The sequence below is a fragment of the Sorex araneus genome, chromosome 11, assembly GCF_027595985.1.
Source record: "Sorex araneus isolate mSorAra2 chromosome 11, mSorAra2.pri, whole genome shotgun sequence".
Taxonomy (NCBI): domain Eukaryota; kingdom Metazoa; phylum Chordata; class Mammalia; order Eulipotyphla; family Soricidae; genus Sorex; species Sorex araneus.
This window is the reverse complement of record NC_073312.1, coordinates 7816983-7876164: the sequence shown is the minus strand read 5'-3', so window position 1 is coordinate 7876164 and position 59182 is coordinate 7816983. Positions and strand designations below refer to the sequence as shown.

General features: G+C 54.1%; 1 protein-coding gene across 3 annotated transcripts; it reads left to right on the top strand.

The window, feature by feature from the left end:
* The first annotated feature begins 4985 nt into the window (after positions 1-4985).
* On the top strand, positions 4986-53816 carry SEC23IP (SEC23 interacting protein). 3 transcript variants are annotated; one of them, XM_055119285.1, is made up of 19 exons: positions 4986-5205; positions 10518-11041; positions 15237-15459; positions 17744-17937; positions 23520-23609; positions 25889-26009; positions 28017-28106; positions 29067-29208; positions 32150-32358; positions 32940-33058; positions 33457-33609; positions 35697-35792; positions 40967-41155; positions 42974-43129; positions 44069-44171; positions 46486-46671; positions 47771-47930; positions 48778-48874; positions 52212-53816. In XM_055119285.1, exons 1-18 carry the CDS (start codon positions 5052-5054, stop codon positions 48857-48859), a joined length of 2991 nt encoding a protein of 996 aa, XP_054975260.1. In that variant the 5' UTR covers positions 4986-5051; the 3' UTR covers positions 48860-48874; positions 52212-53816. The 3 variants fall into 3 exon arrangements, with proteins under 3 accessions (XP_054975260.1, XP_054975259.1, XP_054975261.1); XM_055119284.1 differs by having other exon boundaries at positions 47768-47930; positions 52216-53816; XM_055119286.1 differs by having other exon boundaries at positions 5026-5205; positions 47768-47930.
* Positions 53817-59182: the final 5366 nt, after the last annotated feature.

The following is a 59182-nucleotide window of genomic DNA, read 5'->3' as shown; positions in this document are numbered from 1 at the left end:
ACCCCAAGCCCACCATTCGTGCTGTCAGCCCTCAGCGGGGCCAAGAATGAAGGTCCTGGCTACGTCTGACCTGCTCCCCACGATGGCTCCGGTCCTGCCATGCCCACGTGACGGCTCAGCTGGCCCGGCAGCAGCCTGCCAACTGCCCGTCCTACTTCCCGGCCTGCTGGCGCCCTATCTGTTTGATTATATGAGTCAGGGTGAACTTTCTACAGGGCGGATGTTATCATTTGTCCACCCTCCTTTATTTATTTATTCTTTTTGGGGGGTGGGGTGGGTCACACCTGTTGAGACTCCGGGGTTTCTCCCTGCTCTGCACTCAGGAATCACTCCTGGTGGGCTCAGGGGGCCACACGGGATGCTGGAAATCCAACCTGGGTCTGCAAGGCAAGTGTCCTCTCCACTGTACTGTCACTCCGGTCCTCTCTCCACCTTCTTTAAACCCTCACTAATCCCTTCCGTCCCTAACCGGTGAGCACCGGCATTGTCTGGCCTTGGTCTAGTTTTCACTCTCATTTCCAGCTTATCTCTTACCACCCACACGTGGCATTTCTGGGTCTCCCGACATATTGTAACTTTATGTGAAACCCACACCCAAACTTCTCCAGGTCCCTCCTACTCTTTGCTCTTGATTATTATTATTATTATTATTTGGTCTTTGGGCCATACCTGGCAGTGCTCAGGGATTACTCCTTGCTCTGCACTCAGGGATCACTCCTGGTGGAGCTTGTGGGTACCTGTACATACACATCAACACCTTACCTGTTGTAACATCACTCTTGCCCCACAAACTCCTTAAGCCTCTCTCTCTCTGTCTCTCTTTCTCTTTTTTTGTACATATACCCTTCATACAATAGATAAGAACCTAGGAGTTCAGGAGTAAATCTACTGCTGTCATACTTTACAGTTATTATGTATTTGACTATTTCCTGACCTGACTACAAACTCAGGGAAAGGACCTTGGGTTGACTGTTTTGTTTTCTGGGGGTCATACCCAGACGTTCTTGGGGGGGTCTCTTCCAGTAGTGCTCAGGGACCAGGCAGTGTCAGGGATCAAACCAGGGTTGGTTCAATCCCTGCCTGGTTCACCCACAGCAGCGACACATCTATTCTCTTGGACCAAATTCTAGCTGGACTTCTAGCAGCTTAAGGCCATCTTCTTAAGAGGACTGGGTCCTCTTCAAAATGTATGCCTAGGGACTAGAGTGATAGCACAGTGATAGCACAGCGGGTTTGCCTTGCACACGGCCGACCTGGGTTCGATTCCCAGCATCCTATATGGTCCCCTGAGCACCGCTAGGGATAATTCCTGAGTGCAGAGCCAGGAGTAACCCCTGTGCAGAGCCAGGTGTGACCCAAAAAAGCAAAAAAAAAAAAAAAAAAAACAGTATGCCTATCCGGGTTTTGTGACCAAAATCTCCAGGCTCTCAAGGAGTCGGGTTTGGGGACCTCCTCCCATTCCCTTGTTCTTCCAGGAGCCTGGCAGTGATGCCCATGAACTGTCTCTGGTGCCATATAAGCTCACTAACGAACTGTGATCCAGAGACTCATAAATAAATCTCGAAAGAGATCAACAAACTGAGGAGATGCTTCTGGACCCCAAAGTCACCATCCAGTTAAAAGTTTAACTACAACTGCATCACTCCATTCAAAATTTTAGAATTCCTGGAATAATTACACAACACGCACAACATCTCACACTGTCTATACCACTGATACACCAGGAGTAGCACACCACATTCGATGGGATCTAGAATAGAAGGCAACCAATCTCGATTAAGAAAATATGCATGCGCAAGGCTTAACCTATAATAACATGTTAGTGGGGCTGGAATGATAGCACAGTGGGTAGGGTGTTTGCCTTGCACGCAGCCGACCTGGGTTCGAATCCCAGCATCCCATATGGTCCTCTGAGCATATTCCTGAGTGCAGAGCCAGAAGTAACCCCTGTGCATCGCCGGGTGTGACCCAAAAAGAAAAAAAACCAACAAAAAAACCAACAACAAAAAACAACCAAGCAAACAAAAAAAACCATGTTAGTAATCTCTTATCCAAGGGCTAAATTGCTCCAGAGTAAGATACAACAATCTTCACATACTTTTTTTTTTTCTTTTTGGGTCACACCCGGCGATGCACAGGGGTTACTCCTGGCTCTGCACTCAGGAATTACTCCTGGCGGTGCTCAGAGGACCATATGGGATGCTGGGAATCGAACCCGGATTGGCCGCGTGCAAGGCAAATGCCCTACCCGCTGTGCTATCACTCCAGCCCTCTTCACATACTTTTTTCTAAGGAATTCTGTTTTGATCATTTTCAGCAAATTATTCATAAAAAGCATACAAAATAAATTACATAGAACCTGCTATTGGGGCAAGCTTGGGTGGTGGTTGGGAAAAATGCAAATAATGGTGGTGGGAAGGTGGAATGGTGGTGGGATTGGTGTTGGAATATCAAATGTAATAAATCATGAACAACTTTATAAAATTAAAATAAAATAAAAAATAATTTATGTCTGGGGGCAGAGAGATAGGACCACCGGGGTTAAGGTGCTTGCCTTGCATATGGTTGACCCCGGTTTGATTTCTGGCACCCTGCACACCACTGGACCCCTCGGCACAGACCCAGAATTAGTCCCTCGAAGTGCTCGGTGGGGTCCTAATTCCTCTGACACCTCCCCCCCTTCATATCTGCCTGAAAAAGCTCAAGACTGGCAGAATTTTCTGTATTCCAGTGCAGTCCAGGTGCTAGGCATTGAGGCCTCTCACCCCCTCCTGCAGCGTTTCTTTCTCCACTCCTTCCAGAGGAAACCCTCCGCCCCGCCCCGTCCCCTCCTGGCCTGCCGGCTGCCTTGCCCTACCTGGTGATCACGGCTCTCCAAGAAGGTAGGAGTTTCTCCTCCCGTAAGTGCCAATTACCCAGCCCAGGTGGCCCCCACGCAGGGCTCCAGCCTGTTCGCACCTGTCAGCGCTGGGCCCTCAGCACACCCCACTCTTACATAATTCTTTTCACCTAAGAAGAAACAGCTCACAAGACACCCTCTTTACCATGGTGTCAGTTGTTACTGAAGTAACGCACGGGATAGGGCTGGAGCCACAGTACAGCAGGAACGGCACTTGCACCCAGCCAACCTGGGTTCGATCCATGGCACCCCAAATGGTCCCCTCAGCCCCTGCCAGGAGTGATCCCTGAGTGTGGAGCCAGGAGAGAGCCCTGAGCACTGCCATGTGTGGCTCCAAAACCAAAACCAAAAGCCAAATCAGGATAGAAGTGTGAACGGTGAGTGGGAGGCAGCTTTTTTTTTTTTTTGCTTTTTTTGGGTCACACCCGGGGCAATGCACAGGGGTTACTCCTGGTTCTACACTCAGGAATTACTCCTGGCGGTGCTCAGGGGACCATATGGGATGCTGGGATTTGAACCCGGGTCGGCCACGTGCAAGGCAAACGCCCTACCCGCTGCGCTATCGCTCCAGCCCCAGCTTTTTTTTTAATTTGCTTTTTGGGTCACACCCTTGATGCACAGGTGTTACTCCTGGCTCATGCACTCAGGAATTACTCCTGACAGTGCTCAGGGGACCATATAGGGATGCTGGGAATTGAACCCCAGTCAGCAGTGTGCAAGGCAAACGCCCTCCCCACTGTGCTATTGCTCCAGCCCCTACTGTATGGTCTAGATCAGCCGCTCCCACCCTTCAAAATCCTGAAAGCCTGCTTAGCTGTTATTTCTCTCTTTCTCATTATTTCTTCTTTTCTTTCTTTTTTCTATTTTTTTTGTTTTTCTCTTTTTGCTTTTCTTTTTTTCTTTCTCATTATTTCTTATCAGATGACAGATAACAGTTTTACATCCAAGAGCACTTTCACTTTGCACTTTTTTTTGGGGGGGGGTGTTGAGGGACAGACACACCTGGTGGTGCTGAGGAGTAACTCCTGATTCTGTGCTCAGGGATCACTGCTGGCAGGCTGGGGATGCGATGGGGGCTGGGGATGGAACCTAGGTTGTCTGCATGAAAGGCAAAAGCCCTACCCGACGTACTTATTGCTCCAGCCCCATCACACAACTTTTAAAACTTTTGCTTTTCGGTATGTAATCTGTGGTGCGCAGGGCTTCCTCCTGGCTCTGAGCTCAGGGATCACACCTAGTGGTGCACGGGGACTGTATGGTGAGCTGAGGATTGAACCCGGGTCAGCCACATGCAAAGCAAGAGCTTCACCCACTCAACTATCCAGCCCCGCATATAATATTTTTAACGTGCAATAAAAGCTATTCCAAAAGTCACATTCCTGGGGGATGGAGATACAGCAAGCGGGTAGGGCATTTCCTTGCACGTGGCCGACCTGGGTTCAACCCCCGGCATCCCATATGGTCCCGGGAGCTAGGCCAGCAGTAATTCCAGAGTGCAGAGCCAGCAGGCTTCCCCTAAGCACCGCCGGGCGTGACCCCCAAAGAAAACAAACAAAACAAGATGTACAAAAAAAAAAAAAAAGTCACATTCTTAAATTCCAATCCCACAGCTCCTTCTTGAAACAAAAGTTTCTCCCTAGAACTTCAAACATTTTTTTGTGGTCTCTGTGGTCGTGGAGCTCGGCAAGCAGGCAGGAGGACACACTAAACAAGAGGCCTCTTGTCCGCTTCTCCGCAGCGTCTTTTTCTGAGCTCAGCCGCGTCCAGAAAGCCGAGGGGGCGGGTCAGGCTTGGGGCGGGCAGGAGCCCGGCGACCTTGGCCCCACGCCGCTCTCGCTCCCTCGCCTGCCGGCTCCCCCGATCTCCGATCTCTGCTCGTCCTCGCTTCCTGGCCGCAGCCGGCCCAGCCTGCCCGCGTGCGTCCGACCCTGGAGTTTGGGTGGGCGCCAGCCACCCAACTCCGCTCCGCCCGCCTCCGAGCCCGGGCGCGGGCGTGAAGCCGGGGCGGCCATCTTGCTTCCTGGCGGTGCCCGCTCACGGAAGGCCCCGCTGCGCAAGTGCGGAAGTGTGTTGGCCCCGAGTCTGACCGACTTCCGGCCGGCGGGGCTGCACCGGCTCCTGGTAGACGTGTAACGGACGGTGGGCTGCGGCCATGGCCGAGAGGAAGTCCAACGGCGGCGCCGCCGCCTCCTCGGCGGGCACGAACTTGCTCTTCTCCTCGTCGGCCACGGAGTTCAGCTTCAGCGTCCCCTTCATCCCGGTCACGCAGGCCTCCCCCGTGCCGGCCTCCTTGCTCTTGCCCGGAGGTAGTTGGGGTCGGGGGGGGGGGGGTCCCGGGGCCGGGTGTGGGCGGGGGCGCGCGGGACGGGGTCGCACTGGGGGGGGGGTTCCCCCCCGCTGTCCCCCGGCCGGCAGAGAGGCGGGGCGGGGCCGCCCGTGGCCGGGGGCTTGGAGCCCCTCGAGGCCGGGCGTCCGGGTCCTGAAGCTTGCTCAGTGCCCGCTGTCCCCGCTGTCCGGCTTTCTGGACGCCCAGGAGCCTGGTCCCTGCAGGCAGTGCAGATGCGTTGGTGCCCCTCGCCGAGAACGCAGGGGGCCTCCCCCGGTGTAGACCGCCTTTCTGCAGGGGGGAGGTGCAGACGCGCATCCCTTCCTCCGAGGGGCCCACGCAGGGCGCCCCGGGTGCACCCCGCTCCCCGGTCTGGGCGATTTTGCCAGGGAGCTGGCCCGACCCAGAGCGTGGTAATTTGGATCCCAGACTGTGCCAACCTGCCAGTGACTTGCTGTGTGACCTCGGGCATGTCACTTGGACTCTCTGTGCTTCAGTATGCCACAGTGTCCAGCCTCAAGGGGAAAGAATGAGGAGTGAGTAGTCCTGCTGGCAGATCAGAGGTTACTTTCGGTTCAGAGTGTTATGTCAGTGGGTGTGAAATGAACGCGCCTGTGATCTTCCTCAAGTTTGCAGTGCGCCTCGGGACTTCTTTCTTTCTTGAACTTTCCTCCCTTCTTCCATCACTCCCTCCCTTTCATTTTTGTTGGATCTCCCTCCCTCCCTCCCCTCCTCCCCTCCTCCCTCTCTTCCTCCCTCCCTCCCTCCCTCCCTCCCTCCCTTCCTTCCTTCCTTCCTTCCTTCCTTCCTTCCTTCCTTCCTTCCTTCCTTCTCCTCCTTCCTTCCTTCTCCTCCTTCCCTCTCTCCCATTTTTGTTGGACTTCTTTCCCTCCTTCCCTCCCTCTCTCTCTTCCTTGTTGGACTTCTTTTCCTTCATCCATCCATCCTTTCCACCTCCCCTCCCTTCCTTCCTCCTTCCAGTTTTGTTGGACTTTTTTCCCTCCCTCCCTCCCTCCCTCCCTCCCTCCCTCCCTCCCTCCCTCCTTCCTTTCTTCTTTCTTTCTTTCTTTCTTTCTTTCTTTCTTTCTTTCTTTCTTTCTTTCTTTCTTTCTTTCTTTCTTTCTTTCTTTCTTTCTTTCTTTCTTCCTTTCTTCCATCTTTGTTTGACTTCTTTCTATCCCTCTCTCCATTCCTTCCATTTTTGTTCGGACGTTGGGCCACACCTGACTGTGCTCAGGGAGCACTCCTGGCAGTGCTCTGGGGATCCTGTGGGGTGCCGGGGGCCAGGGACCAACCTTGGCTCTGCCCCGCGCAAGGCCGCGCCCTGCCCCCTGTGCTGTCTCTCCGGCCCCTGCCCTTTCCTGTTTCCCGGGCCGCGTTCAGTGCCTGGCGCTTTGATTCCCGGGAAGGCCGCTCGTTTGCCCGGGAACAATGATCAGCTACTGCTCGGATCACTCATGCATCCCATGGAGGAGCGCCGGGGGCCAGACTGGATGCCCGGGAGGTCCTGACGTTTGCCGCACGTGTGCTGGTGCGTGTGCGCTTGTTTCTCTCGGCCCCCTGCAGCGCAGCTCCTCGGAACGCGGCCCGCATGCGGGAGATGAGCTCTTCACTCGCTGAGGAAGTTAGGATCGGGAGCCAGAAATCCGTAGCCTTCCTGGAGAGCGCGGGAGCGGGGCTGGTGGGCTCGCTTGGCAGGACCGGCTGGCAGCGGGAGGCACAGGAGCAACTGAGGCCGTGCTTTTTGACCTGTTAATTCATCATCATTATTGCCGTTAGGACTCTTGTTTGGGATTTGGAACCAAGCCCTGCGGTGCTGGGGGTCACTCCTGCCAGTGCTAGCGGGGCACTGGGGGGCACCGTGTGGTGCCAGAAAGCTAATGTGGGTCTCAAACAGTGGCTCTTAATACTATCCCAGCTTCAGGAGTGTTGTTTGGGTCATGCCATGTTCTTGGCTTTTTTTGTGTGACAAGAGTACTTAAGGGGCTGGAGCAATAGCACAGCGGGGAGGGCGTTTGCCTTGCATACGGCCGACCTGGGTTCGGTTCCCAGCATCCCATAGGGTCCCCTGAGCACCGCCAAGAGTAATTCCTGAGTGCAGAGCCAGGAGTAACCCCTGTGCATTGCCAGGTGTGACCCAAAAAGCAAAAAAAAAAAAGAGTACTTAAGCATATTTTTATATACTCAGAGTATTTTTGGGTGGCCACATTCAGTGGTGCTCAGGGCCAGGGATGCAACCTGGGTGGACTGCGTGCAAGGCAAGCACCTGCCCACTGGGTGACCTCTCTGGCCCCAGAGGGGAGTGATAGAGCCGCACTGTTGGCCTTTTGACTCCCTGGAGGCTGCTCAGCCTCCGTGACCGGGCCGGCTCAGGGCCGGGTCTGGCCTGTTGACTGAGATTTCCTGGGGGGGTTTTGAGGGAGTCAGCGGTGGGGAGAGAGCCGGGGCCTGCGTGGACGTTGGCGAGTTTCTGGAGAGCGGCCGCGCGTGCGGGGCGGGGAGCTGGGGCAGTGCAAGGGCCCAGCGCGGTTCACGCTTAGGAGGCTCCAGCTTGGGAAAGGTCGGGGGGAGTCGTTGGGGAACGGCTTCTGGATCACCTGGCGGTAGTCTCATGGCGTTGGACGCCTCATGGGTGTATGAGCATGCCCGGCGGGGGGGTCTCGGTGCCAGCGGGGCCCCACGGAGCGGGCACAGGCCGCTGCCGCGCCAGGCTGTGAGCAGGTAGCAGCTTCTTGGGCCAGGTGGGCCGGAACTGCTTGCAGGATGGAAGACAGCCCGGGGGGTCGGCCACGCTCTCGGCAGTGCAGGGGACGCCTCGGGTGACCTGGTTCCTGGTGACCTGGAAGAGTGGGAGCAGCAGGCCCTCTGCCTGACATCCGAATGGTACAGGCCAAGGGTGGGCCAGGAAAAGGTCTTTCAAGTTTGGTCTCGGGGGGCTTGGATGATAGCAGAGCAGGAAGGGCGCTAACCTCGCCCGAGGCCGACTGGGGCGCTGTCCCCGGCACCCCACATGGTCCCTGAGCAGAGCCAGGAGTCAGCCCGGAGCACTGCTGGGAGGTTGCCCCCCCAATGCCTGCCACCCCCACACACTGTACTTTATTTATTCTAGTTGCAAGGAGACAGTCCAGAGGAGTACTTGCAACAGTGCTCACAGCACCGTGCCGGGCTTGTGGGCAGTGCGTGGTGACGTGTTTGAGAACTGACTCAGGGCTGGCTGCAGAGGCAGGGCCCTGGGCGCCCTGCAGGAGGGGAGGGAGGAGGCGGCCGATGGCCCCCACCGCGCTGGGCTCCTTCCTAAAGCTCGACTGGGAAAGAGGAGCCGGGCTTCGGGGCCTGGAGAGGGAAAATGCTTCCGCTGTGCCTGCACAAAGGGCAGGTTGGGCTGAGAAAATCAGGAAAAAGGGCCTTGCGGTGGAGAGTGACTTTTCCTCCCGGAAACGGGGGCCGGTCAGCTCTCCCGGGGCTCTGGGGGGCTGCGCTGTGGGCGTCGGGGTGGCCGGAGATGCTTGACCTACTTTTCCCTGGGAACGCAAACAGCACCTGTCCCTGCGCACAATGGGCGCTTTGTCGCCGAGGGCCCAGCACGCCCTCTTGTCAACAGAGAGCGGCTGCTGGAGTTCCTGGGACGGGGAGTGAGGAGTGGTACGTACTCGGGGACTGCGGTAGCGGTCGAGGGACAGAAGGGGGGAGCGTGTGAGTCGCTCGACGTATAGGGAATGGACATGTTTCTATTTTTATCTCGGTAAAAAAATTAAATATATTTTAAATCTATATTTTTAATTATAGCACCGTACTTTACAAAATTATTCATAGTTGAGATTTAGACATAGAATGTTTGGACATCCAGCCCACCACCGGTGTCAGTTCCCCCCAGCAATGTCCCCAATTTCCTTTATTTAAAAAAAGAACAAAACGTGTGTGTGTGTGTGTGTGTGTGTGTGTGTGTGTTGGTTCTTTACTCAGGGCTCACTTCTGGTGGTGCTCGGGAGGGAACGAGTGGATGTCGGGGGTCAAAACCAGGTTGGCTCTGTGCAGGGCAAGTGCCCTACCTGCTATACTATCTCTCCGGCTCCTTTATTATTATTTTTTATTTGGGGCCCCAGCCAGCTGTGCTCAGGGCTCACCTCTGACTCTGCTTACTTGTGGCAGTGCTCGGCAGGGAGTGGGGGGGCATAGGAGGTGCCGAGGGTCAAACCTGGGCCTGCTGCATGCATGGCAGGCGCCCTACCCACTGTGCTAACTCTCCAGCCCTTGTTTGCATTTTAAAGCACTCATATTAATATAGTTCGGGTAGGTACCAGCCTTGCGGTAGGATGCAGCCATGCAGATACTGATCGTCCCGAGATGGGCTTTGGGTGAAGGATAGTTTCCCCTTCCTCTGTGGCGTACTCGATATGCCAAAAACAGAACAAGTCTCACAATGGAGACGTTACTGGTGCCCACTCGAGCAAATCGATGAACACGGGGTGACAGTGCTACAGTGCTTTGTGAACTATTGCTCCTTTTTTTTTTTTTGCTTTTTGGGTCACACCTGGCAAGCACAGGGGTTACTCCTTGCTTTGCACTCAGATATCACTCCTGGCGGTGCTCAGGGGACCATATGGGATGCTGGGAATTGAACCCGGGTCGGCCGCGTGCAAGGCAAATGCCCTCCCCGCTGTGCTATTGCTCCAACCCCTGGATTATTGCTACTTTTATGGAGATTTTGGGGCCCCACCTGGTGGTGCTCAGAGATCACTCCTAATGGCTTAGGGGCCAGTTTATAGTTCCGGGGATCAAACCCAGGTTGGCTGTGTATAGGGCAAGTGCCCTGCCCACTGCACTCTCTCTCCAGCCCTGCTGCTTTTTAACTTAAGAGAAAGTTTTTAGCTTTTTTTCCCTGTAACACAAAAGTAGGAATTCTTTAGCTTTTTTCTTCCCCCCCTTTTCTTTTTTTAATAAAAATTGATTTTTTAAGATTTTTGGCCCGCACGACTGACTTGAGACTCTGCACTCAGGGCCTGTTTCTGGCAGAACTCGGGGTCCCTGTGGGGTGCTGGGGTCGAACCCGGGTCAGCCGCGTGCCAGGCAAGCGCCCTCTCCGCTGTGTGCTCTCTGGGGCTCCTAGAAATAGAAGTTTGGACGCGAGCTGAGGGTCCAGTTGCCCAGTGCCTGGCCTGGGGTCCTGCTCTCAGAAGGGCGAAGTTCTCCTCTGCGGTGGGTGGGGGCGACCTGGGGCCATGGGCCGAGAGCTGCCTCCTGGCCCCTCGGGGGGACCCGGCCTGGCCACCGCGCCCTTTGCTGTCCCCGCAGATGACTCGGCGGAGGTGGGCGAGGAGGACAGCTTCCTGGGCCAGACGGCGGCCCCCGCGGCGGCCCCGCAGACCTTCAGCTACTTCTCTCAGGCATCAAGCAGTAGTGATCCCTTCGGGAGCCTCGGCCCGTCGCCGCTGACCACCGCCGCCGGACAGCCCGCCTTCTCCAGGCCGCCCTCGGCCCTGCCCTTCCCCGCGGCCACCCCGGACCCCGCCGGCGCCTTCGCGACCGCCGGCCCCGGGGCCCCGTTCGGCGCCGCGTCCCCGGCCCCCCTGGGCGCCAGTGCGTACCCGCCTGCCCAGCCCAGCAGCCTGCCCCCGGCCCTCAGCAGCCCCCCGCAGGGCGCGCCCCCGCAGGGCTACAACCCCTACCGCCACACGCCCGTCAGCAGCAGGGCCAACCCCTACCTCGCCCCGCCGCAGCTGCAGCAGAGCCAGGCCCCCGCCGCGCCCCTCCAGCCGCCCCCCGCGGGGGGACCCCCGGCGCACATGTACCAGATGCCGCCTGGGTCTGTGCCCCCGGTAAGCCGCCCCTCTCTCCCCGCTGATGATGCTCAGTCGCTCACTTCCCCCGTCGTGTTGCCCAAACACGCGCTGAATTATTTTTCGTAAGGTTTAGATTGATTTTTAAAATTGATTTATTATTTATGTTTTGGTTTTGGGCCACGCCTGGAGATGCACAGGGCTTCCTCCTGGCTCTGTGCTCGGGAATCACTCCCGGTGGCGTTTGGGGACCGCATGGGGTGCGGGGGCTGGTGCAAGGCCCGCGCCCTCCTTCCCGCACTCTCTCTCTGGCCCCAACGCTGGCATTTGACAGGGTGGGTGTTTGCAGAGGGTGTCCTCTCGTAAGCGTCTGTGCTTTGCAGGGAGCATTACTTTATTGTTTGGTGTTGGGGCCAGGCCCGGTGGTGCCCCCGCAGAGCTCCTGGCTCTGGCGGTACTCAGGACTGGGCCGACTCTGGGGACCCAGCCAGGGGCTCTCCAAACAGCGCATGGCTTTGTCACTGAGCTACAGCTCTGCTTCATTTTTATTTTTGGGGACGGGAGGGCAACACCTGATGATGCTCAGGGGTTATTCTTGGCTCTGCTGCACTCAGGAACTGCTCCTGGCCATACTCGGGGTGCTGGGGTTTGAACCGGCCGTTGGCTGTGTCGAAGGCGGGCGCCCTAACTGCTGCTCTCTCTTTTTTTTTGCTTTTTGGGTCACACCCAGCAATGCTCAGGGGTTACTCCTGGCTTTGCACTCAGGAATTACTCCTGGCAGTGCTTGGGGGACCATCTGGGATGCCGGGGATCGAACCCGGGTTGGCCGCGTGGAAGGCAAACGCCCTACCCGCTGTGCTATCGCTCCGGCCCCGTAACTGCTGCTCTCTCTGAGGGCTACCTCTCTCACTGGCCTTAAACAATTTCTTTTTGTTTTTCCTCTTTTTTTTTTTTTTTTTTTTTTGCTTTTTGGGTCACACCCGACAATGCACAGGGGATACTCCTGGCTCGTGCACTCAGGAATTTCTCCTGGTGGTGCTCAGGGGACCATATGGCATGCCGGGGATTGAACCCGGGTCGGCCACTTGCAAGGCAAATGCCCTCCCCACTGTGCTATTGCTCCAGCCCCGATTTTTTGTTTTTTTGAGCCATACTGAGCGGTGCTCAGCCTTACCTCTGTCTTTGTGCTCAGGTGTCACTTGGATTGTGCTCAGGGGACTGACTGTATGCAGTGCTGGGCCCATCCATCTAGGGTTGGTGTCTGCAAGGGAAGCATCTTTGCCACGGGACTCTCTGGCCATTCCCCCACTCCCGGTACCCCACATGGTCCCCTTCTTCTTCTTCTTTTTCTTTTCTTTTTTTTTTTTTAATTTTTGTGCCAGACATGGTGATGCTCAGGGCTTACTCCTGGCTCTGCACTTAGGAATTACTTCTCCTGGTGGTGCTTGGGGGACCGTATGGGATGCCAGGGATTGAACCTGGGTATGCCACGTGTAAGGCAAATGCCCTCCCTGCTATACTATTGCTCTGGCCCAGTCCCCTGATTCTTTTGGTTCTTTACCTGCTAGACTATTGGTTTGTTTATTTTGCTTTGAGCAGTACTCAGGGTTACTTCTGGCTCTGTACAGTACTTGCAGTAGTTCTCAATAGTTACTCCTGGCGGTGCTTGGAAAACCATATGGGATGCCAGAGATTGAACCCTGGTTGCCCATATGCAAGGCAGGTGCCCTATCTGCTGTCCTTCACTTTGGCCCCTGTTTTGTTTGTGTTTGGGGAAGCCACATCTGCCAGTGCTGAGAGCTTACTCCTGGCTCTGCGCTTAGAGATCACTCCTGGTGGGGTACAACAGGGAACCGCATGTGATTCTGAGCATAGAACCTGGGTCAGCTACATGCAAGACAAGTGCCCTACCAGCTCTACTGTCTCTTCGGCCTTTCCAGGACTAACTGATTTTAGGTAGTTAATTATGTGTCAGTATTTCCAGATTTTTAATGTGAGATGCCAACATTAAGTGTCATCTAAGGACATGTGAGGGTTGAAGTAATTATCAGCAGACTGCAGACTTATTTTTTAATTATCCTATTCAATCAGAACACGCAATTATAGAGCCTAAAATTGATTACACCAATAGTTCCTTTTATTTACATTTATGGAGTTTGGATCCAGACAGTTCTCTCTCAGGAGAGTACTGAGATAACATTTATTTGCATAGGTAATTTTATAAAACTCCCTTATACTTTCCCCCCAACTAATTATTCACTGATTTTCAAAGGGAACCCAGTGGACTTAAAAAGAGGAAATAATTAGAAGAATGAATCCAGCTCAGTGGAACAGTTAGTAGTAATATAATCACAGTATCTATCCCCGCTAAGCCCTTGGGGACCGGAATGAGCTCTGTCTTGTCATTAACTTAAATCAAACCAATACAAGGTCTCAGTAATACTGAAGTTTAACATGTTGCAAAGTGATCCGATTCATCATATGAAATGGGTTTTTGTTTGTTTGTTTATGGGCCATACCTGATGATGCTCTTGGCTCTGCACTCAGGAGTCATTCCTGGAGGGGCTCAGGGACCATCTGGGATGCTGGGGTTCGAACCTGGGGCGGCCTTGTGCAAGGCAAGCACCTTACTGCTAGACTATTGCTTTGGCCCCCGAAGAGTTTAGGTTTTTCTTTTTTTCTCCCGAGGAGTTTTATTTATTTATTTTTTTTGCTTTTTGGGTCACACCTGGCGATGCATAGCGGTTACTCCTGGCTCTGCACTCAGGAATTACCCCTGGTGGTGCTCAGGGGACCATATAGGATACTGGGATTTGAACCCGGGTCGGCCGCGTGCAAGGCAAACGCCCTTCCCGCTGTGCTATCGCTCCAGCCCCACTTCCGAGGAGTTTTATTTTATTGTTATTATTTTTTTTTGCTTTTTGGGTCACACTCAGCGATGCTCAGGGGGTTACTTCTGGCTTTGCACTCAGGAATTGCTCCTGGCAGTGCTTGGGGGACCATATGGGATGCCGGGGATCGAACCCAGGTTGGCCGCGTGCAAGGCAAACGCCCTACCCGCTGTGCTATCACTCCAGCCCCCCGAGGAGTTTTAATATAGGAATTTTGCTAAAAAAGGTTTTGAAGATTTCTTATGAGTTAAAAAAAAAAAAGGTAGCTCTGGGACTGGAGAGACAGATAGGGACAGCAGGTGTGGCACTTGCCTTGTGTGCAGGTGACCCTGGTTTGATGTTTGATTCTTGGCACCCTGTATGGTTCCCTGGGCATATGGCCGGGGGCTTTCCTGGTACGTTGTGGGGTCACTTCTGTCAGGGCTGGACAGTGCAGGCTGCGGCGCACACAGTGTGTGTGTGAGCCTCCAACTGATTCTCAGCCCCCAGTTGCCTTTTCACTTGAAGTTCCTTTTTTTTTCCCAAAAAAAAAAAAAAAACCAAAACCCCAACCCTTGAAACCCCTTGAGATTCTACGCTTTACGATGCTTTTAATAATGGTTTCTCATGCTCGTAAGTCCAACACCGGCCCCATCACCAGTGTCCACGTCTCCCTCCTCCAAGGACCCCAGCACCCCTCTCACCTCCCCTCATCCTCCCCAAGTTCCCGCCAGCTGTGGCCGCAGCGCTGCCAGGCGCAGTGCTTTTCTGGGGCGCATCACGCACCTGACCTGGTGCTTTGCTCTGTTCACGGAAGCTTTGCCCTGGGACCTGGTGATTAGACTAAATGGTTGTTCCGAAAGATCTATAGGGTAATTATCAGTAATGTCAGTTTGAGCCCTGATTAGACTAACTGGTTGTTCCGAAAGATCTATAGGGTAATTATCAGTAATGTCAGTTTGAGCCTGTTTGTTTTGGGGCCACACCTGGTGGTGCTCAGGGCTCACTCCTGGCAGAGCCCGGGGGACCGTACGGGATGCCTGGGATTGAACCTGGGTCAGCCGTGTGCAAGGCAAACCCCCTGCCCGCTGGACTACCATGCCAGTCCCTCAGTTTGAGTCTGAAGCACATACAGAATTGGCGGGGCCAGAGCGGTGGACAGTACAACGGGTGGGTAGGGCGTTTGCCTTGCACGTGGCCGACCCAGCTTCCATCCCTGGTACCACATAGGTACTCAGCCCCCCCCCCCCACCCCAGGACTGATCCTGGACACAGAGCTAGGTGTGAGCCTCTAAATGTCCCCCTCCCTCCCAAAAAATTGTGCGTTGGAGAAACGTGCTGACCCTGACTTTGTGTGCCTGCAGGTTCCTGCGGCTGTGCAGCCGGGCCTGCCCCCTCCGACGCCGCAGCAGGCCCTTGCCCGGCTGACGGGCCCCTCCGGGCAGCCGCCGCCCCCTTTCCTCCCCCAGAACCAGTATGAACCCGTCCGGCCCCACTGGTTCTTCTGCAAAGAGGTGGAGCACAGGCAGCTGTGGCTGCCTTTCAGCGCGCTGGACTCGCGGACCCTCGAGGAGACCTATAATTCAGGTAAGTCAGCCTTCGTCTCTGCTCTTGGGGACCGAGGAAGTGAAGAGTGTGTCTCCACCGCCTGGTGGGTTGTTTTTTTTTTTTTTTGCTTTTTGCGTCACACCTGGCGATACACAGGGGTTACTCCTGGCTCTGCACTCAGGAACCACCCCTGGTCGTGCTCAGGGGACCATATGGGATGCTGGGATTTGAACCTGGGTCGGCCACGTGCAAGGCAAACGCCCTACCCGCTGTGCTATCTCTCCAGCCCCGTGGGTCTTTTTTTTTTTTTTAATGTCAAATCTCTTAAACTGTGAGACTCACCGGGCTGTAATTTGAGGCGGTGTTATTGAGAGGCGTCCCGAGTGATCAGGGCGTTTGTTTATTATAGTTTTCTTCTTTGCGCGCAGAGATGTTAAGCCAGAAATAGTCGCCATATTCAATCCCGGTGTCATTGTTCCTGTCTGCCTCCCTCCTTATAATGGGGACATTTACAGAGCACTTTCTGTGGAATCCTTTTCCTGAAGAGGCTCTGAGAAATTGAAACTAGAGGGCCTTGAGCTTATGAAAATGTCAGGTGGAGAAAGACTTCACTCTGATCTCACCCACAGTGTGGAGAGAAAGCAGAGAAATGCACGAACCAAGTGTTGCAGAAACTTAGACGCAAAGGGCGTCTGGTTGTTCCTCAGAAGGAGCAGGGCAGGAGGGTGAGCGTCGTGGGTAGAAAGGTCAGTGGGTCGATGACGAGAATTAGACTTTGACTTTTGAACTGTAGACACATGTTGATCTTAAACGTTCTCAGTGGCAAACACCCTTAACCTCGTGACCTCCTAATGTTGCTTTTACCAGAAAGCATCCTGTGCTTCGGTTAGTTTTGAAAATGCCGTCAGAGGGGGCTGGAGCAATAGCATAGCGTGTTTGCTTTGCATGTGGCCGACCTGGGTTCCGTCCCCAGCATCCCGTATGGTCCCCTGAGCGCTGTCAGGATAATTCCTGAGTGCCGAGCCAGGTGTAAACCCTGAGCATTACCCAATGTGACCCAAACGCTATAAAGAAAAAAGAAAAGAAAATGCTAATGTAGATACACTTTTTTTTGTTTGTTTGTTTTTGGGCCACCCCTGGCGATCAGTGCTCAGGGCTGACTCTTGGCTCTGCACTCAGGAGTCACTCCTGGTGGTGCTGGGATCGGTCTCGGGTCAGCTGCATGCACGGCAAATGCCCTTCCCCGCTGTGCTATTGCTCTGGCCCCTGTGGCCACTTTTTCTTTTTTTTTTGCTTTTTGGGTCACACCCAGCGATGCTCAGGGGTTACTCCTGGCTTTGCACTCAGGAATAGCTCCTGGCAGTGCTTGGGGGACCATATGGGATGCCGGGGATTGAACCCGGGTCGGCCTCGTGCAAGGCAAACGCCCTACCCGCTGTGCTATCGCTCCGGCCCCTCTTTTTTTTTTTTTTTTTTTAAGTAAACAGATTTTATTTGGGGGGTTTTGAGGGGAAGAGAGAGAGTAACGCGCCCAAGAGAGAACACGGGCTTTTCCAAAGGCGGAGAGAGCCCCGACACACACCCCAGCATTAGACACGGAAGTACACATCTCAAGAGGGGGAGATGCAGGTGACACGTGCTCGGGCGACACGTGTGTTCAGCCACGTGGGTGCAAGCAGCACAAGGGCTCGGGCGGCATGCGCGCCTGTGGCCGCTTCCTGAAGTGGCAGTGCGTAGGGGTGTGCTCGGGCTGAGACGTTTCTGGTTGGCCTGTTTCCCCTGACTATTTCTTGTACTGGGATTTTAAAATGTCCTTTTCTTTTCTTTTTTTTTTTTTGGGTCACACCCGATGATGCACAGGGGTCACTGCTGGTTCTGCACTCAGGAATTATCCCTGGTGGTGCTCAGGGGACCATATGGGATGCTGGGAATCGAACCCGGGTTGGCTGCGGGCAAGGCAAACGCCCTCCCCGCTGTGCTATCGCTCCAGCCCCTAGAATGTCCTTTTCATATATCCTGTCCTTTTTTTTGGTGGTGGTGGTGGGGTCCGCATCTAGCGGTGCTCATGGCTTCCTCGTGGCTTTGTGCTCAGGAGTCCCTCCTGGCAGGCTCGGGAGACCCTGTGGGATGGTGGGTTAGGCCCAGAGTGGCCTCGCGGAAGGCCGGCGCCCTCCCCGCTGCCCGAGCTTGGGGAGTCAGACAGACTCTGGCCCCCTGAGCTTGAACCTTTCAGCAGAAACAAGCTCTGTCCTCTGTGTCTGAGGGTCAGCGGGTCGCCCCGGCCCCAGTTCCTGGGAGTGACCCTGTGGACTCTGTGCTTCAGTCCAGCCGGACCCCGAGAGCGTGGTCCTGGGCACCGACGGAGGCCGCTACGACGTTCACCTCTATGACCGCATGCGGAAGGCCGTGTACTGGGAGGAGGAGCCCACCGAGGTGCGCCGCTGCACCTGGTTTTACAAAGGCGACACGGACAGCAGGTTCATCCCCTATACGGAGGACTTCAGCGAGAAGCTCGAGGTGCGTGGCTGGGCCCCGGGCGTCCCCTGCACAGGAGGGTGCTCCCAGGGCCGCCTCTGCAGGCTCCTCTGGGCACAGCACAGGCTGCTGGTGTCCTCGTGCCGGGGCCTGGGACAATCCCTGCACCAGGCAGGCCTCCAGGTAGTCACTGGGAAGCGGCGACCTCTGGATTGACAGTACTCTGGACAGTAGGAGCAAATGTCCTGGCACTTACGAGGTTTAAGTCTGGGAGCAATACTGTCTTACAGGGGCCTGTTCATTTCTTTTCTTTTCTTTCTTTTTTTTTTTTTTTTTTGCTTTTTGGGTCACACCCGGAGATGCACAGGGGTTACTCCTGGCTCTGCACTCAGGAATTACTCCTGGCAGAGCTCGGGGGACCATATGGGATGCTGGGAATCGAACCCGGGTCGGCTGCGTGCAAGGCAAACGCCCTCCCTGCTGTGCCCAAGGTCCTGTCCCTTCCTTAAATGTGGATTCTCCTGAACCTGGCTTGTTGCACGCACAGCACCTGTGGGTCGTGTGCGAGACCTCGGCCCTGCGCCTCTGTGTTCACGGCCTTTCATGTGCACGGCAGCTAGTGTCACTTGTGTGCACTTAAAAGTGATGACAAGTTGCCTTCACGCAGTCTACGAGTCACACCTTAAGTGTCTCCCGACCACTTCCCTGGGCTCAGAGGGCCAAAACGTACCCGTCTGGCGGGGGCGGTGTGGCTAGGGGAGGGAGCCGAGGATCAAATACTTGAAATAAGTGAATTCAGAGGTTTGCTTACATGGGAAACAATGTCTTAGTCGCTATGTTTTGGACACTGTTATTAAGCTGTAGTTTACTCACACTAATATAAAACCTGTAAGGGCCTCTGAGACGGGCGCTCCTTAGTGTCATGATTTGAGTGGGTGCCGGCAGAGATTTCTGTTGGAGGGGCCTCGGTGTCAGGGCCAGACAGTGCTCCGGGGCCCTTCCTGGGAGTCCTTGTCCTGACAGTGCTCCTGCTGGTCCACCCTTGGTGACGTGTCCTCTGTGCTGGGGGTCACCAGGTCCTCACAGTGTGCAGGGGCGCAGTGCCTCTCGGGTGGTGCCAGGGGTACAGGGCAGGGCGTCCTGCAGCCTCTGCGCCCTCTCGTCCGCGTCCTCGCCCTCATCCTCCCCCTCATCTTCATCCTCATCCTCTTCCTCATCCTCATCCTCCCTCTCCCCCTCCCCCTCCCCCAGGGTTTGTGTCTGTGGAGGAGCCGCCGGTAGCGTTACGTTACGTCGCTCACTCACTAATTCCCCCAGCTGTTTTTCTGGAGGAAATGGGTATCTTAATGGATAGAAGAAAGACAAATCACAGTCTCAGGGACGTCTCAATCTAGGCTCTGCAGTGAAGCACTTTTATTTATTTATTTTATTTACTTTTGGGGCAGCCATGAGGGACATATCTTGCGGTGCGCTTACTCCTACTTCTGTGCTCAGGGATCACTCCTGACAGGGCTCAAGGATCGGATGGGCGCCGGGGTGGAACCAGCTGGACCGGGTGTGCCAGGCAAATGACCCGCTGTTGTTGCGGCCTTTGCAGTAAACCATTTTCTCGTACATTAGCTCTGTCCTTCCTCCCCCTCAGCTGCTACAACAGTACATTTGCTTAAAAATAAATGATACCATTTCCCTTTTTTGTTGTTTTGATGACAAGAGGTCCCACGTGGCTGTAGTGTTTGCACACTGGTGCGATGCGTGCCAGGGCGCGCCCTTGGTTGTGCCGTGACCCGGAGATTCCACGAGTGGGGGTGGTTTGACGGCTGAATTTGTGGCTTCTTGCTTCCAAGGCAGACACTGCCACATATTTTCTGTAGCTCCTTTTTAAAGTTTATAAATGCAGTCATTTTCTTCTTTTGTGGTGGTTGGGGCTTTGGGCCACGCCCAGTGGTGCTCAGTGTGTGGTTTGGGGCCACATTCTGGCTCTGCAACCAGGAATCGCTCCTGGCGGGGCTGGGGGGCCATGTGGGGTGCAGGGCATTGAACCCCGGTCAGCCACATGCAAGGAAAACGCCCTTCCTGCTGTACTATTGCTCCGGCCCCTGTAAGTGTAGTTTTGGGCGTTACTCATTGTGTCCGCTCTGGGAGTATTGATTTTCATAGTGATGACTAAACTGCTCTAGAGACAAATTGGTACCGAAACTTTGCCCATGTAAGACGGATACTGTGGGCCCTTCCTTCCTTCCTTCCTTCCTTCCTTCCTTCCTTCCTTCCTTCCTTCCTTCCTTCCTTCCTTCCTTCCTTCCTTCCTTCCTTCCTCCCTCCCTCCCTCCCTCCCTCCCTCCCTCCCTCTCTCCCTCCCTTTCTCCCTCCCTTCCTTCCTTCCTTCCTCCCTCCCTTCCTCCCTCCCTCCCTCCCTCCTTCCCTCCCTCCCTCCCTCCGTCCCTTCTTCCTCTTCCTCCCCCCTCCTTCCTCCCTCCCTCCCTCTGTCCCTCCCTCCTTCTGTCCCTCCCTCCTTCCGTCTCTCCCTCCCTCCCTCCCTCCCTCCCTCCCTCCCTCCCTCCCTCCTTCCCTCCTTCCCTCTCTCCTTCCCTCTTTCTCTCCCTCCATCCTTTCTGTTTTTCTGGCTATGTCCAGCAGTGCTCATGACTTGCTTCCGGACTGGTGCTCAGGGGACCTTGTGTTGGTACGTGGTACGCAGGGCTCGGTCCAGGCTGCCCACATATGAGACATGTACTGTAGCCGTGCCTCTTTCCTGTGGCTCATGTGAAGAAGCAGAGAAGTCTGTGGAGAGCAGAAACTTCCATATTTTTTCTTTTTTCTTCTTTTGTCTTTTGGGCCACGCCCCACCGTGCTCAGGACTTAATCCTGGCTGTGCTCAGGGATGGTCCCAGCGGATTCTGGGGCTCATGCATGATGCTGGTTAGCAAACTGGGCAGCGCAAGACTTAAACCCTTCTACTGTCTCTTGGGCCCAGAAACACGTCTTATGTTGAAGTGTGGTATGCACGTTGCTAGGACACCGCCGTGAGCCATCGGAGAAGAGAAGGCCCCGGGACTGGAGAGGCCGCTCGGGGCGAAGAGCTCGCTGGGCATGCGGCCAGCCCTGGTCAGTGTCCTGGCCCCACACTCCTGGCTCCAGAGTACCCCAGGAGCGATTCCCAGCACAGCTGGGAGTAGCCCAGAACACCTCCAAGAATGGGCTCCTTACCCCCTCAATATTAAAAAATAAAAAGGTACTTTTATTTAAAAAAAAAAATTTTTTTTTCTTTTTGGGTCACACCCAGTGATGCACAGGGGTCACTCCTGGCTCTGCACTCAGGAATTACCCCTGGCGGTGCTCAGAAGACCATATGGGATGCTGGGAACCGAACCCGGGTCGGCCGCGTGCAAGGCAAATGCCCTGCCCGCTGTGCTATTGCTCCAGCCCCAAAAAGGTACTTTTAATAGCCACACGAAAGCTGTGGGGACTGGAGGGATAGCTCAGTGGGCTGGGCGGGCGCTTTGCATGCTGGGCTCAGGCCCGTGCCGCGTTGCCCTCCCACCCCCCACTGCTAGGAAGTGACCCCAAGGCGCCCCTCCACCTCGACTCGCCCCCCAAGTCCTATAGGCTAACTAAGAAAAAAGTCAGGTTTATAATATCTATGGAGGAAAAATATAAAGCAATCGAAGGACATAAAAGAGAACCTCAAGAAATGGGGCTCTGTTTTCTGCTCATTATTTATTACGTCAGTATGATAAAAGATGTCAGTTCCTGCCAACTTATTTCAGAAGTTTCAGATAATCTGGCACAGCAGTTATTTTTAGGAAACATTTGTAAACTGCTCCGAAGTTTTATGTGGAAGGTCGTCGGAGCGTCAAGATGACCACAGACCATTTCCTTTTGGTTTTGTCTTGTTTGCGGGCAGCTCCCGTCTGTGTGTGCTGAGCTTTACTCCTGGCAGGCCCCGGGTGCCGGGGAGGGGACGGGGTGGGCCGTGTGCCCGGTGATGCCCTGCCGGGCTCAGGGAGCCAAGCGGGTGGCGCCGGGCACTGGATCTAGGTGGCACAGGCTCTCCGCCCTTGGAGCATCCTTCAGCCCAGTCTCTTACCGTCTTGTGTTTCTTCCCTTTTCTTTGTATTTTTGTTCAGTGTTTTGGGCCGCATCCAGCTGTGCTCAGGGCTGATCCTGGCTCTGCACTCAGGGGTCCCTCCTGCCGGGGGTCAGCCCTGTGCGAGGCCAGCGCCCTCCCTGCTGTGCCACCTCTCTGTCTCCCCGTGTTTCTTTCCCCGTGCTGTCAGGGAGGGAACGAGTTCTCCTGTGTGCACGACTTGCCCTTTGCCAGTGAGGCCCGCCCGACCCCCAGGACCATTTTCCTGTATTCAGACTCGCTCCCCTTGGCAGGACTGAGTCAGGAGCCGTGGGTTGGAAGGGCCCGGGGAGCTGGAAACAATTCTCAGGACCACGAAACCTTTCTTCTTTCGTAAGACATTTTTAGGATGATTGTTCCTAAGAGCTGTGAATAAATGTTTTAAAAGAAAAAGGAGCCAAGTGAGGAAGAAGAGGGTGGGTTGCACGGAGGCCGTCCCTGACGGCTGCCCAGGGGGCAGACGGGCGGCCTCCTCCCCGGAAGGGCCCCTGGCAGTCTCCGTCACTAACCGAAGGACTCTGGACAGTGGCCATGCCAGGCGGCCACTCCTCTGGCTTGGCGCTTTGTTCCAGGGTGCAGAGAGCTTCGTCTCCCACGCAGGGCTGCGTCCCTCGGGGATAATAGGGGATGGGAGGACAAGGGCCAAGTCCTTGGAGTCACAGGTTGGGGTGGTGCAGGGCCCAAGCTCTTGTTTGTTTGTTTGTTTTTGGGGGGCCACACCCACCGGCAGTGCCCTGGTTCTGCCCTCAGGAGTCACTCCTGGCAGGGCTCCGGGACATTCGGGGATGCTGGGGGTCAAACCCAGGTGGGCTGCATGCAAGGCAAAGCCCTCCCGGCTGTGCGGTTGCCGGCCCGGCCCGCGTAAGCTGCAGTTGTGCCTTTGCTCCTGTGACCTTAGGGGGACTGAGATAACTGCTGGGACTGGACTTTTAGTCTCCAGGCTGCCGAAGACAGGCCGAGTCCTCACCTCAGCTCCACAGGCGGAAGTAGGGGGTGTTGCAGGGACGGCCAGGCAGGCCGAGGTCAGGCTGGGCGAGGGTGTCCAGTGGGGATGGGGTCCCCAGGAGCATTGTTGGGACAGTGACCGCCCCATGGAAGTGGAGGCTGGGGACCCTGTAGGTCGCCGTGCCAAACCACTGGAGTCAAGGGGGTCTCTGTCCCGTGCCCAGAGGGGCATGGCCTTGCTGACGCCTGGGGTCCAGGCTGCCAGCCTCCCGAGCCAGAAAGGTGTGGTTTTAGCCCCAAGGGCCGAGGAGATGGTGCAGTGGGTACCGCTCAAGCCTGTCAGGAGGCAGTGTCTGTCCTCACCATCTTGGGAGACGAATCGGCTTTCTAAACCTTGGTTCCCTGCGTCTGATGGGCGAGGTGTGGTGGGAAGTGATCGAGGAAACGGGGAATGTAGGGAGAGTGACTCCGAGTCGAGAAGGGGAATGCGCTTCCCGGTGCAGCGTTATCCCGCGCTTAGCCGTCCCGCCTTACCCGCTTCCTCCCGCTCTCGTAGGCCGAGTATAAAAAGGCTGTGAGCACCAACCAGTGGCATCGCAGGCTGGAGTTCCCCAGCGGAGAGACCATCGTGATGCACAACCCGAAGGTAAGGGCGCCTGGACGGTGTGGTCGTGCTCGGCCGGGGGAGTCAGCGTCCCGAGGGCGGCGGGGCCAGGAGTGGGATCAGTAGGGAGTTTTGGTAGCTGATGCAGTTGGGCTGTATGTCAACAAGGGCGTCACTGGGGAATTTGCTGTCAATTCACAGGAACAGAAAGGGGATTAAGACCCTAATGACATGGGGGGCTTGAGAGAGCACAGTAGGCTGAGCACAAGCCCCCGAGCACTGCTGGGCCCCAAATAAAGCTAAACAATCTATATGTCACTGTCACTGTCGCTGTCGTCCCATTCATTGTTCATCGATTTGCTTGAGCGGGCACCAGTAGCGTCTCCATTGTGAGACTTGTGACTGTATTTGGCATATTGAATACGCCACGGGGAGCTTGCCAGGCTGTGCCGTGCGGGCGGGATACTCTCGGTAGCTTGCTGGGCTCTCCGAGAGGGGCGGAGGAATCGGACCCCGGTTGGTGGTGTGCAAGGCAAACGCCCTACCTGCTGTGCTATCGCTCCAGCCCGTGCTGGGCCCTAAAAGTAAAAATAGGTTCCTTTTTACTTTTGTATTTTTTCCATAAACGTTTATCTATTTTTTTAAGATACTGATCAGTAGCGGCTGAATGGCTACATTCTTGCATATATCATTCTCTCTCTTTTTTTTGTGTGTGTGGGGGGGTGGGCCCACCTGCTGGGCTGCGGTTCTCCTGGCTTTGTGTCCGGTGTCCGGTGCTCAAGAGTAGGGCCTGGCAACGCCTCCAGTCTCTGACCTGACGGAAAGCATGCTGTCTGTCTCTTGAGCTGCTTCCTCCAACCCTCATTTATTATTCTTTTTTTCCCCTTTTTTCCCTTTGTTATAATGTAGGAGCACCGCTGTTTATTCAGCCATTGACCTCATCCATTATTCTTAGTTTTGCTTTGGGGCCACACCTGGTGGTGCTCAGGGCTTACTCCTGGCTCTGTGCTCAGGGGGCCACATGCACTTGCTGGGAATTGAGCCCCTGTTGGCCTTACTTGCCCTCTGGACTCTCTTGCCCTCCTTTATCAGTCTTTCCTCGGCTCCAGGCGCCCCCCTGAAAGGAGAAGTATCTTCCTGTGGGGGGGGAACGACCTCAGTTCTGTCCCCAAGCACACGGCCCCCAGGCGGCCCTTGGCCACAGAGCCGTGTTTACTAGTATGTTCTAATAACTGGTTTCTTAGTCGCTGTTATCCTGTTATCTATTCGGGGACAGTGTAAAAGAGTATAAAAAAATACCGGGCTTGGCCCTCCTCTGTAGTCCTCAGTACCATAAGAATAAGATGTGCAGGGCAGCAGCTGGAAAGGCCCTGGCTCCTGACTCTGTGCTCAGGGATCACTCCCAGTGCGCTTGGGGACCCTGTGTGGTATTGGGGATCGATTAGGGGTCAGTCGAGTGCAAGGCAAGTGCCCGACCCGCTGCACTGCCGCTCTGGCCATGGCCCCCAGTTTTCTACTTTGTTTTGGGGCGGGAGGGGGTGCCGGTGGGTCACAGCTGTGCTCGGGGCTCATTCCTGTCTCGGTGCTCAGCTTAGGGAACCATATATGGTGCTGGGGTCGGGACGCGTGTCAGCCGTGTGTGACTAACACGCTGTACTGTCTCCCTGCCCCTCGCTTTATTTTTGGTTTGGTGCCGTACCGGGCAGTGCTCAGGGGCTGCTCCTGACTCTTCATGAACGGATCCTGGTGGGCTCAGTGGACTCTGTGGGGTGCCGGGGATCGAACGTGGGTTGGCCATGTGCAAGGCAAATACCCTACATGCTGCACCGTCTCTCCGGCCCCCAAACTACGTAATTTTGTTCTTGGTTTTGTTTTTGGGCTGCACCTGGCAATACTCAGGGTTACTCCTGGCTCTGCGCTAAGGCACCTCTCCTGGCGCTGCTCCAGAGATTATATAGGTGCCGGAGATTGAACCCAGGTCAGGTGCTTGCAAGGCAAGTGCCCTACAGGCTCAGCTATCTCTCTGGCCCCCTCTTTTTCCTCTTTCAGTCTCAGGGATGGGTCTGGGCTTCACCCAAACGAGGCAGACGCTCTCCCACTGTGCCATGCCCCCGCCCCAGGCTGACCGTGTCTGATTAGCCGCTTTGTTTCCTGCCATAAGCACAGGAGACACTGTTGTGATGTGTTTCATGGCGAGTGAACGTTAGCAGGACTTTGGAAAAAGGGGTTGGGGGAACTTCAGCCATCTTCATGGCGTGTGCTGGAATGAGTCATTCGCCTGTCGTGGAGGCCCCGTCAGCGTTGCTCCCTGTTCGCCGCAGGTCATCGTCCAGTTCCAGCCGTCGTCGGTGCCAGACGAGTGGGGGACGACGCAGGACGGGCAGACGCGGCCCCGAGTGGTGAAGCGCGGCATCGACGACGACCTGGACGAGATTCCCGACGGTGCGTACGGGCCGTTGGGGCGTTACACGTCCCGAGGCAGCGTCTCTGCTCGGGAAGCGGCCAGATGGGCACAGATCTTCCTTCCATTTAAATTGAAACAATTTTTTGACGGACGTTTAGCTACCAGGGTTCTGAGACCACGGTCAGCGTTGAGACGGCTTTGATGTGTAGAGAGGCTGCACTGTCACGGAAGGGCCTGCACCGCCCCCCGCCCTCCCGTGTCCTCCCAGTCTGCCTCCGTTCCTCCCCGCCCCGGCCCTGCAGCTTCCTTTTTAACTTTCATCTGTTTTTCAGTTTAGAATTCTGGAGAAAATACAACTTATTTCCTCCAAATTCTCCAGATTCTAATATATGGGTTGTCCTCCCCCCCCCTTTTTTTTGGTTTTTGGGTCACACTTGTGTCCCCTGCATTAGCTGCCCTTGAGGCACACTCCTTGCCTCCTCTCTGGCTGCTAACAGGTATTGTTGTGGAGCTGGAGCGATAGTACGGCAGGGAGGCCCTTGCCTTGCATGTGGCTGACCCCGCTCAGATCCCTGACACCTCACATGGTCCCTCACGCATCGCTGCCGGAGTGATCCCTGAGTGCAGAGCCAGGAATGAGCCCTGAACCCCCAGGGAGTGAACCCCTCCCTTCAAGAACTTTGCTGATTGAAACTAGGCTTCCGGCAGTTTATTTGGAACTTGTTTTGCTATGCCTCATCTAGCTTGTTACTAATTAGTGCAAGAGGCAGGAAGCCTTTTCTGTAAAACCCGGTCGGGGGGCCGGAGAGCTGACAGGCAGGAGCACATGCTGTGCTCGCAGGCAGCTGGGTTCAGCCTCAGGCACTGCACCGCATGGTCCCCAGCACTGCCGGTTGTGACATTGAAGCATCCAGCCAGGAAGAGCATCAGGCATCGCCAGGTGTGGCCCCAAAATGGAAAAAACAAAACCAGAAAACGACAAAATAAAACAAAAGGATAAAACAAAAACTTCATAGTAAAAAGTTTAGGCTCGGGGCTGGAGCAATAGCACAGTGGGTAGGGTGTTTGCCTTGCACTTGGCCAATCCGGGTTTGATTCCCAGCATCCCATATGGTCCCCCGAGCACCACTAGGGGTAATTCCTTAGTGCAGAGCCAGGAGTAACCCCTGTGCATCGCCAGGTGTGACCCAAAAACCAAAAAAAAAAAAAAAAATTGACATGCCTCTCAGTGTTTATGGACGGGCATGACTGCGCTTGGAGATGTTTATTAAAACAGGCTGTGAGCATGGTTTGCCAACCCCTGTTTATATGTTTGATTTCTCTTATTAATTTTTTTTTTTTTCTTTTTGGGTCACACCTGGCAATGCACAAGGATTACTCCTGGCTCTGCTCTCAGGAATCACCCCTGGCGGTGCTCAGGGGACCATATGGAATGCTGGGAATCGGGCTGTACTATTGCTCCAGCCCCTTATTAATACCTTTTGAAGTCCAAATTTTACTTGACAGTTGCTTTGCTGTTAACTTTATTATTTATGAGATTACAAAGTAGACCCGAGAGAGGCCAGGCACTTGCCTTGTTTGTGGCTGTGGTCCCAACCCCTCCATCTGCCCCCAAACTCAAAATGACAAAGGAATTAAAAAAAAACAAAAGCCCAAGTAAAATAGATTAATTTGGACATGTTTCTGTAGCGGGGCTGAATCCAAGGGAAGTGACAGTCGCAGGGAAGGATTCAGAGGAAAGAGTTTTCTTTCTCCTGTTGGCGAGTCCAGTGGCCTGGTGGGTCCTGCACACTCGCAGGTTCGGGGGCCTCTGAAGGTGGACACCGCCTGTTGCTGGGTGCACGGCTTGTTGCACGTTTGGTCTGGTTCACTGTTGGCCCCCGGGTGCGCCGTGAACTTCATTCTCGTTTGGGCGGAGGGTCATGACGCTTACTGGGCAGGAAGAGTTACGGGGCCGGGGAGCTGGGCTCTTCAGCGAAGGCGCGAGGCGGGTCCGGCGGGTGTGTCCCTGTGCGCACGGTGAGCGTGCTCTTGCCTCTCTGCAGGGGAGCGGCCTCAGGTGGACCACCTGGTCTTCATGGTGCACGGCATCGGGCCCGTGTGCGACCTGCGCTTCCGGAGCATCGTCGAGTGCGGTAAGTGCCAGAGCTAGCGGGAACGCCGTCTGTCACACGTGGCTTTCTCAGATCATCGCCAGCCGTTAGCTGCTCACCGAAGGGGAGAAGAGAGTCCGTCAGATCGTGGGAGATAGTGTATGCTTGGATTTCCTTGTGACGCTCAGCAGCCAGAGGGTGTTGGCCTGGGCAGAGTGGGGAGTGCTGGTGGGAAGTAATGCCACTTTCCCCACAACTTCCGGGTGAGCCGTTGCCGCCGCTCAGAAGGGCCGGGCCTTAAACTGACTGGTAGTGAATTCACGGAGAGAAGTTGGTTAGTGGACGTACAGGCCTTCCTGGTGTCCTGTCCTTTCTGAACTCTCATTCTGACAGTGTAGGAAAATCCTTCATGTTACTGAGTAGTTGACATGGGTCAGGTGTCCGAGTGGATTATTCCTAACCCCCAGAATCTTTGGGGTGTAGATACTGCCACTGTCACCCCTTGCTAGGGCAGGGTCTGTGGCCCAGGGAGTGAGTCCATGCCCGGAGCTCCTGGGCTGCAGGTCCGAGCACGCCCCTCTGCCAGCCAGCCCGGCTCTTTCACTCACACTGCCCTGTAGGACAGTAACCGTTGAGAGCAAGTGGTCACGGCAGTTGGGAGCAGGGAGAGGGGACAAACTCAATTTGTCATCAGCGTTTCTTCTCAGAAAGTTGGTGATGAAAAATGCTGACATAGGGGCTAGACTGGTAGAACAGCATTAGGGCCCTTGGCATGCATGTGCCGACCCGGGTTCATCTCCGGCATTCCACGTGGTCCCCGAGCACTGCCGGGAGTGATTCCTGAGTGCAGAGCCAGGAGTGAGCCCTGGGCAGGGCCGGTGTGGCCTCCCCGGCTGCTCCCAGTGTGCTTCATGCCCAAGGTATTGCTGATCGCTTACTAAACGATGACAGCTTTATCAACTTAATTTCTCTTCCCTCTTTTTTTTTTTTTCTCTTCCCAAGTGGATGATTTTAGGGTGGTTTCTCTCAAATTGCTGCAGACGCATTTCAAGAGCGCGGTGGATGCGCAGCGCGTGAGCCGGGTGGAGGTGCTGCCGGTGCACTGGCACAGCGCCCTGGGCGGGGACGCCACGGGCGTGGACAGGTGCGTGGGGCGCGGCACTGGCTTTTTAGACCTGTCCCAGGTAGGTCAGACGTTTTAAATGGAGCAGGGAACAGTCTGATGGGTCTTTAGCAGCTGCCCTTACTTTAATGCGACACTTGGCTCTGACACGTGCCCTTTTTCTCTGTGCATGTCTGTCTGTCTGTCTGTCTGCCCGCTCTGAATCCTTGAGCAAATCTAAGACACGCAAACTGGTTAAAAAATGCTATTCTAGGGGCTGGAGCCATCGTACATTGGGGAGGGCGTTTGTCTTGCACGGGGCCAACCCGGGTTCCATCCCCAGCACCCCGATATGGTCCCCTGAGCACTACAGGAGTGATTTTTGAGTGCAGAGCCAAGAGCAACCCCTGAGCACAGCTGATTGTGACCCCAAAACAAAACCAAACAAGCATCTGCCGTGCTAGTGTGCAGCGGTGTGGATGGGTCACGGGGCAGCGACAGTAGCACTCCCCACCCCTGTCACAACCCGAAGGGTCTCGAGTCCTTGCCCCGTGTCCTCTAGGGGAATCGTCTCTTGTGGAGAGCCAGGGACTGAGACCGTTTCTCAGCAAGGCTGTTGAGAGCTTGGTGGGTCCCCCTGAAGGCCACCAGATGCCAGCGGCACCCGCCAGGCAACTCCAGATGTGCCCCCGTGGCTGTGAACGCTTCCGGTCTCCTCAGGTTCATTAAGACCCATCCGGCTCTGGGTCTGATGACATCTCTGGGCCTCAGTGACTGGTCCTGATGCTTCAGGGCACATGACTTCAGGAGATGACCCTGCCAGTGGCGTCCTCTCTGTGCCGGGCCATCGCAGGACTGTTTTATTTCTCCGGCTGTTAATCAGCTTCACAGTGGAACCCCTCGTCTGTGTTTGGGTCACACCCAGCAAACCCAAACAGAGCTCAGGGCTCGTTCCTGGCTGTGTGCTCAGGGATCACTTCAAGCGGGGCTCTGGGGACCCTGTGCTAAGCCAGGGATTGAACCTGGGTCAATCCCTCGCTGGGCGAGGCCGGAGAGATAGTACAGCGGGGAGTACAGCGGGGAGGGTACTTGCTTTGCATGTGGCTGACTCGGGTGCGATACCCAGCATCCCATAGGGTCCCTTGAATTACTGCCACGAGTGATTCTTGAGTGTAGAGCCAGGAGTCACCTCTGAGCATAGGCAGGTGTGACCCCAAACTAAAACCAAATCAAAATACAAACACCAGCGGTGTGCCAGGCAGACACCTTCCCTGCTGCCCGGCCTCTGCCCACTCTGGCCCTTCTCACATCAGGGAAGAGTGTCATTCTCGAGAGCTCCTCGGTGCTTTTCTTCTTGGTGTCAGCTCTGCTGTCCTTGTCGCCCGCAGTTTGCTGCTGCTGCTTTGGGGGTGCCCGGGGGCTGCTTTTCTGGCCTGGTGCTCTGGCCTCACTCCCGAGGAACCAGTGTGTGGTGCCCGGCACCGAACCTGGGCCTTGCGAGCAGCGCATGCTCTCGTCCTGCCGCACTGTCTCTCCGCTCACCACCCGCAGATTTTGGTCAGTGATCCTGATCTCCAAAACAGAACTGGGTGTCTTTCACGGGTGCCAGCCTGCGTGCGGGGAGACCGGCTGACTCGTACCTCCATCCATCAGAAATGGACTTTTTTTTTTTGCCTTCAAAGCAGTGCTTAGGGCTCGGGGCCACTCTTGGTGACCCTTGGTCAACTGGAGTGGGGGGTACCGGGGTCCAGTGCTGGAGCCCGAGGCTGCTGAACTGCCCAGGCCCTATGTGCAGGGGAACACCAGGCCCTGCTGTTTGGCTTCAGGGTTCCAGGGCTGAACCTGGCATCATGCAGGGCCCAGGCTCAGACCATCTCCCCATGCCCTGGAATTCTACTGTCAAAAGAAAACAGGGTTAGGAGATGCTTACGAGACCAGCGCACATTTTGTATGTAGGGAGCCGGGACTTGTTCCCTGGTGCCACGCGGTCTCTGGAGCATCGCCAGGAGTGACCCTTGAGTCCTGAAGCCAGGCGTGGGCTAGCGTGGCTGGGCTTCTCCCCTCCGTCCTCACGGTTTTAGATTTCTGTAAGTGACTTATTTTATGTGATAACTTGAGAATTCCAAAATTAGTACCTTTATGTTTGCTTTGGGGGCCACACACCAGGCGGTGCTCAGGGCTTACCCCGGCCCTGCACTCAGGGATCACTCGTGGTAGGCTCGGGGGATCATATGGGTGTGGGGGATCATATGGGTGCCGGGGATCGAACCTGGGTTGGCCATGTGAAGGCAGGCACCTTACCCACTGCGCTATGGTTTCGGTCCCTCCTAAATTCACATGTATTGGCAGAAATAGCATTTTTTTTTTTGTTTTCAGTTTTGGGCTTACACCCCCAAAACTGGGCTTACATCCCAGCTCTGCTTGGGGATCTCCCAGAGAGATCTCTCCCAGAGGCGCTGGGAGTCGAACCCTCTCTCGGGTCCAGTAACGCTTACTTAATTTGTGGAGTCGACTCTGGGTTTTTTTTTTTTTTTTTGACTTAAAGTCTAAAACTTTAAAGATTCTCATGGTGACTAAAAGTAAAAAATAAGAAAAAGTAAGAGTTCAGTCCTATTTCGTATCAAAAAAAGATCCCACAGAGGGGCTGGAGCGATAGCACAGTGGGTAGACCTTGCATATGGCTGACCTGGGTTCAGTCCCCGGCATCCCGTGTGGTCCCCCGAGCCCCATCGGGAGGGATCCCTGAGAGCAGGGCCTTGAGGAAGCCCCGGGCACTGCTGAGGGTGGCCCCAAAACAAAGCAAAAAGATCCCACAGACTTGGGGCCGAGGGTGTGACTCGTGGAGGGCCCTTTGCATGTTCAGGGGCCCGGGCACCGTCCCTGCACCGGGTGGTCCCCTTCCAACACTGGGGGCTGGGGGGCGGGAATCTCCACTGATTTCAGAGCACCGATGGGTGAATATTATTTCTCTCTTGTCAAACAGGAATATCAAGAAAATCACCTTACCAAGCGTTGGCCGCTTTCGTCACTTCACCAACGAAACCTTGCTGGATATTTTGTTTTACAACAGCCCCACCTACTGCCAGGCCATCGTGGAGAAAGTGGGGCTGGAGCTGAACCGTCTGCACGCCCTCTTCCTGAGCCGGAACCCCGACTTCAGAGGCGGGGTGTCTGTTGCGGGGCACAGTTTAGGTAGGGCCACCGCGTGCCCCGAATTCATTCATTCACTTGGGCGGTGGGGTCACGCCCGGGGATGCTCAGGGCCTCCTCCTGGCTCTGTGCTCGGGGATCACTCGTGCCGTTCTCAGGGGACACTAGGGGTGCTGGGATTGAACTGGGATTGGCCATGTGCAAGGCACGTGCCCCCCCCCCCCCCACTGTGCTATCACTCTAGTCTTCTCTCTCTCTCTTTTTTATTTATTTTTATTTTATTTTTTTTTAATTTTTGGGTTCTACCTGGCTGTGGGTTTGGGGATCACTCCTGGCAGTACTCAGGAGACTTCTATGTGGTGCTGGGGTCAGCCTCATCTAAGGCAGCAACCTTACCCACTGTACCACCTCTCCGGCCCCAGAGGGCTGTGGTTGTGGCTCAAGGCTAGAACACCTGCCTGGCGTTGGTGAGACCCCGCGTCTGATTGCTGACCCCACATGGTCCCAGAGCACTGACCCACGTAGCTTTGCGTGTGTGGCCCGACTATATGGGAGAAGTTGGGGGTGTATGTTCTAAAAGTACCTTGTGTGCTATTTTTTAAAGAGATGTTTTCCCCACTCAGGTTCTTTAATACTGTTTGATATCCTGTCCAATCAAAAAGATTTGAATTTTTCTAAGTCTCCTGGGCCGCTAACGATTGCTAATGGCGTTGTGAAGCAGCCGAATTTTCAGGAAAAGCAGGTATGATTGTATTATCATTCAGAGTTAGAGTTCGAGGGATTTTTCCAAAATCAAACTGTTTCCTGAAAAGCTTTTTTGTATCAAAATACCCTGAGATATAAAAGGGTAGTGGGAAAATTTGGGCGTTTCCTACCCTTCCTGATGGATTATAAATTTAAATGTGAGCAGATTAATCATTACATTTAATACAGTCTTATTAAAAACTGATCATAGAAAATGGAACGTGATTTATTAAATTGATATATCTTCAGAATATTCACATTTTGGGCAGCAGACCACCAGAAGTTATGATTTGGATGTAGAGTTGAATTGTTTAAGATGTTGGCTAGCTCAGGAGAAATTCGATGAGATTTTTCTGGACTCAGCTTTTCTTGTTCCTCCACCTTCATGCTTTGAAGGTACCTGAAGAGCCAAAGTTGAATTTGGATGAGTCCTGTGACCTTGAGGTTGAAAATGAAGACGCCGTCACCTTGCAGGAGGCCCTGGAAACACTCAGCCTCTCTGAGTACACCAGCACATTCGAGAAGGAAAAGATCGACATGGAGTCCCTGGTACTGGGAAGACCGATTTATATCCCTATGAGATTGCCTTTCCCGTGTCTCAAAGTGAAAATTAAAATGATTCAAATCAGTGTTGCCTAGAGTGGGTGGTCTCCCGGCCTCCCAAAATTCAGGATGTGGGGCAGAAGCCATAGCACAGCAGGTAGGGTGTTTGCCTTGCACACAGCTGACCCGGGTTCGATTCCCAGCATCCCATGTGGTCCCCCGAGCACTGCTAAGGGTAATTCCTGAGTACAAAGCCAGGAGTAACCCCTGTGCATCACCAGGTGTGACCCAAAAAGGAAAAAAAGAAAAACTCAGGATGCTGGAATGATCGGGGTAGGCAGGGGGCAGGGTAGAAGTCTTGGTTGCTTGTGGGGGTCTTGAATGATGATTTTTTTTTTTTTTTTTCAAAAAGGAGGTGAACAGTGTCTGAGCAGTTAGTACAGTGGAGAGGGCGCTTGCTGTGCATGCAGCTGACCCGGGTTTAATTCCTGGCATCCCATATGGTCCCCTAAGCCTGCCAGGAGTAATCCCTGAGCGCAGAGCCAGGAGTAAGCTCTGAGCACAGCCATCTGGGACCCAGACATACCCCCCCATGTATGTATGTGTATATATATATATATATATATATATATATATATAGACTGGAGTGATAGCACAGTGGGTAGGACGTTTGCCTTGCACACAGCTGACCTGGGTTCGATTCCTCCGTCCCTCTTGGAAAGCCTAGCAAGCTACTGAGAGTATCCCGCCCTCATGGCAGATCCTGGCAAGCTCCCCATGGCATATTTTGATGTGCCAAAAACAGTAACAACAAGTCTCCCAATGGAGACGTTACTGGTACCCGCTCGAGCAAATCTATGAACAACGGGACGACAGTGCTACAGTGCTACATATATATGTACGTACATATATATGTGTGTGTACATATATATACATACACACGTGTCTGCACATATATAAATATGTACACAAATGTATATGTATGTAAGACATACATATGTATACATATTTATATAAAACTCTACCCTTTGCCCTTGCAGTTTTACTGTATTTCCTCTAGAGAAACATTCACTCAGGAATACTTTTTATTTTCTTTTTGGGTCACACCCGGCGATGCTCAGGCCTTACTCCTGGCTCTGTACTCAGGAATTACTCCTGGTGGTGCTCAGGGATGTATGGTGTATGGGATGGTGGTGTATGGGATGCTGGGAATTGAACCCGAGTCGGCCACGTGCAGCGCAAATGCCCTCCCCGCTGTGCTGTCGCTCCAGCCCTCACTCAGGAATACCTTCACGGGTACTCACCGTAGTGCCTGACTGGCAAAACCTTAGGATCAGCTTCTGCATCGGCAGCTCTGGCAGCTGTGGAGTTGCTGGTGGCGCAGTCTCACCATGCCCACGGCAGGGCTGTCAGTCAGCCCCAGACAGTGCGGGCGTCTCCGCAGCCCTTCTGGTCAGGGCAGCCCTGTGTGCAGTTGTGAACGGCACACAGACAGTGGGCTGCTCCCCCCGCAGGGCATCTCCAAGGTTGCTGGATTCATTGACTGTCACTCCGGAGTTTTTAGAGAGTCATCAAGTTGTTCATGATTGGGTTTCAGTCACGTAATGTGCCACACCCGTCCCTTCTTTGGTGTATATATCCCACCACCAGTGTCCCCAGTTTCCCTCTTCCTGCGTCTTGGCAGGCTCTCTCTCTCTCTCTCTCTCTCTCTCTCTCTCTCTCTCTCTCTCTCTCTCTCTCTCTCTCCCCCTCCCTCTCTCACTCTCCTTCCCCCTCCTTCTCTCTCCTCCTCCCTCTTTCTTTCTCTTCTCTCTCCCTCCTTTCTCCCTCTCTCCCATTCTCTCTATCCTTTCCTCTTTCTCCCTTTCCTTCCCTCTTTCTCTCCCTCTCTCCCTGTCTCCCTCCCATTCTCTCTCCCCCTCTCTCCCTCTCCCTCTCTCCCTTGCCCCCCTTTCTCTCCCCCCCAGTCGTCACTTAAAAAATGAACTGAGCTGGATCTCAGATGGCTTCAGATGATTTCTTTTATATTCTCATTCAAGTTCAGTTGCCTTTTCACTGGGCTGACTCGTGCACGTGCTTCTCTTGTCTTAAAGCTCATGTGTACCGTGGATGACCTGAAGGAAATGGGAATACCCCTGGGCCCCAGAAAGAAGATCTCGAACTTTGTGAAGCATAAAGCCGCCAAACTGGTAAGGGCTGCGTCCGCCCGGAGCGAGCGCTCAGCTCCTCTGCGCCCCGCTGCGGACTCCCTGGTATACTTCCTTACCCAGGCGGGGTTCTCAGCTCTTGCTTACTGCTCAGGGGTCCGTCCCTGTGCTTGGGGACCCCGTGTACCTGGGCCTCCTGCATGCTCAGCACATGCTCATAGCCTTCATTCTCTTCTGGAAGCTTCTGTCTCTTCCTGTTGCAGTTAGGCCGGCGAGTACGCTCTGTCCCCGAGCTGTGGTCATGGGACTGACGGACACACGGGCTTTGGCATCACCTAGAGCTGGATCTGAGTCCCCGTGAGGGTGACTGCCCGTGTTTCCCGGCATGGAGAGACTTCCTGGGCCAGGGGGCTTTGACTTTCCTAACTAGCATTTGGGCGTCCAGAGAGAAAGTACAGAACTTACATACAGCCGACTGTGTTGCATGTGCCGTCCCTGAGTGTCAGCATGGCGGCCCAGGAAATTGGGGCATTTCCTGGTGCAAAAATTTAGGCAAGGTCTGGATAAACAATGAGTTGGTCATCCTGATTGCCAGTTTGACTACTTACGATCTACACATTCTTAAACATTTTGCCTCGTTTTCCCCATCCTTGGCTTCCTTTATTTCTGAAACAGAATTGATTGTGTCCTCTTCAGAGGATTGGAGAGAGGATCACGCCAGGCTTGTAAACCTTAGCGCCTGCCAGGGGCGCCCGTTTTCTCTCTTCCCCGTCCCAGCCATTTGAAGGGTGAAGAAGATGCAAATGTCCCACGAGACAGTGCAGAAAGTGCTCCGTGCGCCCGGTACCTGGCAGGCGGCCTCAAGCAGGCTCAGTCAGGGCTCTCCCCTGAGCTACATCCCGAGATGCAGGCTGAATTTTCTCTTTCTCCTTTCTTGGTCCCGCCTCCGTCCCCGCCCCCCAAGCTCTGCCGAGGGCTTACTCTTACTCCTGACTCTGAGCTCAGGAATTACTCCTGGCCGTGCTGGGGGATGCCGCCACCTCTCCCACTGGATTTCTTAGCAGTCATATTAAACACATTAAAACAAATTCAACTCAGATTAAAACAAAGCATAGTAAGAACTCAGAAGCCTTTCAAAGAACTCTAAGCCACTGGCAGGCTGCGGGTGGTGGGGAGGCTGAGGGGGGCTGGGGGGGGTGACTCCAGGAGGCCCTCAGGCAGGTTTCTGCGAGAGCGTTTGCTGGGTTGGCTGCTACTAGAAATCCGGATGGTCCTGGCCATTAGGAGGGGCCTCAGAGGAAGGCGCCAGGGCAGAGTCGGATATGGGGAGGAAGAGGCTGCCCCGGACGTCGATTGATGCCCATCAGTCCCCGGTCTCAGACATCTGCAGCAGAGGGAGATGCGGACTGAGATGGAGGCTCTGAGCTGGTGTCCTTGGCCGGCACACGCGGCCGTGACAGCCCCCCGCTGCTCAGGGCCCGTCCCCTCGCTGAGCTGCTCCAGGTGTCCAGCCCCGCGGAGAGCAGGCTCGTGGCCCTGCCTGTGGGCCCTTGTGTCCCCAGTGAAGCACAGGCCCGGGAAGGCAGGGCCCAGAGGGAGGAAGCGGCCCCAGGCCCTGCCCTGCCCTGCGTCCTGCTGCGGGGGCAGGAGTAGATGTTCTAGCGCTCCCCAACACTTCACGGAGCACCTGCAGACGTGGAGGGTCCCTGGGTTCCGACACTTTCTCAGTTGGCTTCCCGATTCGGGCCGCCCCGGCAGCGCGTGGGGACCCGGGGCCAGTCCCAGCAGTACACGGTTCTGGGGGTGTGAGTCTGACTTAGGGGTCACCAGGCCACCCCGCCTGGGCCTGGGGGTCACCATGGTTGTCCCTGGCAGTACGGTGGAGCCTCCTGGTGCCAGGGCTTGAATTTGGGGCCTGGACCAAGCAAGGCCTGCCGCCTTGCCCTGGGGGGTCTCCCCGACCTCCGAATTGATCCTGTTTTTAAGATGCGAAGGTAATTGCCTTGTGATGAGCCACGAAAATTTGCTCAGCCCTGTTGTCATCGATCGCTTTAGGTTAACGAGAGCCTGTCAGGTGAACTGCAAGATAATGCGGTGTGTCCCATTGATTTATTGTGACTGAGATAACAGGAGTCTATTACTATTTTATAATAAGGAGATGAAATATTTGTAGCCTCAGCACTTTTTGCCCCTTTGTAAATTATCTTAGTGATTTTCTTTCTTTTTATTTCCTTTGGTGGGGCGTGGGGTTCTCACCCAGCAGTGCTCGGGGCTTTCACCTGGCTCTGCACTCAGGAATCGCTCTTGGTGGTGCTCGGGGCCATGTGGGATGCTGGGGGTTGAACCTGGGACAGCTGCTTGCAAGGTTAACGCCCTCCCTGCTGGACTATTGCTTTGGCCCCATCTTCCTCTCCTCCCCTCCCCTCTCCTCTCCTCTCCTCCCCTCCCCTCCCCTCCCCTCCCCTCCCCTCCCCTCTCTTCTTTGCTTTTTGGGTCACACCCGCAATGCTCAGGGGTTACTCCTGGCTCTGCACTCAGGAATTACTCCTGGTGGTGCTCAGGGGACCATATGGGATGCCGGGAATTGAACCCGGGTCAGCCGCGTGCAAGGCAAATGCCCTACCCGCTGTGCTATCGCTCCAGCCTCTGGCCCCATCTTCTTTCGGTAGTTATTTTTGATTTTCATTTGGGAAGGAATAGGGGTGGTTACTTTGTTTTTGGACCACACCCAGTGGTGCTCAGGGCTTACTCCTGGCTCTGTGCTCAGGGGCCATGTGCGATGTCCGGGGAGCAAACTCGGGCCAGCTGAGTGCATGGCAAACGCCCTGCCCGCTGGACTGTCATTCCCATCCCTAAGGAAAGGAATAGTTCTGACCGTTGGGAATGCTGATGCTGTATACACGTTGGCTCTCTGTAGAAGTATTAGAACAAAACACGAGGCTTAGGGTAATTTAGGAGTACTTCAGCTGCTTGCTGCATTTGAGAATGCCAGATTCCTGAGTATGGTGGCAGTTCCTCCTGTAAGAGGTGAGCTGGCGCGCAGGGACGGGCTCCTCACTGGGCTGTGGGTTTGCCCGCGTGCCGCCTGCAGAGGGCAGAGAGAACCGTGTCTTCCAGACACGGATCATCCCTGAGCTGAGTGGCAGTTCCACGCGCCTGCACTGCCCAGGGGCCAGCACGATGGCCCGCCTCGGGGGTGCGTGCCCTGCACTGTGTGGCCCCCTGAGTGGGCGTGACCCCAAAGCCATACAGGAAGAAGCTGGGGGGAAATGAACGAGCCGGCTGGACTTGTTCTCCAGTGCTCGTCTTTGGGGCTGTGAGTTGGGAGGTTGGTCCGCGGCTGCCCTTCAACTCCGCTTAAACACAGGCAGTCACTCATGTCCGGGGGCTTCGGGCAACACCGGCCCGCCCCTGTGGCTGCCCACCAGTGATCACTGCCAGCCTGAGCGAGCGTCTGGGTAAAGTGGGCGCCTCCCAGCAGTGCTCCTGGTCGTGCCACCAGGTCGTGCCACTCCTGTGCTGCCGCAGGAACGGGCCGGGGGCCGCGTGCTTGTTGCCAGGCTCGAGGCCCTGGGCTGCAGGGCTTGTGCTCCTCCTGGGGCACCTCTGGCCTGCACGTCAGTGTGTTTGGTTTCCTTGCCACAGAGACGCCCCGGAAGCTCGTATTTGCTTACCCAGTGATGGAAAGGCACAATTTTAAGCTTGTTTTCATTTGTTTTGGCGCCTCCCCAGAGGTGCTGGGGACCACCAGGGTTTCCCCGGGCCCTGTGAGTGCCAGGCCTGCGTCCAGCCCTCTGCTCCCTGGCCTGCTTTTGATCACTCTCACCTGGATCAGTTCCTGACGTCCATGTGAACGGAAACATGCTATACTCCTGTGTCTGAACTCTTTTATGCAGAGTGAGGTTTTGGTGAGGCATCCCACTGTTGGGGCGTTTGCATTCTTTTTCATTTCTCAGTGATTTTTTTGAGGGCTGGTATGATGCTGTGTTTCTCCATTCCTCCCAGATGGCTTTGCAAAAAGCCTGTCGGGGGGTGCTGTGGGTGGGGAGAAGCTGAAGAGCCTCCCCTGGAGTTCTCCATCTCTCGAAGTGTGGATGTAGAGTCAGAGAAGAATCCTAAACTGTCCAAGGGCTGGAGCGATAGCACAGTGGGGAGGGCGTTTGCCTTGCATGCGGCTGAGCCGGGCTCGATTCCCAGCATCCCATATGGTCCCCCGAGCATCACCAGGAGTAATTCATGAGTGCATGAGTCAGGAGTAACCCCTGTGCATCGCCGGGTATGACCCCCTGCCAAAAAAAAAGCAAAAAAAAAAAAAAGAATTCTAAACTGTCCATAGTTTATGTACATTATATATACATCATTATATATACTATATATATAAAATGATGAAGTTGAAACTTTCCCTTTTTATCGTTGAAGAGTTTAATTGTATAGAGAAAGGGATGTAGTGTGATAGCTTTATATTTTTGAAATATGTTTTTTGTTTTGTTTTGGGGCCACACCCCGCTGGTGCTCAGGGCTTACTCCTCATTGTGTGCTCAGGGTCACTCCCGGCAGGCTCGGCGGGTCCTCTGGGTGCTGGTGTAGAACCCGGATCGCTACGTGCAAGGCAAAGGTCTGACCCACTAGCCTGTCTCTCTGGCCCGGGTCCATTTTTTCTTTGCCTCTTAACTTTTTCCTTTCGGAATCACAGACATCTTGGTATTTCTTCTGTGAATATTTAGTATGTGTTGCTTAAAGGGATATATTTTTTTCTTACCTCTTTATTTTCTGGGGGGAGGGGAGCACTTAGCCGTGCTCGGGGATCACCCCTGGCTTGGCTTCGGGGCCCTCGGGTGGTGCTGGGGTTGGAAGCCTGACAGTGCAAGGCAAGAGCGTGGTCCCCTGGACTGTGCTCCGGCCATTCTTCTCTCTCGGGTCCCCAGAACAAGTGCTCAGGAGAACTCGGCCCTTCTCAGCCCAGCTCAGTGCTCGGGCCGAGGGTGCGGTGCTGCTCTGATCCCGGGTCACCCCAGTGGAGCTGGGGCCCCGGGGCCACACCTGGGGATGCTCAGGGGACCCATGCCCTAACCACTGTGCTGTCTCCTGGCCCCGCGAGGGACGGTTTTTCTAAGAGCTGCAAAGCCGTTCCGTGAGCTAAGGAGAGCGATTCCCTGGTGCTGGCGGGACCTGGGGGTCTCCCCAGGGCTGTGTCACGAAATGTTGGGATGTCACAGGAGCAGAGAAAGATGGCGTCGGAGAAGAAGGCTGCAGTGGCCGCTGCCACCCCAGGACCAGAAGGAAGTGCTCCGAAAGGCGACGGAGCGGCCGCGGAGCCCGGCGAGTCCAAGAGGAGGCTGCCCGTCGGCGTCTGCGTGTCCTCCTCGCACGTCCACTACGAGTCCTTTGAGGTTGGCACGGGGCAGGTATGTCTGCGGCCGGGGCGCACCCCTACTTCTGCGCTCAGGGGGCCCCGAGGGGTACCCGATACCCAACCCTGGCAAGTGCCCAGCCCGCCCGCCGATCTTTAGCCCCTGCAGGTGACTTTTGTTGTTGTTGTGAAGTACGTTTTTTTTTTTTTTTTTTTTTTTTAATTTCTTTGAGGTGTTTATTTTTTGCCAGAGAAGGATTGCTGGAACATGTGTAGTTCTAGTTTTAATTTTTTTAAGAATTTTTTTTATTTTATAAAGTCACTGTCATTATCAGCCCGTTGCTCATAGATTTGCTCAAGCGGGCACCACTAACGTCTCCATTGTGAGACTTGTTGTTCCTGTTTTTGGCATATCAAATACGCCTCGGGGAGCTTGCCAGGCTTTGCCGTGTGGGTGGGATACTCTCGGTAGCTTGCTGGGCGCTCCGAGAGGGATGGAGGAATCGAACCCGGGTTGGCCTCGTGCTATCTAATTAGTAAATTACCGAAACCTAATTATGTATCTTCTAAATTTTTAAAACCTCTACTCTAAAATATTCTTTGGCAATTTATAGTGGGCTTCATTTTCCCTACAACTCAGAACAGTTTGTTCTAAGAATAAACTTTCTCTAGAAAAAGTACTGCTTTTTAAATAACTGATTGTTAACACATTGTGGATTTTATCAAGTAGTTCACAGTATTAATTCAGTATTCGAACCCCAGTCCCACCACCATTGCACCTTCCCACCACCCTGTTTCAGATGTTTCAGTCCCTGCCCCAAAGCAGAACCGAAATAATAATGTATTGTTTACTATGTAAAACCGCTGGAAATGCTACAAAAAAGCATCCTTAGAGGAAAGAGTGTGGAGGTTGCTGAACAAAGAGTCAAAATAAAACAGATTTTTTTTTTGAGGAGTGGGGCGTGCAGGGGTCACCCCAGCGGGGCTCGGGGACCATCGGGAAGCAAAGGAACATAGGGACAGGAAAGGTAGTGCGTGTCCAGGGGAGAGCACGGGCTGGAAGAGGAGGCCCGGAGATGGCATTTCATTTGTTTTTAGGGTCACACTTGATAATGCTTAAGGATTACTCCTGGCTTTGTGCTCAGGAATTTCCTCTGGTGGTGCCTGGGGGACCCCGTGGGCTGCTGGAGATCAAACCCAGGCCAGCCGTGGCACGGCAGGCCCCTGTCCCTGTGCCGCTCAGCTGTCCCTCTGCCTCCCTAACGACGGCATTTTATTTTTTATTAAAAATTTTTTTTCTAGTTGCTTTTGGGCCACACCCAGTGCTGCTCGGGGGTTACTCCCGGCTCTGCACTCAGTACTCACTCCTGGTGGGCTCGGTGGACCTGACGGGACGCTGGGGGTGGGACCCAGATCAGCCGTGTGCAACGCAAGTTCCTTACCTGCTGTGCGATCTGGTAAGGATCCCCCAGGAGATGCCTTTTTTTTTTGCTTTTTTGGGTCACACCGGCGATGCTCAGGGGTTAGTCCTGACTCTGCACTCAGGAATCATTCCTGGTGGTGTTCGGGGACCATACGGGATGCTGGGGCCCGAACCTGGGTCGGCTGCGTGCAAGACACACGTCCTATCCGCTGTGCTATCGCTCCGGTCCCTAGAAATGCCATCTTAACCTCTTTACCTGAAGATGTGAACTGACTTGGACAGCTTTACGGACTCTGGCTGATTCCCTCACCTGACTGGAAAGACGGGGACGGTGGGAGGTGTGTGTTACCCGCCGCCCCGGACACTCTCTGTGTACAGCAGGATTCAGATTTGGGGCCAGGGAGCCTGGAACGATCCTTTGTTATCTCTGTGACTGTGTTTCGATTCTAGGTTTCTGTTGTTTATAACTCGTTGGACTTTGAGCCAGAGAATTTCTTTGCCTTGGGGTCCCCCATTGGTGTGCTTCTCACCGTTCGAGGAGTGGATCGGATAGACGAGAACTACAGGCTTCCGACGTGTAAAGGCTTCTTCAATATTTACCACCCAGTGAGTACACGGAGGTGTCTCCCTCAGCGAACCGTGTGGGGCTGGGGGCCAGCCCTGCTGGTATCTGCCCGTCTTACCCTGCCCTCTTGATCCTGCCAGTCTCAGATTCCTTTTTTTTTTTTTTGTACTGAATCACTGTGAGAGCAGTTACAAAGCCTTCCAGGTTAAGTCTCGGTCATACAGTGATCAAACACCCATCCCTTTACCAGTGAACATTTTCCACTACCAAGAACCCCTCCCCCTGCCTGTGTGGCAGATGATTTCCACTTTACTCTCTCTCCACTTTGATCACATTTAATATTTCGACTAAAGACCCACCATTATTACTTGGAATTTTCCCAACAATCAGACCTGACGAAGAAGCATCATTAGATAGTTTGTTTTTCATTGCTGGTTACGCACACGAGGAGCAAAAGCTTCTGGGCTCGCAGATTGGTTTGTGTGCCTCTGGGATCAGGGCCGTTCAGGAGTCACCAGTCTCGGATTCTTAAATGAATTAATCCTGATCTTGATTTTTGTACAGTTCATCTCTCTGTCCTAGTATAGTCTAATATTTTCCAAAACTTCAACCATAAATCCTTTGTTTAAGAAAGTAATTCTGTTCCTTTGCTCACAAAGTAATTTTTTGGGGTTTGGGGGCCTTGGAGTCATACCTGGTGGTGCTCAGGGCTTTCTCCCGCCTGAGTCTCGGCTCAGGGATCATCCTGGTGGGGTTCAGGGGATCCTGCGTGGTGCCAGGGATTGAACTGGGGTTGGCCACTTGCCAGGCGAGCACCTTAACCCCCCTCTCTGGCCCCTTTGCAAGCTGATTGTCGTCTTCGAATTACCAGTGTTTGACTACATCATGGACAGAAATCTCTCGTTTGTCAGTGACTTGTTTTTTCCCTCAGCTAAATAATCAAAAGAGCTCTCAGAACTTTCCGATTCTTTTCTTTGTAGCTTGACCCGGTGGCATATAGATTAGAGCCCATGATTGTTCCTGATTTGGACCTCAAAGCAGTCCTCATTCCACATCACAAAGGCAGAAAAAGGCTTCATTTAGGTAAATCGCAAAGACTCTGAAAACGTGTTTCCTCCCTGTTGTTTCGTAATCGGTCATTTATAATGTATGAAAATGTTCGCAGTAAATACTTTGACAGAATGAGTATTATTTCAATTCCTGCTGTGGTTAGGACTGCTTTATTACTGAATATTTGTAGGAGTTACAAAGATTTCTTCCTAATGTTCAAATAGTGTTCAGATACACTCAAGTTGGAATGGAAAGGTGTTGACAAAATGATCTGAAGAGATAATACAGTAGTTCCAGCACATGCTTATGGCTGACATGGGTTCATTCAACCCTGGGACCCAGGTGGTTTCCTGAGCCCGCCAGGGGTCAGTCCTGAGCACAGAGCCAGGAGTCAGCCCTGAGCACAGAGCCAGGGGTCCAGCCCTGAGCACAGAGCCAGGGGTCCGCCCTGAGCACAGAGCCAGGAGTCAGCCCTGAGCACAGTTGGGTACTGCTCCCCACCTCCTTCCCTCCCCCCAAGGAACCCCCAACAAAACACCCCCCAAAACAAAACAGTTTGAAGAAAAAAATTTTGAATAAAATTCTCATGATTTCTTTTAGACAAAAATAAGAAGGGAAGGAGTTTTTCCAATTTTAAACTAGAAGTTTAAACTGGTTATGTCAGAAGCTCAGATTGCCACCATCAGATTATAACACGTTGGGCAAACTCATCTTTTAGTTTTTAATTCCCTTTTGTGATGTTGAAAATCAATTGAGGGTCAGTCACCCGGTGCAGGTATTAGCTGTCCCGCTGTGCCTGGGCCCGGCCTCGCTTCTCTCCTCAGGGCCCGGTTTTTAGGCCACACCCGGCAGTGCTCGGGCTGACTCCTGGTTCTGCATTTAAGAATCACTGCTGGTGGGACTCAGGGAGCCTTTGGGGTGCCGGGGATTGAACCCGGGTCAGCTGCAAGGCTGCAAGTCCTACCCTCTATACTATTGCTCCATTCTCTTGAGGACCGGTTATTTTACGATATAAAAAAAAAAAAACCCATGAGGGGCTGGAGTGATAGCACAGCGGGTAGGGCGTTTGCCTTGCATGCGGCCAACCCAGGTTCGATTCCCAGCATCCCATATGGCCCCCTGAGCACTGCCAGGAGTAATTCCTGAGTGCAGAGCCAGGAGTGACCCCTGTGCATCACTGGGTGTGACCCAAAAAAGAAAAAAAAAAACCAAACACATGAGTATGCCCTGGGTATTTCATTACTCGAGTGGGGGGCTGTGGTGAGCGGGGCCATGTTGGCAGTGCTCATGGTTCTCTCTGCTCGGGAGTGACCCTTGGCAGTGCTTGGGGGCCCAGAGGCGGGGTCAGGCTTGAACCAGGCCTGGCTGCGTGCAAACCCAGTGCCTTGTGTCTCCAACCTGCTTACGGCGTTTACTGGAGGGAGGGGCTTGTGGTGTGGGGATTGAGCTGGGGCTGTCAGTATGCAGGGCAAATGCCTCCCTCACCCCCTCACCCCTCCCCAACTCCCCGGTCCCCAAGACTCCTTTTTTGCAAAGGGCAAAGGGGCCAGGGAGCTGGCTCGGACAGGGCTCGGGCCTGTGACCCGGATGGGTTCCGTTTCCTGCCTCTCCTGGGCCTCCGAACGCCATTGTTTGTTATCCCGTACCTTGCACCAAAAGGAGAATAATAAGACTCTTCAAAATAGTTTATTATTTTACTTTTTTTTTTTTGTACCATACTCAGCAGTTCTCAGGGGTTACTCCTGGCTTTGCGCTCCGGAATCACTCCTGGCGGTGCTCAGGGGACCACAATGGGGTGCTTGGGATTGAACCTGGGTTGGTCAGGTGCACGGCAAATGCCCCACCCTGCTGTATTATCACTCTGGCCAGACTCAAAATATTCTAATTGTTAAGGATTTTGGCTGAGAAACTTGCATGCATTTAACATTTAGGGGAGGTCAAAGAGATCTTACCTGTCTGAGAAATACTCACTTCTCTTCATTTTCGTGGTACAGGGCTTTTTTCCCACAATGAGTAACTTAATTTTTTTTTTTTTTATTATAGCACTATGATTTACCAGGGTGTTCTTCAGACAGTTGTTTCAGACATTAAATGCCCCACACCGGCCAGCGAGCCCTGCCCTGCACCAGTGTCCCCCTTTGCCCACCCAGCAGCCCAGTTTGCCCCCCCTGCAGACACAGATCAGTGAGCTTCATACTGTCCATGCCTCACAGCGGTGAAGGGAGACTTGGACGATTAGAGCCACTTGTGGTGGTGTTTGCGTCTCGAGATGACACCACTAAAGTCACGTCTGAGGGTCTGCTGTGCTGTCCGCGGCTAGTAACTCGAGGTGTTTTGATCTCTCTAGAGCTGAAAGAAAGCCTCTCGCGTATGGGCTCTGATCTGAAGCAGGGTTTTATTAGCTCTCTGAAAAGTGCTTGGCAGACGTTAAACGAGTTTGCGCGTGCCCACACCTCTTCCGCTCAGCTGCAGGAAGAGCTGGAGAAGGTGGCCAACCAAATCAAAGAGGAGGAGGAGAAGCAAGTAGTTGAAGGTAAGGCTTGACATTTGAGACGTTTTCCAGGACAGATACAGACTGTGATCATGACATTTACCATTTTTATGACTACTTTTTTGTTTGTTTTTGCTTTTGGGCCACTCAGGGCTTACTCCTGGCTCTGCCCAGGCTGGGGGCCGGTGAGGGGGGGGCTTGGGCATTTGCCGGGGCTCAAGTGCAAGGCCAGCACCTGCCCGCTGGAACTCTGCTTCCGCCCGCGGTCGAGATTCCCAAGGCAAGAGTGGGACATCTGAAACTTGATGAGAATCAGGGTTGTGTTGAGGCCATTTAAAGTTCCACGCTAGCTGTCATCTTCCGGGTGATCTGTTTAATGTGCCTTGCACCCCCCGGGCACTGCTCCCGCTCCCGCTGGGGGAGGCTGCCCTTTCGTACTGGGGGTCTCCTTGAGGCCAGAGAGCTTCGGAGACACACACGGCCGCAGGGGCAAAGGACAGTGCCCCAGGGGGCGCCACGCCCGTGATCTGTGATCAGTGCTCCTCTGTTACCAGCAGTCTGTCCCCAGCTCGGAGGTGATATCAGTCGGGCTCCTGCCACCTTTGTCTCCCCCTGCCGTGGCTCACGACTTCCTGGGTCAAACTTCGCCTTGTGCTACGCGCCCTGCACTGTCTCCCGGTCTGTCCCTGCCCTGCTCTCTGGCTGTCCCTCTCCCCCATGTCTGGTCTCTGGGATTGGCAGCAAAGGTTGTTGATTATCGCCTAGTAATCAGTCTGCCACTCGTTCCTTGTCTCTCAACCGGGGAGCAGCTCTCTGCCCTGAAAGCACCAGGGAGCCCTGTCACTGCGGGGCGGTGACCAGCCGCCGACACCAGGCCCGGCCATCGTGCAGTGGTACAGAGATGATTTCCTACCTCCGTTCCGTTTTCGTGCTTCTGCAGTGCTGTGTCATCCCCTTTCTCCCAAACTCTGTCAGCCTGTGGCTCTCTCTCCTCTCCCTTGGATAAGCAGCCCCCGCCCCTGGTTCTCTGGAGCAGCAGACACTGAGCCCGGGCCGGGAGCTTCGGGCTGCTGCACCCAGGCCATGGCAGGGGAGGGAGGAAGGACTGACTCGGATGTGGCAATGGCTTCCATTCCAGCAGAGAAGATTGTTGACAGTCCCGACTCGCTCAGGGACGAGGACTACCTGGGGAAGGTCGGGATGCTCAACGGCGGCCGGCGCATCGACTACGTGCTCCAGGAGAAGCCGATCGAGAGCTTCAACGAGTATCTCTTCGCTCTTCAGAGTCACCTGTGCTACTGGTGAGTGTTCTCCTCCCCGGTGCTCCTGGGCACAGAGAGGGGCGCGGGCCCTAGAGAGATTCTTGCCGGTTTAGCCTTGATGCGTCCATTCCAGCATCCCCCGGTAGCCCACAGCCTTTTCCCCTTTTGGGTTAGTTACCCACAAGATGGCAGTGTGTCACCGGCGTGGAGCCCGGCCTTCGTCCGTGGGCTCAGTGATAGATTTGGGCACCCCGTGTGGTGAGGACGGGGGACAGAGACGAAGGAAGAGAAGGGAGTGGGAGAAGTCGGTTGGGGCACGTTCCCGGGCGAACTCTACGACCCTCGGACGAGGCCAGGGTCAAGCCGCACCCTGGGAGAGATGAAGGGGGCTTTTTAAGTTGTCTTGCGTGGGAAAAGGAAGCCATGCCTAGGGGAACCGGTGCGCTTGGTCTGGCTCCCGTCATTTGGGGCTGGGGGGGTGTCGATGGTGAGGAAGCGGGAATGCAGCCTGGTGGCTTCCCAGTGCCACGTGGGCCCCAAGTCCTGACTTCCATGCCGGGGGCAGGGTGGTCCCTGACTCCGGGTGTTGCTAGTCGCCATTTGGTCCTGGTTGCCGTTTTGTTCGAGCAAACATCACACTGAGTTGTGGGGGGATGCTGTGGGCTCGGGGGGTGCCCTGCGCTCTGACCGCTCTGCCGCCTGCGCCCGTGTCTCCCCAAGGAGAATCCCAGACCAGCGCCTGCCCAGGACAGCTCAAGTTCCCTTCACTTCGTCCTCACACACTGTTTAGGAAGAGGAGGATGAAACAGAAGCTGCATTTCCGCCCTTGACGCAGAGATGCTGAGTCTCTTGCAGCCCAGGGTCAGTGCTCTTTTCTCTGTCCCAGGGAATCAGAAGATACCGCCTTGCTATTACTGAAGGAAATTTACCGAACCATGAACATCAGCCCTGAGCAGCCCCAGCACTGAGTGGCGCCCCTCACCGTGAGTGACTGTGTCGCTGTAGTGTGTGTTTCCCGTGACAGTGTGTGTCGTCGTTCTGAACCGGGCAGTCTGCCGTCTTCGGTCTTTGGTTTTTGGCTCGCACCCGATACTGCGTGGGCACTGCTCCCGGCTACCCTCCAGCTGGTAACTGGGAATGGTGCCTGCTGCCTGCTGGACTCTGGGGCTGGGACTCAAACCCGGGGCTCTCGCAGGCGGAGTATGCACACAGCCACTGAGCTGTCTCTTACGGGGCTGTATTATCTCTTTCTCCTGTTCCTGTGATTGTGTTTTTAAAAATTCAGGACAGACATTAAGGAAGGGACTCACATTTCTAACTCATTAACCATTTCTGGGCCTTTTTAAAAAAAAATTAGGAAGAACATTTATATTTTGGAGCCACACTCAGTGGTGCTCAGGGCTCCCTCCTGGCTCTGTGCTCACTCCTGCACTGCCCGGAGGATCGTGGGGTGCCGGGGAGTGAACCCTGGTCGACCGTGTGCAAGGCAGGCGCCCCGCCTGCCGTCTCTCTCCAGCTCCGGGTCTTCCGTCATGTTTAGTTTCTCTTAAGCACAGACTCCCAGGAGCAGAAGTGAAGGTTCCTTTGGGTGTAGGGTGCGGTGTCTGACTCCCGCTGCTGCCCTGAACAATTAGGGGTTTCAGCTGTGCTTGGCAGCACTCACAGGCCCCCACGGGAGCGTCTCTCCCACACGTCCCCCCGGCCTAGAGTCTCGGGGTGACGCCCGTTGTCCCCACCTCTCTCTGCGTCCCAGGAGAAACGGCAGATCAGGATGATCTGCTGCTTTTCCTTGGGAAAGAGCTCGTCCAAAATCCCTCCCAGCTCCCGACCACGCGTGTGTCGTGTCCCAGGTCACCTCCCAGCCCTGAAGCTGCGCAGTGAAAGAGGATTTTCTTAGCGCCAAGTTTGTTAGGTACCGCGGCTTCCGAGTGTAAGCATTAGTGTTTGTAATGACGCTGCCTCGCCCCCGCCAGCCGAGTCCAGCACCCCCAGTGTCCCCACGTGTCCTCGTCAGCCCTCCCCTAACCCCACCCAGCACACTCAGCTCAGGGTCTGTCATTGCTGGCCCATGTTTATTCCCTTCTGCTTTTTTGCTTCCTTCCTTCCTGTTTTTAATTGAATCACTGTGATTCGCAAAGTTACTAAGGTATTGGTAGTACAGTGTTCTAGTATCAGTCCCTTCACCGGGGCCCACTGCCCTGCACCAGTATCCCCATTTTCCCCCCACCCCCCACTCCCACTGTCGTCCTCCCCTGTTGTCCCCACGCTCCCTTCCTTCTCACCCCCACTTCTGCCATGAGCTCACTACCGGGACCAGGTCTTCCGCTCCTTGTTCTGCTGCCACTGAGCTTTTGATGTTTCTGTACGAGATTTCTTTCTGTCCCACATACAAGAGGGAACATTCTGAGTGTTCCTCTCCCTCTGATTTTACTCCACATAATACTTTCCGAAGTCATCCATGTTGCAGCAAATTGTATGACTTTAGATAAAGTCTTTCTTTCTTTCTTTTTTTTTTTTTTTTGCTTTTTGGGTCACACTCGGCGATGCACAGGGGTTAGTCCTGGCTCTGCACTCAGGAATCACTCCTGGCGGTGCTCAGGGGCCATATGGGATGCTGGGAATCGAACCCGGTTCAACCGCGTGCAAGGCAAACGCCCTCCCCGCTGTGCTATTGCTCCAGCCCCAGATAAAGTCTTTTTTTAAGACTGCTATATGTTTGAAAGTTTCTTTATCCAGTCATTGTTTGTGGGCATTTGGGCTGTCCCCATGTTTTGGCTGCTGTACACAGAGCTGCAGTGAACACAGGCTTACGGGTGTCTTGTCTGATTTGTGTTTTGGGGACCTCAGGGCCATCTTCCCGGTAGTGGAATTTCTGGGCCACGTGGAAATCCAGTTCCTAGTTTTATTTATTTTTTATTAAAGCACTGTGACTTAAAACGTAAATCATAGTTGAGTCTTAGACATACAGTTTTGCAGTACTATTCTCTTCTATAAAAGCAGCATTCTGGGCCAGAGAAATGGTCCACTGGGACGTGCTGACCCAGGTTTAGTACCTGGAACCCTCTGTGACCCCCTGAACCCCAACAGAAATGATCCCTGAGTGCAGAGCGAGGAGCAATCCCTAAGCACAGTTCGGTGTGGCCTAACGAAATAGTGTTCTAATTATCCCTGTTCTTTTCCCACGGAACGAGGAGAGGAGGAGGTGAAAACTCCTGAATGCGTGAGCCAATCTAAAGACTCAAGATTCACTTTTTTTCTCAATTATGAAATAGTCATGTACTTCGGATTGGGTTGAACAGTCTCTGGGAAAAGGCACGGGTGTTCCCTGAATCCGCAGCACTGCGGAGCGCCAGCCTCCCTGCCTCGGTTAGCGGTGGGTGGGGTCGCTTCCTGACCCCGGGAACGTGCCGCCCTTCCGCTGGGGAAACACCCAGGCCGTGTCCCAGACCCTGTGTGGGCTTACAGGGCAGCAGGAAGCTTCTGCTCGAATGTAACCAGAAAACTCAGAAAATCCAGGAAAGCCCAACCCCGACATCCCGTTTTTCCCGCCCACAGAGCCGTGGCACGTTCTAACGGCCAGTACAGTCAGTGAGCTCAGCTGAGCGGATTCAGTGCACGGACCATGTGGACGTGGGTGGGGGGAGGGCGGGGGTGAGCTGCAGATGGGGGCATGGGGGTTTCCTCCCCCCCAGTGCTGTCTCGGAGGCCTGCAGACTGTGTCCTTCCGACCTGTGTAGTGGGGGTTCCCTTTCTGTCCTCTGCCACCCTCGGGAAGTAATGATGCATCTTACAGTCGGTGAGGTCTTAGGTTCAGTAAATGGTGGGGGATAATAGCTATAGGACCCTTCCCCTAATTCCTGCCTCTGTGCTTTGTTTTTGGACCATACCCAGGTGCTCAGGGCTCACTTCTGGTGGAGCTTGGGGGATCATACGGGGTGCCAGGAATCGAACCGGTGTCCACTGCATGCGAAGCAAGTGCCTTCTCCACTGTACTGTCTCCAGCCCCTTTTGTTCTCTCTCTTGGGGTCTCCTAGGTAGTGCTCAGGGACTCCTCGATGATACGGGACTTACTGCCGCTTGGCCCAGCAGTGCTGGGGTCCCCAGCCCACCCTGGTAGTGTTTGGGGTGGGGGAGTGATCCCGAGGTACTGGGAATTGAATCCAGGCCACCGTTGTGCGTCCTTTGAGCTGTTCTGTTCTCAAAACCCAAAAACCCCGCGGCAGCATGTACTTTCACTGGAGTGTGTGGTCCTCATCCTAGCGTGTGTGGAAAGCTGAGGGGAGCGCCTGGCTTTCACTCACAGTCTCCGTATCCTTCCAGAAAGGCCCAGACGACAGCACAGTTCCGAGAAGATCCTCCCAGATGTCCCCCGTGTGCTCTGTGGCCGGGAGCAGAGCGGGCTTCCCGGCTAGCTGCTCGCCGACGGTCCCTGCTGGCGGCGTTCATCAGACGCCGGCACACAGGGCCACGACAAGGAGACTTCGAAGAGCAGCCACTACCACATTTGGACAGTCTAGCGGGAAAACGCAATTCTGAAAATGATGAAGTGAACGATTCCTTGGATGAGTTTAGTTCTTCAGTTGTCAAAGTACCATGGAATATCAATGAATACCTGTAGCATGCAAATGGTTGTTTCTGTCTCTTAAGAGCTAAGAGCTCTTGTTGATGGGCTATTAAACTTGCATATATTTTTTATTAATGTAGTACGTTCCTTTATTCAAGTATGGACTTCTGGCTAGATTGATTGTTTTGTTTTGTTTTGGGGCCACACCTGGCAGTGCTCAGGGGTTACTCCTTGCTCTGTGCTCAGAAATTACTCCTGGCAGAGCTCAAGGGACCATGTGGGGTCCTGGGGATTGAACCTGGATTGGCCATGTGCAAGGTGTACACTACCTGCTGTCCTTTCGCTCTGGCCCCTGGTTTTTGTAAACGTGTCTGTTCTACATTCAACGTGAATTGTTGCGCTGCTACAGTGTGGGACATTTGTATGTGTTAAGAGGAGACCCGGCGGTCGCTTGAAGAGGTGGGATATAAGCTCATAGGACACCACCAGGCTACCTGAGAGCACCTACCGGAGGAGGGCGGCATGCTCCCCACTTCCCAGAGCCCGGGGAGCCCTCCTGCCATGCAGGGGGTGAGCAGGAGAGGAGGGCGGCAAGAGCTTCCTCGTTGCTGCTGGAGGCAGCTGTGATGGTCCACGCAGACGCTCACTTAACTACGAGAACCAAAGTAGAGATCTTTGTTCGTCTTTTGCTTTGTATTGTTTTTACTTATACCAAAGTGTTTGAAAGTATGAGCCCCGTGCTCCTAGACTATAAATCTACTTCATGGACAGACTGTTGTGTAATATTTCACTTTTGTCTTACTCTAACTTCAAATGATCTAAATATTTTCCTAATACTGCAGGAGAATACTGATTTCATTCTTTTGTTATGCAGTAGAAACATTTTGCACATTTTGTACATAGTTCTCATGGAACAGAATTTTTAGAAAAAACAAAACAAAACAAAATAGGATACACCTTTTCTTGTGTATGTATCCTGATCAGTGTGAATAAACAGTGATTTATCAATGCACTTTTGTAAGCAGCAAACTCCTGCCTTGCTTGTGTTCAAAAGTATTCCGGTGATCTGTGTGGGCTTACTTTTGTTGTGACTTGCATTCTCTAGTTAATCGTGACAGCAGCATTGCTCCTGACACTAGCGTGAGGACTGCTGGGTTTTGGAGGTTCGCTCCCCTGCTGGCAGCTGAGGACCCCGCTCTCCCAGCCTGCGGGGCACAGACCAGGCGGTGCTTCTGACTCCTCTCGCCTTCATTCCCTACACCCAGATGGTCGCTGCTCTCTCTCCTTCCTTCCCTAGACGACCAGCTAAAGAAAAAATGAGAACTGTTTATGTCTATTTTAATAAAATCCAACTTGGATCTTTTTTTCAATTTATAACTGGTTTTGTCTGGATTATTCCACCTGCGCTTTCTGCGTGTCAGTTCGAGGAGAAGGAAAGCCGGGGCCAGTGTCCAGGGAAGCCGAGGACCAGCGGGGCTTCGGGATGGCCAGACGCAGAGGGACTCTGCTGAGCTCTGGCCTGGCTTCAGCCAGTGCCCAGGGCGCTGGCCCAGATGCTGTACCAAGGTTTGCTCTTCCTGCGGCCGCGCACGGGCTCCAGCCCTCGCTGGACTCTTGGGCTGCGCATGGTCTTGCTACTTGGATAAAAGCGCTTCCGGTTTGGATAATAGCGCTTCTGGTTTGGATAACAGCGCTTCTGGTTTGGATAACAGCGCTTCTTCCGGTTGAATGAAAGTGCTTCCAGCGTGGAGCAGCCTTATCCTTTCTCACCGCCTACATTCTGTTCTCTTTTCTCCCTGGTACTTGGAATTTTCCTTACTAAAGCCCCTTTTGGGCCCGGGGCTCACTCACAAGACTGAAGCGCATGTCCTTCTGGCCCGAGGCCCCGAGTTGGGTCCCCAGCCCCTTCTCTTCACCCCATTCGCCCCTCAACACTGCGAGGGGTGGCCCTGGTGGACTCCAACTACAGCCCTGGCAGGCCCATCAGGGTGCTGGGCCCAGTCCCCCTGAACACTTTGGAAGCACCCCGTCTCCCCAGAAAAGCCCACTAACGTAGATTTCCAAGCCCTTTGGTCACAGAGCAATTTGGAAAAAACCTCGTTAACCCTGGTGGGCTCGTGTGAGGAAGTGAAGTCTCTTTCCCTTCTCATTGCACGAAGCTGGTCTAGGCCGTGGGCTCAGGAAGTAGTTTGTTCAGAATATGCACTTGCATGGGGTTTTCAAGGACACTCTGGACCGCTATGTAGTGGCCAGGTGAGAAGAGGGAGGGGACGGTGCATTGGAGACCCGGTGCAAGGACTCGAGTGGGGGAAGCCCCGCCCACATGGATGAAATTCCATTGTTAAGCGGGAAGTGCAGAAAGAGCTGTCAAGGGTATTGAGTAGGATTTTCCTTATTATTTTTCTGGTTTTGATTTTTTTGGCCACGCCCGGCCGTGCTGAGGGACGCTCCGAGCTCGGTGCTAGGGGAGCAAGGGGAGCATGCAATATTGGGGATCGACGTGGGGATTCCACACACAAAGCCCTCTGAGCCACTTCCCAGGTCACCTTACACTTCTTTGAAAGAAAACATTTCCAGTGTTTGCTTTGCCTTTTTGTAGCCATGAAAGAGCAATCTCTGGTTGCAGGAGCCAGTTGGGAACTTTGCTCTGTCCCTTGAAATCCACGCTCCAGCTCTTTCTGCCACACATCTGTCTGGCTTTTTTTTTTTTTTTAAGAATTTTATTTTATTGAATCACCATGTGGAAAATCACCATGTACCAGGAGGTTGACTCCATGGCTTCGAGGCTGGCCTCACGTTCCGGGGAAAGGTCAACTCAGAGAAGCGATCACCAACTACATTGTAGTCGAAGGCCATGTGGGGGAAGGGAGTTGCGGGCTGAATGAGGGCTAGAGACTGAGCACAGCGGCCACTCAACACCTTTATTGCAAACCACAACAGCTAATTAGAGAGAGAAAACAGAAGGGAATGCCTTGCCACAGTGGCAGGGTGGGGTGGGGGGGAGATGGGATTGGGGAGGGTGGGAGGGAATGGGTTTACGGGTGGTGGAGAATGGGCACTGGTGAAGGGATGGGTTCCCAAACTTTGTATGAGGGAAGTATAAGCACAAAAGTGTATAAATCTGTAACTGTACCCTCACGGTGATTCTCTAATTAAAAATAAATAAATTTAATTAAAAAAAAAAGAAAAATCATAAAAAAAAAAAAAGAATTTTATTTTATTGAATCACCATGTGGAAAATTACAATGCTTTCAGGCTCAAGTCTCAGTTATACAATGCTGAAACAACCATCCCTTCATCAGTGCCCATATCCCACCACCAAAAAAAAAAAAACCACACACAGTACACCTCCCATTCCGCCCCCCGCAACCCCCCCTTGTAACTGATAAATTTCACTTTACTTTCTGTTTTTTTTTTTTTTTTTTTTTTTTTTTTGCTTTTTTGGGTCACACCCAGCAATGCTCAGGGGTTACTCCTGGCTTTGCACTCAGGAATTACTCCTGGCGGGTGCTTGGGGACCATATGGGATGCCGGGGATCGAACCCGGGTCGGCCGCGTGCAAGCAAACGCCCTACCCGCTGTGCTATCGCTCCGGCCCTCACTTTACTTTCTATTTACTTTGGTGGCATTCAATATTTCAACACAAACCTCACTATTATTGTTAGGAGTACCCACTAGAGTCAGACCTGTTCTGAAGAGATATGAGGTTTTGGATTTCCTGTACTTTACCAACTAAGTCCAGGGAGATTTCTCCAGATATTGGATCATTGCAAGCTTGTAAACCCCCATCTGTGGTCGTCATATATGGCGGTCACCACGCCCTTCACCCCCAGCAAGGAAGAGGCGAGAGAGAGAGAGAGAGAGAGAGAGAGAGAGAGAGAGAGAGAGAGAGAGAGAGAGAGAAGAGAGAGAGAGAGAAAGAGAGAGAGAGAGAGAGAGAGAGAGAGAGAGAGAGAGAGAGAGAGAGAGAGAGAGAGAGAGAGAGAGAGAGAGAGAGAGAGAGGAGAGAGAGAGAGAGAGAGAGAGAGAGAAAAATACCTTTCCCCTCCTGGGCAGGCATGGGGCCACGTCTTTAGCTGGCGTCTGGAGTCATGCTCGTGCAGCTGCAGAGAGGGCCGCACACATGTGCGGCCCCCGGATCACATCTTGGCGGCCTCTGTCCTGGCTTTCCAGGTCTGTATCAGCCTCAGCTGAAAAGCTGTTTATCTTTTTTTTTTTTTTTTTTTTGCTTTTGGGCCACACTCCATGGTGCTAGGGGACCATTCCTGGCTCTCCCCTCCTAACTCCCCTCTGCTCCCCACCCCCAGACAAAATCCTTTTAAAAGGCTCCTTTTTTTGCTTGTATGTTTTGGGGCCACACCCGGCAGTGCACAGGGCTTACTTTTGGCTCTGCACGCAGGAGCTACTGCTGGCGGTATTCCGGGTGGCCACATGGGATGCTGGGGATCGAACCTGGCTTGACTGCATGCAAGGTCAGCACCCCTACTCCTGATACTCTCTAGACTCCTATGGGCAACCTTTGAGAGAAAAGAAAACCTTTTAAGCTGTGGGTTGTTCTGCTGTCATTCAACTGTGGGAATGAATAAAGTTCTCCAAAACAAAATGGCAATTTAAGTTCAAAGAAACAGGAATGTTGGTAGAATTAATGTTGCAGAAAAAGTTTTTCCTTTTTGGGTCACACCCAGCAATTACACAGGGGTCACTCCTGGCCTCGTGCACTTAGGAATCACCCCTGGCGGTTGCTCAGGGGACCATATGGGATGCTGGGGATTGAACCCGGGTTTGGCTGCGTGCAAGGCAAACACCCTACCCGCTGTTCTATCACTCCAGCCCAGTTGCAGAAAAGTTTTGTAGGTTTTTTTTTTTTTTTTTTTTTTTTTTTTTTGCTTTTTGGATCACACCCAGCAATGCTCAGGGGCTACTCCTGGCTCTGCACTCAGGGATTACTCCTGGCGTTGCTTGAGGGACCCTTTGGGATGCTGGGGATTCAACCTGGGTCGGCCATGTGCAAGGCAAAACGCCCCCTACCCACTGTTCTATGGCTCCAGCCCCTCTTTTTTTTCTTTTAGGGTAATTTCCATCAGGGGTCTTCACGCAGGGAAGTCCAGGCAGGTCTCAGGCCTGAGAGAAGACTCTCCACCATCGCCTCAGAGGGGGTTTGTCAAGCCCACAGAGAGATTCATTTCTCTGCAAGCAGCAACGGATTTGGGTAAGGTTTAGCCGGGGCATGTCACATGCTCGTGGGTCAGTCAAGATTAACGATGGTGTTTGTGCTTTCCCCATACGTGTGTACTTAGTGAGTCACCACAACCTCACACGGACTGGATTCCGGACAGTTCCGTTAGCCGCTGGGCCTCTGAGGGTCTCATTTTTGGGAAAAATTGAAGTCACTCCTCAGGGCTGTTTTGCTGGAAGTACTTTTTTCATTTGTGCTTTGACGTGGGCGGTAAACCCCTCCTGCGAATGGACCAAACTGATGCCAAAGAGGCGGCGGGGTTCGCCTGTGTTGGCGCTGAGAAAGGAGCCACTGTCTGTCCTTCACAAGGGCAGTGTTTGTGCGTCGCCCTGGCGGGGGCACTGCCTGGGTTTCCTTGCTCCCCGGGTGCTTTCTCCCGGCCCCAGGCCCTTGACTCTGTCCCTACCAGCTCTCATGCACCTGCGCCCATTGGCTTGCTCTGCTCAGCCCTGCTCCTGCTTTTCTTCCCCAGCCACTCCCACGCCTGCCTCCCCCCCACCTCCTCCTCCTCCACCTCTTCCTCCACCTCCTCTTCCTCCTCCTCCTCCTCCTCCTCCTCCTCCACCTCCTCCTCCTCCTCCTCCTCCTGCTGCTCCTCCTTCTCCTCCTCCTCCTCCTCCTCTTCATCCCCTTCCTCCTCCTCCTCCTCCACCTCCTCCTCCTCCTCCTCCACCTCCTCCTCTCCTCCTCCTCCACCTCCTCTCCTCCTCCTCCTCCTCCTCCTGCTGCTCCTCCTCCTCCCCTCGTCCTCCTCTTCCTCCTCCCTCCTCCTTCCTCCCTCCTCCTCCTCCTCTCCTCTCCTCCTCCCCCTCCTCCTCCACCTCCTCTCCTCCTCTTCCTCCTCCCCCTCCCTCCTCCTCCTCCTCCCCAACTCCTCCTCCTCCTCCTCCTCCTCCTCTTCCTCCTCCTCCTCCTCCTCTTCCTCCTCCTCCTCCTCGTCCTCATCCTCCTCCTCCTCTTCCTCCTCCTCCTCCTGCTCCTCCTCCCCCTCCCTCCTCCTCCTCCTCCACCTCCTTCTCCTCCTCCTCTAGGTCTTTCCAGCCCGGGGCCTGTCTGGTGACGCCAGAGGCGGGGCTCCTGTCTTCTGCAGAAACCTGCCCCCTCACCCGGCTGCACACGTCTTAATTTCCCACTCATCCTTCCGCTGTGCACTTGAGAGTCTTACTGAAAAAGGGAGGTTCCACTGGGGACATGACGGGCTTTGCCCTCAGAGGCCGTGAAGGGAAGTTAAAACCCAGCACTCACCAGAACTCAGTTCTCTCTCCTGCTTCTCGTCCTGATGCTGTAGCTGGCTCTGCCCGGCTCCCGACCCCTGAACAATGAGGAACCTTTGAGTTCCTCACAGTCCCTCCTGCCCAGCAGGCCTCGAGGTTTGCTAAGAGCGTTTAGAGATGTTCCCCTTTCCTGCTTCCCAGGGCTCGTCGGAGTTCACACGGAATATCTGTAACGCAAAGCTGCTGCTCCTCCCTCCCTCCCTCCCCTCCCTCCTCC

Coding starts and splice junctions, on each gene's coding strand:
- SEC23IP (XM_055119284.1), top strand. CDS start 5,052: ATGGCCGAGAGGAAGTCCAACGGCGGCGCCGCCGCCTCCTCGGCGGGC. Junction 11,042..15,236: donor CGCCTGGGTCTGTGCCCCCG/GTAAGCCGCCCC, acceptor GTGTGCCTGCAG/GTTCCTGCGGCTGTGCAGCC. Junction 33,610..35,696: donor AGATCGACATGGAGTCCCTG/GTACTGGGAAGA, acceptor CTTGTCTTAAAG/CTCATGTGTACCGTGGATGA.